We start from the raw sequence: 72,089 nt of genomic DNA on the forward strand, positions 1-72,089 counted from the left end.
ATTATTTCGAAACTTTATTATCTATATTTTGTAAAATTAAATCTATGAAGGGTGTAAAAAACAAAATTCTTGAGTTTCAATAATACATTAATTAACCTTTAGATAGAACAGCAAATATAAGGCATTTGTTACTACCAGCTGTTGCCAGTTATTTACATGGCTTGATTGGAATGATATGAAACTCGTTACATACATACAACCTTAGAAAACCATTATCAAAATGAAGAAGGTGGAAAGCTGCGCAGAGTAATTCTTATTACTGCGTACTAAACTGTCGATTTTTGTTGAACCTATAAATAGTGTTGTTTACAGTGAAACGTCAGCGTTTTGTAGAAGGTTAAACGAACAAGACAACACCAGCTTACTTCGGTAGTAATCACACACTTTATACAAGAAGGTAAGTTTCCCTTGGCTAACACACGAACAGAACAGTTACGTCACTCTGACAGCTTTAATTTCAAATAGCAGCATTATCGATTAGAAAAACTATTAACTTTAAAAGTTCGTTACTCAAAAATACTCTTACGAAGAAAATATGAATGTGTAATTATTTAAAGTTGTAAGCAGTGTTAAGATGCTTCTCAGAATAACGTCAACGTACAGACGCAATAACTTATGTATAAAAGTGATTTAAAGTTTTTTTAATTTTCTGTGAATGGGATGTATGTGCTACAGCCACCTTGAGCATTGAAATCCTATTTAGGTCACAAGGCTATAACCTTTTACTGAGCCACCAGGGGGCTTGAATATTCTCCGATCTTTTGAAAATGATATCAGTAAACTTTACACTGTTAAAAAATACATTTCTATATTGACCTCGCCTGCAAGAAGGTTATGGAGCTCTATTCAAAATCTACAGGTTACGGGTTCGAATCGCTTGTCTCACCAAACATGCTCGCCCTCTAAGCCATGGTAATGTTTTATCGTAGTGGTCAATCTCACTACTACCTGCTAAAAAAGAAACCCAAGTGTCGGTTAGCGACCTTCCCTCTAGTCTTTCTTTTGTAAATTCGGACATACATCGAAAATAGTCCCCGTGTAGCTTTAGGTGAAATTCAAACCGTTTTTATACTATATTATTATTTTTATATTTTCTTTGTAAGTTTCAGGTTTTACAAACAGTTGTGGTCTTCAATCATAATACAAGTTTTTTTTTGGGAAAAACTAGTATAATATCATAGATGTAACTACCCACAAATATACAATTTGGAAAAAAATCTGGTACAAACTAGTTCTACTAAATATCCAATGATGTGTAAAACTAATAGAAAAACGTAGGTAAGAGCAGTATTGAAACTAACTCTACCCTGTACTAAATAAATCATGGACTGAAAAAATAGCCTGTGTGAAAAGAATGTGAAACGAAAAAAATCACTTGTTAAAATAAAATGAAATGTTCCAAGTATACTAGAAACAGAATATTTCATCTGTATTTGGTCGCTACATTCAATGTTTTTTCATCCTTTTTGTTAATAACAAACTGGTAGTAGAATCGTTCTATTGCAGTGCTTTGAAAACGAAACAGTGAAATATTTGTAGGTCTAATACAAGGGTTTGCAGCCACTACTTTCTGAAAGTTTGTTTATTGTTCTAAAACCTATTTTAAAGTTATTAGTCTTTAAAATATTTCGAAAATTGATGCTTAGAAATAACGATTCATATTCTATTTTTAATTGGCGGGATTTCTGTTAGTATGTAATAACTTCTACTAACTTCTAATAATGGAGGTACTTTTGTGTAACACTATTGACACGCTCGTAATGATGCATTTAGCTTTATTTAATAACGGAGTTGGTAATAAGGTATTATTTGCAAGTCTACGTCAAGTAAAAAATCATTTCCTAGAAGTCTAGTCACAAGTCATTTTGTCCAACTCACAAGTGAAGTCATAATGATAACATATGTTAGCAGACTAGCCAAATGGCGTACAAGAGAAAAGCAGTATGTTTTGTTTTTTTTAAGTCGTGCCAAGACAACCTGATTTTACACTATCTTTCATTTTGGACTGGTTACAGTATAAAGTGTTACACTATCTTTCATTTTGGACTGGTTACAGTATAAAGTGTTACACTGTCTTTCATTTTGGACTGGTTACAGTATAAAGTCTCAAAAACTTATGGCCACAACCTATTCTGCTTGCGTGAACGTCGTTGCTTCCAGGAAGGGTTCCTAAATGCATGCCTGTATATGGAAGTGACACGCTGCGTGATGTAGGAAAGTGGCAACTAAAGTACTTCTTAAGGGATGTAAATAAGAAACAATTCAAAGTCGTAATGCTTGATTGTTAAAAAAACGTGAGTTTCATTTATCAAATATTTGAATAACAATGTCTTTATTCTTTCTAAGAAGTTTTATATTTCTTTCTTCTCTCATGTCAAAATTTGTTTTATAGACCTCTTTTTGTACGGTATTTTTGTTTTTTCTTACTCAAATCACCTAGCAAGTTTAAGAGTGGATTTGACTTTGGTTTTGTAGAAAAATTGTCCTTGTATTTTGGAATGCTTCTGATTACTCTTCTTTCTCCTGGCTTAGACCCTAATACTTCTTGGGGTCTTTGACTTGGGATCAGTTGCTGTTTTCAAATCTAACACTGTTACGGTGAGAGAAGTTACTGTGTATTTTTTACTTTTATTTTTGGTTGTTATTTGAGGGAACTAGTATCCAAGGTTGTTGATATTATTCGTTATAGTATCTTACTCTATTTTTTGACTGAAAGTTTATTTAGTTTTTCTTTAACTTTCGTTTGATAATTTAACTTTTACAGTAGGAGCTTTCATGTAGTAATGATTAAAATAAGTCATAATCTTAAGGGGTCGTTAAACTTGAAAGGCTGTTGTGGAGGCTCAGGTAATTTTTCGGAGAAATTTGTGATTTATATGTTTTTCCTTTATAATTTGTTTTAAAAGTGTCAATTGAGTTTTCCCTATGGTATTTTTAATTTTGGGGTTTTGCTAAAGGTTCAATTGTATTTTGAGGAATGTTTCTCTTAGTTTTTCTATTTTGAAATTTTTAGAAAAGTTTATTTAAAATTCATTTTTAATTTCCTTTTTTCCTATTTCCTACAGACATTAGCGGATACTTCCGACGAAGTTTAAGTCATTTAATAGTTACTTTAAGGCTAGTTGGCTTTGCTAAAATGCGAGGTAAAAAAAAAAAAACAGCCATAACATTAATATAAAGAAATTAAATATACAGATTTCCTCCCTTGCGAGTTTGGGTGGATTCTTTTAGATATATCCTTATCTTAAGTTTTGTTTTTGGTATTGAGTAGTCAAGTTAAGCCTACATACATTATGACACAAAACTAAGACGACAAGAAAGTTGTATGTTATACACAAGAAACAAGAAACTACACAAGTAAAACTCAATTGCTGTTGTACTTTGAATTTATTGTGTCGTTTCCGATTTCGCTACACATTTCTCTTTTCATACAATTTACAGTAACTAAGAGTAGGGTTTAGAACGACGTTTCGATAACTGGCGCGATCATTATCAAGTTCACAAGTTTTTACAATAAAGTTTTTGTATTGAAATCAGCATTCATTATCCAACAATTTATTTAAATTTTATAATTTATTGTAGTTACTTGTTGATATACGCACCAGTTCACGAGCATTTAATATATCATTTATGTATGACTAAAGAATCAAATGATGAATAAATATTAAAAGTATAGAATATTTTATGTAAAATCTCAGAATTTGTGAGGAGATAAGAATAAAAGATATATTGAGACGTTTTCAATTATGGGTTTGTTTGATTTAGATAATAAAGCTTTTCTCATTATTTTTCTCTTAGGTTTATCCAATCTTATAATCCACTAGAAGATATGCACTCTAACAGATCTCTTAAATTTAGTATACTCTTTATGTACCACAGAAAACATCGATAAAGACGTTTACGCACTTAACTGAGTATTTTATTAACGTTATCAAATTTTCTACTAACGCAGTTATAGAAATTATTAATCAATAAATATAAAAAAGAAAGACAAGTGGTGTTTATCAGATAAACAATCTCAAATACTTTACAAACCAAAGAAACATAATTAATTGCACCATTTCATGTTCAAAATATATTAATGCACCTTTATAGGAAGGTTTTGGAATTTCGCACAAAGCTACTCGAGGGCTATGTGTGCTAGCTATCCCTAATTTAACAGTGTAAGACTAGAGGGATGGCAGCTAATCATAACCACCCACCGCCAACTCTTGAGCTACTCTTTTACCAACGAATAGTGGGATTAACCGTCACGTTATAACGCCCCCACGGCTGGGAGGACGAGCATGTTTGGCGCGACCGGGATGCGAACCCACGACCCTCAGATTACGAGTCGCACACCGTTATAGGAAAGTTACAATAGATTCACGCATAAATACAACCTAAACATAACGCATATAATCGTTTTTTTTTAATCCTGGAATTAAAAATTAAGCACATCTCAAGATATTTGTAAAACGAACCTATCTCAGATGTAAACACTTATAAAATACAATGTAACAGTTATCCAGTATTTTATATTGGTGAAACAGGATGTAACTTGAAGATCGGGTAAAACAAACACCCTTCTCAAGTTATATTTACTTACTATAGAGTACCGTCATTCTATGGGATAAACTATCAGTTGTATTTCGTATATTTTGACAGCAGAATTTATGATTACTCTATTGCACAAAAAGAAGTCGGGGCCCGGCATGGCCAAGCGTGTTAAGGCGTGCGACTCGTAATCTGAGGGTCGCGGGTTCGCATCCCCGTCGCGCCAAACATGCTCGCCCTTTCAGCCGTGGGGGCGTTATAATGTGACTGTCAATCCCACTATTTGTTGGTAAAAAGTAGCTCAACAGTTGGCGGTGAGTGGTGATGACTAGCCGCCTTCCCTCTAGTCTTACACTGCTAAATTAGGGACGGCTAGTACAGATAGCCTTCGTGTAACTTTGTGCGAAATTCAAAAACAAACAAATCCTTCTCAAGTTTGTTAGCATGCAAGTTTTCTCTCAACAGAACGTCACAGTATTAGAACCTGAAACTGACAAAAGAAAAGAAATGAGAAAAGCTTTATCAATGAAATCAAACAATCCAAAATTTATAAATAATCAGGTACGTGTCAGTGTATCTTTTATTTATAAATAATCAGGTACGTGTCAGTGTATCTTTTATTTATAAATAATCAGGTACGTGTCAGTGTATCTTTTATTTATAAATAATCAGGTACGTGTCAGTGTATCTTTTATTTATAAATAATCAGGTACGTGTCAGTGTATCTTTTATTTATAAATAATCACGTGTCAGTGTATCTTTTATTTATAAATAATCAGGTACGTGTCAGTGTATCTTTTATTTATAAATAATCAGGTACGTGTCAGTGTATCTTTTATTTATAAATAATCAGGTACGTGTCAGTGTATCTTTTATTTATAAATAATCAGGTGCGTGTCAGTGTATCTTTTATTTATAAATAATCAGGTACGTGTCAGTGTATCTTTTATTTATAAATAATCAGGTACGTGTCAGTGTATCTTTTATTTATAAATAATCAGGTACGTGTCAGTGTATACTTCCTCTCAAATTTTGATTTTACATAAAATATTCTATAGTTTTAATATTTATTCATCTTTCGATTCTTTAGTCATACATAAATAATCTAATAAATACACGTGGATTGATATCTATATCAATAAGTAACTACAATGAATTATAGAATTTAAATACATTGTTATATTTTGATTTTTTCAATAGTAAAACGTGTTTTACTGTAAAACCTTGTCTACTTTATAATGAACACATCAGTTATCGAAACATCTTAATTGTTCTTAAAACTAATGTTAGTTGGTGTTAATTGTATGATGAATCTATCATAGAAGTAAACATTTATAAAATACAGTGTAAAACTTGTCCAGCTTTTTATATAGGTGAAAAATGACGTAACTTGAAAATCGGGATAAAAGGAAACCAGAAATCTACTTCCCAAGTCCGTTAGCTTATAGTAAAGACAAGCACAATTTTTTTGAACAGAACTTCATAGTAATAAAACGTACTTGGCAATAATAAAATAAAAATCAGAGAATCGTTATTAATAAAATGAAACAATTAATCAGGTATTTCTCTTTGTGTGTTTAATCGTTATTTCGACAAACATTCCTAAACTTATGCGAATATTTTGCATAAAATATTCCATAGTTTTTATATGTATTCACCTTTGGATTGAATTTTATTTAGCCATACATAAATAATCTGTATAATATTTGTGGATTGATTTTTATATAAATTAGTAATTAAAATCAAACTTATAATTTAAATAAATTATTGGATTTTAATTGTTTAATTACATAATAAAACGTTTTTTACTGTAAGAACGTGTATAATTGATAACGAACCAGTGATGGAAACATTATACCTGTTTCAAAACCTAACGTTTCTTACAAGTACGAAAAATAAACAAAGCAACACATGGCTATATTAGACATGCAATCCAGGATTTCTGCTTTTCTTTCTCACACTCATTTTGATCATTCATTGTCTTCTTCAACGTCTAAACAGATTATTTACATTTTTCACCATATGGGAACAGTCCTGATGAAGATTATTGAATTATACCAATTAACAGTTGATTGGGTCTAAAAAATTATCGTGTATTTTGAGCTCACTAAATATTTGTAGACCATTAAATGTCACTATTTATTAATAAAATCCATTTTACATATAACCTACTGATTATCTGAACTATCTGGAAATAGTGTTTAAAGCTTAAAGCCTACAATACGTCTAAAGCAATCAAATAATAATTTATGTTTCAACTGGATTTTTAGTTTCAGTTAGATGATTAAAAACCAATGAAATTTTTATCTTTACTTTGTTAGAAATTGATAACTTTCCAACCAACTCCTCAAATGGCCTTGTCAAGTATAATAAAGAAAGCTTTAAACCAAGATATCTTGACGAATACAGTTTTATTTGGCTGCCTCATTGGATTTTTATTTCAAAGCATCCAGTTTCTGCAAATATTTCTGGAGTATCAGACAATCATGGACATCTCTACAGAAATTCCTACTGATGTGAACTTCCCTGCAGTCACTCTGTGTTCTTCAGAGACGTATGTAGTTGCTATATCGCTAGATTTATTTCATAAATATTAACATTAATAACGTAACTTTTCATTAGATGGTCACTTTATTTAGGAAGTTCATATAATATATACAAATAAAGATATTTTGTCAGTATTAATTGTACGACACGTATGTAAGAATATGAGATAAAATTATTTATCTTAACAAATATAAATGGACAGTATGAGGACTAGTTAATGATATACCATCGCAGGATGCCTAGGAGATTCAAATATATAATACAATTGTACATTGTGATCATCCTTAAAACTTAACCGAAGCAAAGAGCTGGTGAAAATATACTTTCATGTTTCACTATATCTTACATAAATATCCTTAAAGATATTTGTCATGCTTCACTGTATGCAACGTATAAATATCCTCGAAGTTACGATTTCGTGTTTCAGGATATGTAATATAAAAGTACCCTCCAAGATATACTTTGTTTTACTCTATGTAACTCATAAACACACATGAAGTTATATACTCATGTTTCACTACATGTAATATATAAATTAACATGAACACGTAATGTACCGCACTAGGCAATAATTAAATAACCTTGAAGTTATACTAAGTAATTTTTCAGGTTTTTAAAGTGAGTACTTCTATTTGTGTTAAATAACTTATTTCAACTATCATGACGTTTCTTTAATGCATAAGTAATCTATTTTTACTATTATTATTTTTTATCTTGCTTAATTAATATATTAGTTTTTACAAGTAATTTTTTTCTATCTTGCATTCTATTAACAAACGACAATAATAATATTGCTTGCTGTGTTTCCTTAGCCTTGTAACATTGCTTTATTTAACTTATGGCTTCAGATTTATTGTTACAATGAAACGTGGGGCACGTTCTTGGTTTTTGTTGTTGCTAAGAGTGTTTACAATTGTTCCGTTATATCTTGTTTACTAAACGTCCCAATAGAAGGCTTAGGTAATTGAGCCTAAAACTTGTGTATCATAAAACAACAACACTAAAAAGCATATAATGATGGCTCAAATAAATTACTTAAACCAAATTAAAGATATCCTGTAATACTTCGTGTGGGTAAATACACATCATTCATAAAGCATATCGTGATTCCGTATTAAGAGTAGGTAAGATACATTGCTGTAGTTTCAATTAAGAGAAACAAGCGTATCGTGTGAGTATTGGTTATAATAATTCACGCTAACTAACGTACAGAGACATGCTAGAAGTGTATAAATATATATATATTGTCACCGAGAAAAGACGTATTAAAGGTACTAACGTATAGCCAATCAGAAATGACGGAGCAAGTATTACCACAACCGCTACCATCCCATAATATACTTTAACCTCATTTCTCAAAACTAAGTGAAGTAAATAAATTTTATGATATTAACTTGACAAATAAAGAGACAGAACAGTACAATCAAGCAAGCCGCTTGACCGATAGACAGTTAATGTTGGGATGTATAGAGTTAATGTGATTGAAAAAATTAAATATGTATTCTGTAGAACATTAACTTCACATGTGAACAGGAAAAAAGCAATCAAATTTCTTAACCTCAAAATTACAAGAACCGACACACAATTCAAAACAGAAATCCACCGAAAAATTACCCATACTGGACTATACATTCCTTGGGAATCAGCACATGAAACAAAACAAAAACTCAACATACTATGAAACCAAATAAACACAGCCATAAAACTATGCTCACCAGATAAAATTAACGATGAATTAGACAAAATAAAACAATATTTCATCAACATCAATAAGTTTCCTCCACAAACCGTAGAAAACATTATACGCACACACCTTGACAGAAAGCAAAATCAATCAACTAAAGTAAATATATCTCACGAATAAAAAAATCACGAAACCATATACTGCTGTATACCATATATTCCTGACATCAGCAGACAAATAACCAACATTTGGCAAAAAATAGTAACAAAATATTACATTCCAGTTAATACCAAATTTATTCAAAAACCCGGCACAAAACTGAGGTCTATACTATGCAAAAACTATACTGACAAACACCACACCAACATTATTTATAAAATACAATCTGATAACTGCCACGACTTCTATATTGGAGAAACAAGTAGAAAAATGGAAACCAGATTCAAAGAACATAAAAAGTCACCTTCACACGTTTTCGAATACTGCAAGTCAAATAAACGCAACATAACCATAGAAAACACTCAAATACTAAATAAAGAAATAAACATAAACAAACGCAAAATTAAAGAAGCCTTACTTATGAAACAACTTAAACCCAAAATAAACCAATATAAAGGAACGCCTTTATACCTATATCAATATAATAAAATAAATAAAATTATATATTCAAACATCTAACACCACCCTCTACATTCCGAGACTCAGTTACACAACCCCTTTCAAACATGTGGTCAGCCACCGGTCAGTTACCTCTTTCTTTGTGAACCTGACGATGACCGAAGTAGGTCGAAACGTTGTTCGCTCTTCTACGTAAAATATTTTCTCAACCCAAACGAGCCGTTTTTGTATACATATATCTATACAAGTGGGTTTTCTCGACATCACTGAAAATATTAAGCCAAATCTGAAGCGAATCTAAATCTCGAACGAAATGAAAGAAAATGAAACATGACGTCATGCGGGCATATGACGTCATAGATCTCATTGGTACCTAGTTTGTCTAATTAACCTAGAACAAATCTAACCTAACAATTACAATTTCATATAAATATACTTTGAAATTGAAACAAATAAAACTGCATCACATTGTTTCATATTTGGGCAAGTTTCAGCTGTGACGTCATGCTTCATTTGTTCGAGATTAAGCCGCTAATCCAGTTCTGGCTTTTAAAAGACAGTTGGCATCAATAACCATGGTTGACAGATGTTTCGTACAGAAATTATTACCTTACATCTCCAATAACGCATGCGATCTTGAGATGGTGCCATATCTACTAGCAATCAATGGTGCTACTGTCGAAGTTAAATGGGATTGTATTCATGCTTTCTCTGCGAGAAATTCCACTAAGCTAAATCAAATCGTCTGGCGTTAGGCAGAATAAAATATCAAAAGGCTCAATACGCGATAAACCTGTTATATCAGAGATATATTTTACATTTTTGTAGAGCATACTCTGGTTCAATTTTATAGTTTTAGGAAATAATATTAACATTCTAAAATTCATTTTTTAATTTAGAGTCTCTGATGATTAAATATTTTTTATTAAAATGTTGGTGATGTAACATAAAATATCATGTAATTCCTTAAGTAATGTCCTGTTTCAAGCTCAGAAAAAGAGAAAGGATTTCAAACACTTTTAATGTTATTTAACCAACTATGTATGTTCCATTATTATTAATTACTTCCTGTCAATGATTCACAAACTTCTGAATGCCGCTTCTATAAAATTTTTGGGGTTTGGAAGAAAAGAATGTTGAGAGAGTAGTTTTGACATCTTCATGTGTTTCAAGCTCTTTTCCATCAAGATGGTTTTGCAAACTTCGGAATAGATGATAATCTGATGGGGCAAGGTCTGGAGAATAAGGATGATGTGGAAGTTTGTTCCAGTCTAGCTCTTCAGTCTTTACAGATGTGATCCTTGCTGTATGTCCATTATCCTGGGGTAAAACAACATGCTGTATGGGGCCGTGCGTTATCCCTGTAACACAACATCTTTACGATTGATCAAAGCAGGCCTCTTTTCTTTCAATGCAACATTCAAGCACTCTAACTGTTGACAATAGAAGTGTGATGTAATCGTTACATTGAGTGGCAGCAACTCAAAGTGAATCACACCAACAATATTCCACCAAACGCTTAACAAGACTTTCCTAAGGTAGAGGTCCATTTTGGGCTGTGCTTTATTCAGTTTACCTGCACTGAGCCATTGCCTGCGGCTAACATTATTATTAAATATTCATTTTTCATCTCCAGTCATTAACCCTGTCTAAAAAGGTAAGTTACATTCACGAGAATGCAGAGAAGTGCGAATGTCTACTCTTGCCTTAAAGTTAGCTTACGTCAAATCATGGGGGACCAATTTTCTAAGATTTGACACCTTTACAAGCTGTTGCAGATAACGGTGAACTGTTAAATGGGATGAATTAAGCTTCTGTGCTAGTTCTTCAACTGTTACAGCGCAATCTTCATCAAGTGCAGCCAGAAGCATGACATCATTGAATTCAACAGGACGACCTGAACGTGGCGCATTACTCAAGCTGTTATTACCTGAACCGAACTTTTGAAACCATCTTCGATATTTTCTTTTACTGAAAGACACCGCACCATAAACATCTTGAATATGTTTTATGTAGTTTGTGCTGCACTTTTGCCTTTTTTAAACTCATGAAGCATCAGGTGCCTAATGTGCTACTCAGACACATATATATTCATGAGGGTTTACTTGATTCATGATCTGAATAAGTAGAGTTGGGTAAGTTTCTTTTATTTGTCTGAACATTTTTGTACATTTTCTGCTACATATTTTAGTCATTAAAGCCCTCTACACGGACAGAAATGGTGATGCACTTTCTGTGATAAATTTAGTACATTACTAATGGGATGACCTGATAGCTTAATTCAAAACAATTTACATTTAAAATTGAATAAACAGTTTTACCTTTATTATGTATTTGACCCAAGGCCACCACGTCTTTAATTTAGACGAATCATACCAACACTTACTACACTATTAAGGTGTTACACAACAAACACACAATAATCTAAATCTTCTACCCAGATAAATGTATTTCGGAGTTTATTATTTCTTATGTTTCGAAAAATGTAGAGAAATCAAGCGTGACGTGATGCAAAATAACTATTGTATAGGTTAGATACAGATATATTTTTACCATACATTCCACTCCGTAAAGAAATATACTACAGGTATGTAAGATAGATAGATATTGTCCCATACATCCCATTGAATGTTTGGAGTTTCCATTCATGACTGATACTGACACCAAGAAAAGCATACTTCAAAGACATTGGAATGTCTCACTTATGCCACCTGCCGAGAAATAACTTTTCCATGTGCCTCATGCATACCTTGGAGCTAATCGCTTGTATCACTTTACATGACATATGTTGCTATAAAATGAACTAATAATTTTGAAACAACCTGTGTAACACTATTCACGGTTTGCCAAAGGTAGTGATACATAAATGATTTTATCCACCAATAAACTATATATCGTCTTTAACAAGACTGTTAATTTGATGTTGTACTTCATGCGAATAACTCAGTTGGCAATAATGTTTCATCACGTGAATCAGACAGCAATTACCAATTATGTTGACCTAATTTAATGTGGCTCGTTTCTTTCATGGAATGGAAATTTCTTAAATATTAACAGTATATTAATGAGTTTGTTGAAGGTAATATATTAGAGGTTTAATTTTTTAATTGGTTGTTTATTCATGTGATAACTTACCATTAATCTTATTAATGTATTCTCAGCAACATATTTATTTCTGTTATTGAATAACAAAGATTCTATCTCGTGAATATAGGTTGGTTTAATAAAAGCAAATTTAGTGATAATAAAATTATTCTGGGATATCAATACCTTTACTCTATATCACTATAGGTATATTATATAAACATGCATTCTATAATTATATACTGTATGATAACTTGTGAAACAGGTACAAACTTTGGTTTCCTTACAGATACCGACAGACAGATGAAAGAATTTGGGAACTTCTTCGAAGTGATAATATACCGGTAAAACAGGCATATCGTAAGAAGTTTTGTTGTCGTTTTGAATTGAAGTGTATTAAACAGTTTAGGTTTGTCACGTATTCAACGTTATATCCATAAATTAATTGTGATAAACTTCTGGTTCCATATCTATTACGTAGTTGTCAGATTATCTTAGTTTAACATACTTTCTTTGTTTATGCGTACTGTGATACTAAATGTTTCCTTATAATCGGAAGTAAGATTCATTCAATAACAAGGTGAGGCTATAAACTATTGTTATTAATTAGTGTTAGATTGACTAATGAGAAAATAGATGTTTTTATTATTTGAGATGTTTGATAATCGTTCAAATAATTTCGGACACACAGAGAAAGAAATGGAAAGTTTTATGTTATATATTACACGAATAAAGTTTGCAAATTTGTTTTCAAAAGTTGATCTTTTTGAAAACAAATAAAATATTTAAATAAACATTTGATGTAAAATTATGAATAAAATCAAATTGAGTAATTTATACATGTGCTGTTAATTAAAGTGGAATTAATATAAAGATAAAAATAATAGAAATAATTAGGAATTATAAATAATATAGGTTGGGTCTAGGTTGAGAATTCTCAGTGAGTTGCCCTTGTCGTAAAAATGTATTACGTCCTTTTGGTATTTATGTGTTCTATAAATCTGATTGTCTTTTGTATTCGCTTTGTGTAGAAAGTGTCAAATAAATTATTAATATATATTTGATAAAATAAAGTAAGCGAAGACTGTCCATAATTGTAGATCACCCGGAAATAAAAAAATATCACTTTTGAAAACTGTTTCAGTATTGAGACAGGCATATTTTATCACACATGGATCTAAATTATAAAATGTACTGAGTAATAAAACACAGGTTTTTCCTATTATTAATATTTCATGTTTAGCTTGAAACCGACAAAGAACGTTCTGACAATTCAGGTGTTTTCTAGAAATTATAGTATTTAAACTGGCAACATTACGTTTTCACTGGATGATTTGACACTTCTATATGTCTTAGGAACATACAATTTATTTGATCTGTTTCACAAAACTAGTTTTTTTAACAGAATCTCAACTTGAGTGACCTCCGGAACGGTGGATTTCAACTCGATACTTTAGTACCCATTTCTGATCCCCGTGAAGAGTATGTAATACTGTATGATATTTAATAATTACCAACAATATTAATGTTAACGTTTGAAACAATATGTAGTGAACATAGTTTTATGTACAGCTGAACATAACAAAGTGTAGTAGCGAAACTGTTCTTTTAAAAAAGTCTACTCGTAATTGAATGATTATTGAAATCTATTAATATTTAATATAAAATATCCTTTTAAAATAATAATTAAATGTTATTTAATAATTAAGATGTTTTTTCAACAACTATGAATTTAAACAATAAGAATTACATCATATCAGAGGACGTTAAAGTGATTTAATTTCAAAGAAAAGGGCTGTACTATATCAGAGGATGTTAAAGTGATTTAATTTTAAAAGTAAGGACTGTACCATATCAGAGGACGTTAAAGTGATTTCATTGCATTAGCAAGGGCTTTGAAGTAAAAATTTGTCTCAAGACGGCTGGGGGGGTATTTAAACTTTTATACCAGTCGTCTCGAGATACAACAATAAGGACTGTATTATACCAATGGACCCTAAAGTGATTTCATTTAAACATTAAGGACTGCATTACACCAGTGATTTATATTGCAACAATAAAGACTACATTACACCAGGAGAATTTGAAGTGATTTTATTTCAACAAAAAGGACTGTACTATATCAACGGACCTTAAAGTGATTTCATTGTAATACAAGTTCTTAGATAACGGAGAAATGGCGTGACAATATATCCCAGAATAACTGGTATGGCTGTTAACACTTTCACTGGTAAAACAGAGAACAACGTTTCGACCTTCTTGGGTCATCTTCAGGTTAATCTTTGTGACCGAAATAGCAACTAAAGTGATGCCATTTGTTGTACTGAAGTAATACAAGATATTAATAGTTAAAGTGTTGAAGAAAACCGTCTTCCATTAATATCTGTTCGTTTCGAAATTTAAATTATATACATTTAATTGACCAAAATTTTGTATATCTTATTTTATTAAAACAGAAAAATATGTAACATTTTATTCATTAACAAAATAAAAATTTTAAAGAGGCTAAAATTTGAACTATTAAATTTATGAAAATTGTTACCTTGAAAACCCATAATAATTAAACCAAAACTTGCTATGAAATTTGTAAGTATAAAGTTTGTAGTAAAACACAGCCGACCACTTTATGTTTTCTGTTATACTCCAGTTAAATGGACTGGCTGCTATATTTTTTAATCGTTATTATTTTGGGTAAAGTTAATTTGATCTTAGTAATTTTTTTCCCCCTTTTGTGTGGTAGACTTCAATACGTCACTAAATATTTCGATCCTGTGTACGGCAACTGTTACACCTTTAATGCAGCATGGTCTGGGAGACAAGTCCGGAAAGCATTTAGGATGTTCTTTGAAAAGCCTTATTATGCACCAACTACTGAACCGAACAGTAAATGTTTTTTTAAGAATGTTATAGTGAAAGAAATATATACAACCAATACAATTTAGTTAGATATTAGAATGGCCCAGTGTAGACAGGTGGTAAATATATACAACCAATACAATTTAGTTAGATATTAGAATGGCCCAGTGTAGACAGGTGGTAAATATATACAACCAATACAATTTAGTTAGATATTAGAATGGCCCAGTGTAGACAGGTGGTAAATATATACAACCAATACAATTTAGTTAGATATTAGAATGGCCCAGTGTAGACAGGTGGTAAATATATACAACCAATACAATTTAGTTAGATATTAGAATGGCCCAGTGTAGACAGGTGGTAAATATATACAACCAATACAATTTAGTTAGATATTAGAATGGCCCAGTGTAGACAGGTGGTAATTATATACAACCAATACAATTTAGTTAGATATTAGAATGGCCCAGTGTAGACAGGTGGTTATGGCACTCAACTCGTAATCCAAGGATCGGGGTTTAGAATCCCGTCATACCAAATATGCTCACCTTTTCAACTGTGAGGGTGTTATAACGTGACGGTCAATACCACTATATGTTGGTAAAAGAGTAGCCCATGAGTTGGCAGTGGGTGGTGATGACTAGCTGCTTTCCCTTTACTTTTATACTGCTTGGCCTAACACGGCCCTATGTGGTTAAGGCACTCGACTCGTAATCTGAGGGTCGCGGGTTCAAATCCCCGTCACACCACACATGATCGCCTTTTCAGCTGTGCGGGCGTTATAATGTGATGGTCAATCCCACTATTCGTTAGTAGAGTGGTAGCCCAAGAGTTGGTGGTGGGTGGTGTTGACTAGCTGCCTTCCGTCTAGTCTTATACTGCTAAATTAGGGACAGCTAGCGCGGGAAGCCCTCGCGGAGCTTTGTGCAAAATTAAAAAACAAACAAACAAATAGGAATGAGTAAATTGGTTTATGTGTGTCAAACTCACAAGTAATTCATGTGTTTCTTAAACAATAAATACAGAAGGTTTGGTTTGTTTTGTGTTTCGCGCAAAGCTACACGAGGGCTATCTGCGCTAGCCCTCCCTAATGTAGCAGTGTAAAACTAGAGGGAAGGCAGCTAGTCATCACCACTCACTGCCCACTGTTGGATTACTATTTTTACAACGAATAGTGGGATTGACTGTCACTTTTTATCACCCTCCACGGCTGAAAGAATGAGCATGTTTGGTGTGACGGGGATTATAAATCTCGACTCTTGGATTACGAGTCGAGCGTCTTGACCACCTGGTGCTGTCGGACCGATATACAAAAGGAAAAAGTACTTCGGACGTGAAAAGTCCCTTCTCTATATGTTTTAAAGTATTTATTATATTGAAATTAGAATGTTAAGTCATGCATGATTTTATATGTAAGACTAAAGTGATGCTCTAACACGTATTCCGTCTTTTTGTTTTAGTGTTGTGTTGTTACGAGTTCACCAATAAACGTTTTAGCCTCACTCAAACTTCACTAATTTCAAATTACTGAGACAGATAAATATTTATCTATTTTATTTTTCACTCGTCGTGGTATGCCAGAGTTCAGGAGGCCAGAGGTAAGTTTTCGATTCCTCACGATGATCAAATCCAGATATTTTTGTGCTGATAACCTAGATCAGTAAGTCTGACTTGATGTAAGAGGCAACTAATTGTGGATTATTTTATGAAAGGAAAATAAAAGATAATGATTTCAGTTGTTCATAACCTTTTTGTTTCAAACACCAACATTTTATTGTAAAAACGTAAGATGTTTATGTCACTTTTTCAATTTGAAAATAATTCTTTGCAATATAGTTTTTTCTTTTTTGTTTTCAGGGCTTCTCTTATTGATATACTTACCAAAAGAGGAATTTTATATGAACCAGAAGGCATTAATTACGTTTCACGCACCTGACGTCGCACCAGATGTTTTGACCTATAACAGTATAAGGATTGTAAAGCCAGGGCGTTTTTATCAGTATATGTTTACTTCGGTATAACTCATTGATTTACTTTGTTCTAAATCATTAATGTAAATGTCATTTTAAAGTGTCAAAGTTAGGTTATTTTTTATCTTAATTTCTGAAACTGTTGTTAATTTTTACAAGTAAATCTGTACAAGTTTTCAAACAATATTTGTGAATGTCCAGTAAATTAATTGACAATTAGAAATACACTGATTTGTTTCTCTCAAAACTTTATTTATCAATGTTGTCGTGATTACAACAGAAAACGTCACTGATGCTAGAACCACCGTACCAAACGAACTGTACAGACTATGATAAGATTGGTACAACACCAGCAAGACCAGGACTTTTGGAAGAAAATGTGAGAATACTTTTGTTTACAAATGTTTAGTTTAGTAACATTCGAAAATTGAACTTGGTTAAGTTTAAAATCTGTAATAACGAACATTTATATCATATTCTTCAGATGTAGCTGAGAATGACACGTCATGTAAAGACAATTAATGTTATACTCATCAAGTTTAAAATCTATAATAACGAACATTTATATCATATTCTTCAGATGTAGCTGAGAATGACACGTCATGTAAAGACAATTAATGTTATACTCATCAAGTTTAAAATCTATAATAACGAACATTTATATCATATTCTTCAGATGTGGTTGAGAATGACACGTCATGTAAAGACAATTAATGTTATACTCATCAAGTTTAAAATCTGTAATAACGAACATTTATATCATATTCTTCAGATGTAACTGAGAATGACACGTCTTGTAAAGACAATTAATGTTATACTCATCAACCAGAACTAGTATTAAAAGATATATTCTTCTGTCCACTAGCAAACAACAAAACAGCAGTTTTAACAAATTTAATATGGAGACATATTTACAACTTGGTGAAGTCATTAGTAGGTTTGTAACATACCTTTTCTAACCATAAAGTAAAATTAAACATTTTATATATAATGATAAAATATTCAAGTCAGGTGTAGTTTTAGACAATTCTGTCATTATTATAAATGTTTACTAGTTTTACCCTCGACGTTTATAGTTATGTAAAATGGAATGTCTTGAGAATGCAACGTTAGCTGAGTGTGGTGTTGTAGACTATATGGTGTCTCCATTTACTCTGGAAGCAAAAGACAAAATGGGAAGAAATGTACGAGAAGGTGAGAAATGATGTTTTAAAACTACATTATATTATTATTAAATGATGTTTTAAAACTACATTTTATTATTATTAAATGATGTTTTAAAACTACATTATATTATTATTAAATGATGTTTTAAAACTACATTATATTATTATTAAATGATGTTTTAAAACTACATTATATTATTATTAAATGATGTTTTAAAACTACACTTATCTGAATAAAGAATATTATATTGTCTGTTACAATGATTTATTTTAATTACTTAAACAAAGCTTTGGTAATACCTTTTTCATTAGTGTCTTAATGTACTATACATGTATGTATATACACATATATACAGTGAGAAAATTTAATAAAGATAATTTAGTGACATGTAATAGACAGTTAATGTCTATGAATTTATCATGACTGATTGACGTCTTTTATTGAACAAATTCCAAATATTTGTTTATGTGAGAGTACAAAATCCTCTAATAAAACATACTAAGTGACGTGTTGTACTGAACACTGTTCAAGTGGTTTATTTTATGTAAATGTATATATGAGTAATTAAAGTTGAAAATTACAAGCTGTTTAAACGATGGAGATGTGATACTGTACATAACAGAGTTTTGATCTTGGTTGTGTTGTTTGGTGTATAATTTTACCATTGGGTAATGTTTTGGTAAAAAAACATAAAACAAGCAATGTAGATCTATATATCTGCCCCTTGTACTGTAATATACCCTTCTAAACGTCTAAAATTCATCATATGTGAGTTATGTTTTTTATTAATAAAATTTCTAGTCCTTAAACCATCTTGTTAGTTCGTAGAAAAGGCTAAACTATTAATTACAGTGTTTTATGTAAAAACAAACAATATCACCACATAACATAAAATACTGAAATTGTTGGATTTCTGGAATAGTGTAAGATTCAGTGGTAATTTGTAAATGATTGGCTCCTTTCATTCATGAATTTCGTTACAGACATTTATTAGGTTTTACTTTACGTATATCTAAGGTTCCTTACTAAGTAACAACTTATATTAATTAATTAATAACAACTGTTTTAATCCTTGTTTTTCCCAAGGAGATACCGATGATCTGTGCGGAGCTAAAACTATAAATAATATGAACTTACGTCATTATTGTGAAGGTTTTTGTCGTCAGTCCTGTAGGTAAGGTAATTAATTATTAATATCAAAACCAAAACTTACATTTCAACAATAAATAACTAATTATGTTCAACTAAATTTAAGATAAGTAAAACTAGGATGTAAATTAAACATGAAAACAATTGAAAGAACGTATTTCCACAAAGAAATTGTGGAAAAGTTGGACCTCTAGAGGTTGGAATATATTATTAATTAGATGTGGAAGCTTAACACGTTTTTGTGGTTTATCTTTCGTATATTAATTTGAAAACTACTAAAGATGATAGTCTCCTGATCACAAAACATAACAATTCATTCCCATAATGCCACATGATACAACATTTTAAACCTAACGGAAGGTAGTTCGATTTGTTCTCTCTTCTTATTTTCCAAATAAACGCCCCCACTAAGATATTCAAGATATTTATATACTTCCTCAATGTGTTAAATGGCTGTGTATACAAACTATTTAAATTCACAGAACCTGGCTTACGGAATCCTCATTAACTTTAACTCGTTTATCAACTCTCTTACATCTGAACACACTATCGAAAAACGTTGTAATGATTTTTGTCAGCTACTGTGTTTGGTTGAATTTACTAAAAAATTACATAAAATCGATTACATAAAATGATAACACCTATTGGCCAAATATATGATATTCAATAGCTTGTTTGTTTGTTTATTTTGGAATTTCGCACAAAGCTACTCGAGGGCTATCTGTGCTAGCCGTCCCTAATTTAGCAGTGTAAGACTAGAGGGAAGGCAGCTAGTCATCACCACCCACCGCCAACTCTTGGGCTACTCTTTTACCAACGAATAGTGGGATTGACCGTCACATTATACGCCCCCACGGCTGGGAGGGCAAGCATGTTTGTCGCGACGGGGATGTGAACCCGCGACCCTCAGATTACGAGTCGCACGCCTTAACGCGCTTGGCCATGCCGGGCCTATTCAATAGCAAAAATAATGAAAATCGTAAATATATATATATATATATATACATACACACATAAAAAGGATTATAATTTCGAATAAAAGATACTTTATTTCACCTGATTAGTTGGTATTTTTAATAATCATTCAATATTTTCTTTAGTAAAAAATGTTTACAATTCGCTGACGATACGGTATCTTTTTATGTATTATAAATGCTTCTGATCATTTATTATTTATTTATTCAGGAAAGTTACTTACACTATTCAAGAAGAAAGTAGAATTTGGCCTCTGCCTAGTGAAGAAAAACAGGTGATGTAAAAATAACACAATGAAAGTGTATAGAAAAAAGACTTTACTATAATAAATGATAAACCTCATGCAACAGGTTGAACTTACTTAATTTGGTTGTTGTCTATACGAGATTATTTGATTTTTCCGGTATTTCACTTACCTAAATCATTAAAAGTTCCAGTTAGTTATTCATTTCTCGTTAATAAATATATTGATTGTATATCAAACCTAATAAAATCTGAACCACCGTGTACCTTCAAGTTTTTGAAATACTATATAGCTTTTGATAACATATACAGTTGTTTTAATATTTTGGAACAAGATAAACACTAATTTCATTCTTCGACAAAAATTTAGTAATTTTCTAAATTTTGTCTATATTTAGCGGCTATATGGATGATGTGACATTTGAACAACAAGTAATGTTTCATGTTTATTGTTAACGGTTGCTCTCATCTGTTCTTTGTTGGTTATGGTATTATTAGGCTTATTAGCTTACTAGTTTCAATAGTCTGCAGTAAAAGACGTGTATTAAATACCTTTGTTACTCACAGCTAATTCTTCAGATGTGTTGTAAGCCTAATTTCACAAAATTACATATTTTTACATAGCTTTAGCATTTGTTGTATTATCAGGTTATGTGTTCTGTTTACATGTTTCTTTAAACCTTGAAGTTTCATGTAGTATATATTTAAACTCTGTATAACAAGCCTGGGTAATATTTTTTCCAGTATACATCCATACTAGACAAGTGGATTTCCACATTGAATAAGACCAGAAACTGGGCACTAGATAAAAGTTTCATCAGGTGAGATTTTCTAAGATTTTTTAAAACCATCTTTTTCTAATGAGAATCAATTCGTCTCTAAATACTTCTACGAAATATATTTCTCGAGATTCAAAGCTACATATTTTGTAGGAGTATTTAAAGATGAGTTGATGTTCCTTACATTTTAAATGTTGGTACCTCATGAGAACAAGATATCAACAGGTCAGATATTTATAACTCGAACGTTAAGATGTCCATCTGACTGTTTACAATCTGACTGACTACAGAAAGTTTGTCATCCTATCATAACTCATAACTTTACAAAAAGTGACTAGGAACATTTTCTTGTAAAGTTTATGAAAGTGGCCAATAAGTTTATTCTTTTTGTAGTTAAATAGTGAAGAGATCTGCAGATATTTTCTTGCTCAGCGATCTGTTTACTCCCAGCAACCGGAATTTCACCAGGTTTCCGATTAATTAGAATTTAGCATAATTATAGCTTATGAGACTTATAGTATATTGATGTAACGACCAAACAATACCCTGTCTCTGTCTCTTTGTAAGTCAGTTCCTAATATTTAGGCGAAATTCTCGAAAGCTTGTTTGGACCAACAATATTCAAAGATACGCTAATGCTTTCGTAAAACATATGTTGTTGGTTCTTGCTCTCAAGAATCTTCTACATATTAAGAGACAAGCGTCACTTGCGCAATACACATTTAACAATATACATTACAAGTATTAAACTAAACCAAACGCAGCCATCAAAATAAATGTATAAGAGTAACTTCGTTACATATTGAATATATTAAGTTATATAATTACTTCACATGTAACAATAATTCGAGAGAGTTCAATAAATATTGAATAATTGAAATAGTTTAATAACTTCACGTTTAATGGTGCACAGAGCTCAATAAATACCGAATATTTTAATAATCTCAGATTTGACGATCTAGTGAGAGAGCACTGTAAATACTGCACTTTTGAAACAGTTTAACTATTTCACATTTAATAGTCCACTGAATGTGTTCAATTAATACTGAATGTATCAAACTGTTCAATTACTTCACGCCTAACTGTCTACTGAGACGGTTTAATCAGTATTGAATATTTCAAACAGTTTAATTAATTCAGTGAAAAAGTTCAATAAATATTGAACATTTCACACCTAACGATTCATTAAGACTGTTTAATATATATCGAAAACAGTTTCATAGCTTAACATTTAACGGTCTATTGAGAGAGTTGAATAAATATTGAATGTTTGAAATATTTTACGTTCTTCATATTTAACGGTTTATCGAGATATTTCATTAAATATGTAATATTACAATCTGTTTAGAAGTTCACATCTAACAGTCCACTGAGAAAGTTCAACCAATTTTGAATATTTAAATAGTATAATTACTTCAAAATAAAGGTCCACTGAGATATTTCAACAAATATTAAATATATCAAATAGAACAATTACTTCACATTTAACGTTTTAGTGGAAGCATACAATCAAAATTGAAACAGTTACATTACTTCACATAATGAACTTAATCAACTATAGCTTGTCTACTACAATGACTTTATGAACAATAAGTTATCTAATACGACAACTGAATGAATTATAAATCGTGTGATACAATGATTTAATGATCTATAAATCATCCAATATAATGAGTTGATGAGCTACATGTTCTGATACAATAATTAATGAACTATACGTTTTCTACATTTCTAATGAAGTTCACAATAAAGATCACCAGCTGAAGGTACAGTTACGAATCTAGGACTTCTATAAAGAACAACGTTAAATAATCTTCCAGTTCCTCCTTTCTTGTGTTATCCCTATAGACTTCATTAGATGTGTGTTACCTACCCTGTTCTGTGTTTTTTGTTTGATTGCATACTTTTGTTTCTAAGGTCAATCTCAATATTATATACAAATTCGAAGTGTTCTCATTTTAACATGTTTTTTTATCCTTCTCAAAATACTAAAATAAAATAACCCATCACACCAGTATTTCGTTAACACAGTATATCTGTGTGAATGTTAACACACACACATAATGAAGATCTTATATAAAGATGAGGAGACTTATTAACTATTCATTGTCGACGAAATACTCCAACCATAACCCCATCAATAATTAATTAAAAATAATCTTATTAATTACAAACAATCTGTATTTTTGATCAGTACCATTATATCAACCTCTGTTTGCCAATATACCGTTATTATTGTACATCCTTCGGTGATATAAAAATGATAATAATGACATTATTGCCCTCTATAGGCACTAGAGAGAACCATTACGAAATTTGTAGTAAGGCAGCATAATATAATAATAATTGTCCCACTAAATTCCGTAAGGAACATAGGGCCACAAACACTTGCGGTTTTATGAACAGACTGGATTTTAAGTGAGTAGGTTGTTAGCCTACTGCACAACCCCCAACTAGGAGGACCTTTTCGCAGCCCACCGAAGGAAATCGAACCCCTGACTTTAGCGTTGTAAATCCGGAGACATACCACTGGACTAGCGGGGGGCAAGGCAGCATAAAAATATCTTTAAATAGTACCGTATAAACAGTATCGCCATCTGACGGTTGAAATTTAACCTGAAACAGCTCTGTGACACACAGATCAGATAATATTCTATTATCGGATTTTTATTCGGCCACCATTCTTTAAACTGAATACAGGTAAATATGCTACTTATTTTCAGTAAGTTTATGTGGGTCAGAGTTTACAAAATTTTTCATAACAAAAGTACTATTGTAAAATTATATTTTATTACTGTACGTTTCTTCCAATTACATTGGTAGTTCACATAAACAAATAAAATGTTCAAATAATGAAATCAGTAACATATGTTATTATGAGTGTTAACAGTTAACTCTATGATAACATTTATTTCCAGCAACGAAGTCCTACTTGTTTCTATTGAGCACAGCAAGACCGAGAGTTCGATATTCAAGTATTATCCGACTTTTCAGGTAAGGATTTTCTGTTATTTTACACAATTTTCAATTTTTTATTACATAACCGTTAGTGCTTTAAAATTTATATTATTTACTTAATTTATGGGAAGTGATCGAATACACCATGTTTTTCCCTCCATATTGTGTAGAAATATATGGATATAACATTAACTTCATGTTTCCATTTAATTAATTACGTATGTTTATGCATTACTAATTTTAATAATTTTAACTAAAGTTTGTAAGGTTTATTACAGAGAATATTAGATATCTTATCACACAATTAACATTTACTGAAGAAATATTTATTATTGTTTTAACTAAAGTAAGTTATAGTAACATTTCTTTGGAAGATTTTAGAAAACATGGGATACTTATTCAGAATATCACCAGTGGTTATCCTTGTATCTCAGAACGGCTGACATGAGTATTAACACTTTTACTAATAAAGCAGAGAACAACGTTTCGACCTTCTTGGGTCATCTTCTGGTTAACAAACAGAAAGGTCGCAAATGACCGTTGCCGGGCATATTTCTTAAGGACAAGAATATAGACGGGTACGGGATTGTATGGGCGTTGCAGTTGGATACCAGGTTATTAATTAGTATAGTATAAAGTTTGCTGTACACGTAGGGCTTCTTTGAATTTGCGTTTGTTTATGTTTGTTTACCTATTTAGTATTTGGGACTTTCCTATGGTTATGCTGTGTTTATTTGATTTGCAGGGTTCAAAACTTGTGAAGGTGTTTTTTTGGGTTATTTGAATGTAGTTTATATTTTTTCTGCTTGTTTCTCCAATATAGAAGTCGCGGTGTTGTTTCATTGTGTGTTATAAACAATGTTAGTGTTGTGTTTGCCAGTGTAGTTTTTACATTGTATGGACTTTAGATTTTTGTTACTTGGTCTTTTTAGTAAATTTGGTGTTCACTGGAATGTTGTGTTTTGTTATAAGTTTTTTCTCGCTGGCGTCGGGAACACTTGGAATGTAGCAGTGTAAGGTTTTGCAGTTTGTTATATCTTGGGATTTATTATCGTTTGTTTGTTGTTGATGTGGGCGTGTTTGTATATTTTTTTCCACGATTTTTTCAGAAAATTTGTTGATGTTGATAAAGTGTTGTTTTATTTTGTTGATTTAACCGTCAGTTTTATTGTGTGAACATAGTTTCGTGACTGTGTTTATTTGGTTTCTTAACATGTTGAGTTTTTGTTTTGTTTCATGTGCTGAGTCTCAGTGAATGTATAATTCAGTATGGGTGATTTTTCTGTGGATTTCTGTTTTGAATTGTGTATCGGTTCTTGTGATCTTGAGGTTACGAAATACTCTTTGGTTAGTTTTTTTCCTGTTCTCAAGTGAACTTAATGTTGGGGTGTATAGATTTAACCTATTGAAAACCTAAGTGTGTGTTCTGTAGATGTGAATACGGCAATTGTATCATCAACACACCTGTACCAGTATAGTAGTGGGTGTAAGGCTGAATTGATCGCTTGAGATTCAATCTGTGTCATAAAAATGCTGGCTAGAACAGGTGACACGGGATTCCCCATACTCAGGTCATTTATTTACAGGTTATTTGCTTATTGAACATAAAGCTAGATATAGTGGTAGTGAATTCTGTAAAGTTGCTTGTTGGTTGCTGGGGGTGGGTATCAATGGGCTAGGGTGTTAGATATAAAGTTCTAAAGCTGTCTTGCAGGCTTCAGTTGTTGGGACTTCTGTGAAAATGGAGATTACATCAAACCTGGCCGTTAAGGATTTATGATTTAGTTGATTAAGAATATATTTAAAGTTGAAAGAGTCTTTGGAAAAGCAGCCAGCTGAGGTTACATATTTAGAAAATGCCCACGTTTTATATTTACTGAGGTCGACATCGTGGGTTGTAGCGGATAATCAGGTTTGTGAGGTATAGGGTGCCGTATAGTTGTGCTTTGCGTGAGTCGGTCTCTCGTAGGTAAGAATAAAGGTTTTCTGAGATTGTGTTGTTTTTCTTTTGTAGTAGCATTTTGTTTTAGTGGAAAGATGATGTAGTGACTTCGACTTCCACTGTCCAGTAACAATCGTATCGGTCGATGCATCAACGACTTTCAAGAAACCTCACACAAAAGAAGAGTTCTATCTGGCGCTGAGGACCATCTTGGAAACGGTTGCTTATTGTGACAAGCATTTAGTCTTTGGAAACTTCAATGCTTCATTTAACTTAGATCATCAAACTTGATGTTAGGGCACTTCAGGAAAGAGAAGTAACAATAAATGGGGAATTACATTTGAGCTTCTTCACAGAGCTGGATTTGGCAATTACAAACACCTTTTTCAAATGTTCAATAAATAGTATTACGGTTGGTATCATCTATGTTTCCAGTAATCAACTCTCCTTGACTACATTGTGATGCAAAGGTTGGAATTTACTGTCATGTCTACAGGAGCCATGCTTGATTTGTCCTGTGACACACACGTATCCACACAATCTGCACTCTAAACATTGTTACTGTTCATCGCAAAAACAAAATTCGTAGTTGTTCTTGGGAACCTGAACACATCGAAATTACTGGATTCTTCTTACAGAGAAATACTCACGATCAAGATCTCTGAAGGATTTGAAAGTAATGGATCCCAAGCAGCTCATTGGATCCCAATATTAAGGAAGCAATTCAAAACCATTATATATGTACAGCTACTGCAGGAATTTGTTTCCATAATAAGAATTATGCCGATTGTTTCAACAAAAATGGTGATAATATCCATAAACTAGTAGTCCAGAAAAGAACAGCTAGACAAATGAAATGGTAAACACATTCATCAAGTTACTAGGCAACAGAAAGCATTTAATAATATATGTCCATTAATATCTGTGAAAACTTCGAGATCAATGATGCCTAAAACGACCAGATCTTACGCTGCTAAATTAAGGACAGCTAGATCTTACACTGCTAAATTAAGGACAGCTAGATCTTACACTGCTGAATTAAGGATAGCTAGATCTTACACTGCTAAATTAAGGACAGCTAGATCTTACACTGCTAAATTAAGGACAGCTAGATCTTACACTGCTAAATTAAGGACAGCTAGATCTTACACTGCTAAATTAAGGACAGCTAGATCTTACACTGCTAAATTAAGGACAGCTAGATCTTACACTGCTGAATTAAGGACAGCTAGATCTTACACTGCTGAATTAAGGACAGCTAGATCTTACACTGCTAAATTAAGGACAGCTAGATCTTACACTGCTGAATTAAGGACAGCTAGATCTTACACTGCTGAATTAAGGACAGCTAGATCTTACACTGCTGAATTAAGGACAGCTAGATCTTACACTGCTAAATTAAGGACAGCTAGATCTTACACTGCTGAATTAAGGACAGCTAGATCTTACACTGCTAAATTAAGGACGGCTAGATCTTACACTGCTGAATTAAGGACAGCTAGATCTTACACTGCTGAATTAAGGACAGCTAGATCTTACACTGCTAAATTAAGGACAGCTAGATCTTACACTGCTGAATTAAGGACAGCTAGATCTTACACTGCTAAATTAAGGACAGCTAGATCTGACACTGCTAAATTAAGGACGGCTAGATCTTACACTGCTGAATTAAGGACAGCTAGATCTTACACTGCTAAATTAAGGACAGCTAGCACAGGAAGTCCTCGTATAAATTTAACTACTCAGATTCCGAACATAATTTTTTTTTTTCTGTCGCGTCAGTATTTTGTTCACAAATCGAGAAGAAAGATAAACTTTTAGATGAAATTATTATATCGTTTACCACAATGAACACTTTTATTATTATGTTTGTTATTAGAAGTGCAAACAAAGTGAAGAAAATAGAAGAACATTGATGTTAAACCTATATTGACCATGACATATAGTTTTGGGACTAAAAGACAGAGAGTTGAAAAATAAAATCAGGGTGAATCATGATGGCTGTTTACTGCTGGTCATTGAAACAAGATGTTCCTGATGCAGTAAACAGCTGATGTTCCATCTTCCCTGGTATCTTGATGAAATATTTTCTCTTGTTTTTCAACATTTTAAGCAAGAAAAGTTTGTATCTGTACGTGATGGTGTAAAATGCATTTAACATATAGGGATTACTGTCGAACATGAAACATTTTAAAAATGAAACAGTTTCAGGTGTTAGGTAGTTTATTGTGTACCTTTATTACATTTAACAACTATCTAATTCCTTGATAACCCTGATTTTTAAAGTTAACCATCATAACCTATTTTTTGTTTTTGGTTCTTTACTACAAAACTCTTAAGATGATAAAATTTTCATTTCAGATTTTTAAAAAAGGTGACACACACAACAGTCACTGTTTTCCTTTAGTATTAAATTAATGTATTTTTATAAAAGGTTTGTTTTATCAAATTATCAAATATTAATTGCACGAACATATTATAAAATAATTAGAGCAATAATCGTCTTGTTTAACTTTTCTATTTAAGTAAGATATGCTCTTGTACAACTACTGTGATAATAGGTATGTAAACAACGGTTTATAAACATAATTTATAAAAAGTATTGATAGTAAAGCGTATTTCAACAGTACTTTGGTCTGTATTCTTCAAGAATAATTAGTACTAAAAATTCAATCAAGGAGAAGACAGACCAATGTTCAAAATTAACAAGTGAAATGTTCCATCATTAATGTTACTCTTAGTTTCGACTATAAATTATTGTCTACTTATTTTCCACTAAATCATATTATAATGAAACTCTTGGTTATATGTATGATACTGGAAAAATATATTACGCGATCTGGAGCCTCCAACTTATCAAAAATTTATCCTGTATGCATGTAGATTTGCAATAAAGGTCACGACCTTCCAGTTTCTCCCTAGTTTCCAATAAAGGAGAAATTTTTTTCCCCATTCGAATATTATTAAATGTTCGTAAGATGGAGGTGCGCTTATTTAGATGAGTCTAAACCGTGAAACAGTTATAAGAATGTAACTTAAATTTTTCTTATATATATGTAAATATAATAGTACAATCTGTTGTATATCTATGTAACTACTTTCGAAGTTTCGATGGATCTTCACCCAAATTGGTATGGAGGTTCATTGTGTGAAGGCGGGGACATATAGTTTAGCCTTTTACGTTTTGTATGTGTGTTTTTACGGGCGTTTTGCTTTTTTTTTTCCACTACCTCTGTAAATATGTAAATTAATTTTCAACAAATTTAGTATGGATCTTTAGTGGGTCCAAGAAACGATACTCACAAATTTTGTGTGTTTTGCTGTTTTTATGGGTGATATTTCATGTGTTTCTTTTACCTTATAATTACATATAATGAAGCAAGTTTGTTTTCTGGGATAACCTTTCATTAGTCATTAATTTATAAAAATCCAGCTAGTTATTCTAGTACAACTAACTATATCAGGTTGAAGGAAATAGAACTTTAAATTTCCGAGGACGATCTAAATTAAACTGCAGCGTAAAATATAAAATTGTTTCTGTGTAGAAAACCAATGACATGTATACTTAAAGATATCAATGATTTTAATACTTTAACCATTTTGTATGTCTGTCATTATAGAACGAACTATAAAAATTAAATTATCAAAACAAAAGTGTTAGAAATAAATAAAGGTGCACGGCAGGCAGTACCAAGATGATTAGTACATGCACTTCAAGACGGTCCCTGAAAGTGTTGTGTTCAAAAGTAACAATTGTTTTCATTCCTTTGGTTTTGAAGCTCATACGACATTCTGTTGTCTTCTACAAGTTGTATATTTGTTTCTGTTATTCATGGTGTGGCCACGCTGCACTGCACAGAAAATATACTACTGTGTAACAGTGCGTGTAATTAATATATATAGAAGTATTAGCTTTGCCTCAGAAACACTCTTTTCTTCAACTTTTGGAGACTAGCCTAACAAAGTTTACAGAGATAAGCTGGAAAATTATATAAATTAACGAACGTTTTTAGCCAATACATTGATTAAACATATCTTACTTCAAATCTTTCTTACTTCCAGTCATAGAAGAAGAACAAACATAACTGTAATTAGAGTAAAATGAAAACAGTAAATATACCTGCATTTAGAGTCGTATAGAAACAGTAAATATATATGTATTTACAGGTGGATAAAAACAGTAAATATGCATGTATAAACAATTAAATAAAAACACTAAATGCATATGTACTTAAAGTTGTATAGAAATAGTAAATATGCGTGTATTTACAGTTTAATAAAAACAGTAAATACAGCTTTTGTAATACTTATATTTGAAAAACAAATGTTTCTGTTCTTACAGTCACGTTTATAATTCTATGAAAAAGATATATACCTAAATTAGAGAATTATTCATCTTAATTATTAATAATTAAAAACACTTGTACTTTCAGTTGTATAGAAACATTAAGTATACATATATTTACAGTCGTAACTATACACGCAGTCACTAACCCTAACAATTAATAACAGCTTTAACACACCTATCATAATTGTTTTACACTCTGAATATAAATGTAAATAACGATCTATACAAGTTTAACAGGTTCTAACGTTATTTCAGAGTCAGTGTCTCCTGACTTAGAACGCTGGATTCCCGTATTTTTATACCCTTACACTACTTTGTGTTTTTTATTACAAACTACTTAAATGTAGTACCTCTTATACAATATAAGAAACAAAAATACTGTGTTTACAGTCTCATATTTGATTTATTTTCCACAGTCATAAATCAAAAATGAGCAATCAACTTATTCACGTGGTTATCTACGTTATTAAAACACATCCAAGAATCTCTCTAATTCACGCTTTAAAAATACATTAAATTTCAGTTGCTACGTCTTTACAGAAAGTGGTAAAAAGTTTTTGTTATTTAAGTAATGATTTTCTCTGTTTTTGTTTTTTTCGTAAGATGTTCTTGGTGTTTTAGATTTTTGTTGCTGGTTTCAATGTACTTATTACATTAACTAACGTGTGTTTTACCGTATGATTCGATATCGTAAATAAACGCATATATATATATATATTGACGTGAACTGAGTGTCACTGTTCATGGTTTCAGATATTTTTTATACTGTTTCAGAATATTGAAATCTTCAGTTACTTTGGTGGCTACCTGGGCATGTGGGTAGGATACTCAATATTAAACATTGCAGCTTTCCTCTTTACTGTTCCATCAATCTTGACCAAAATATATTTCAAAACGCGTGTAACAGTGGAAGACATTAGAAATCCGGAATTTCAAGTTCAGAAGTCTGAACAAGATGTGAAGTCAGATTAAGCCTAAGCCTTCAAATGATATCCGTATTAGTTTTAAATTTGATATTATCATAACTTGAGAATGTTTTCAACATACAAATGGTAGATCTTTGAATTGGATACTATCATAGCTTGAGAATATTTACAATATAATACAATACCCCACTTTGATTTACTGTTATTGTAATAACAGAATATTTTATGTACTTTTGAGAAATTTTCACAAAATATTATGTTCTGATTCAATAAAATGAAATGATACGTTTGATGTTCGGTGAAGTACATATCAGTAATGTGATATATGGCTGCCTGTTGACAACATAAACAGGTATTGAACACGCATATACAACACATTTAAAGCTTGTTAATTTTCATAACTGACTGAGTGGTTGTATTAAACTGAACAGAAATAACAGTTTTCACTTCTATGTTAACGTAGATTTAAAATTCAATAATATACGTCTAATTTTAAAAAAATAATAAATTAGAGGTTATATCAAGTGTATTTTATAAGTACACTTAAAGCCCGACACGAGATTTTTTTACTAATTACCTGAATAGCTCAATGAATCTTAATTAATCTTGTTAAGTACTTTAAACCCTAAGTTATTACTTGTTTATTATATATATCAAATGTTCAACATATACTTCTTCTTCTTAATAAATACACTTAAATCTGTTTTATAATTTAGAAGATATATATAATGACAGCATATGTTATTACTTGTTTAATAAATGTATAACATGATGCTACAGCTGTTCGTTACTTATTTAATAGATTTACAGCATGACACCATATGTTATTACTTGTTTAATAAATGTATAACATGATGCTACAGCTGTTCGTTACTTATTTAATAGATTTACAGCATGACACCATATGTTATTACATGTTTAATAAATGTGTAGCATGCTCTTTTAGTTGTTTGTTACTATTTTTTGATAAGATGTAAACCATGGTGACATACGTTGTTACTTATTTAATATGCATGTAACATGATACCAGAGCTGTTTGTTACTTATTAAATAGATTTAAATTATGACATATATGTTATCACTTTTTTTAATCGATGTGTAAAATGATACGTGAACTGTTTATTAGATATTTAATAGACATGAACAATGAGTACATATGTTATTACTTGTTTAAGAAATGTCTAACACGATAACACAACTGTTTATTGCTTATTAAATAGATTTGAACCGTGACATATATGTTATTACCTGTTTAGTTGAAGTGTTTATCCCTGAAGAAGAAAAGTCCACTTTTTTCGAAAGAGCTTGGGTTATTGGGTTTTCACCATTTTTTTCAAGACTTCTTGAACCAACTAATATTTTTAACATGATTAATGTATCTGATTTTTTTGTTTCAATAATAAATGTATCAAATTTAAAATGTGATTAGTAGTAATTTTCTTTATAAGATATTTTAAATGAAATTCAACCTTTCAAACCTTCTCTTTGAAGAAAAATTAAAACGTAAGAACGCTTCACCGTTGTCATTCATTAATTGTTAGATATATATAACACCTGTTAATATAAAATAGAAAGTAAAACATATTTTACTGTAATTCTTCAAAACTTCATTCGTTAGGCTTTTAAATTATATCACAAAGATACAGCTCTTGAATAATAACGTTTTATGTTTTACTGTGGTGCAATGTGTTAACACAATATCAAATCCAATTTTTAGCGTAATAAACCCTCATTGTCTTAACGTCTACACTAAAAAATATGGTTATTTTAGGCTAAACGCTTTATGGAAATTACATTAGTTTGAGCAGTTTTAACATATTTATATTAAATGAGATAGAGCTGTTTTCAAGAGAAGTTACCAATGTCAGCCTGGCTGTGATAACTTTGGTTAAATTTATTTGAAGCGATTGATAAAAAAAAGTAGAATTTGTTGGAAATTAATATTAGTCTGCGTTTGATATTTAACCACGTTGAAGTTAATATTATTATTAGTTAACTAAGGTTAAGAATTCATATTCTTTTTAGTTTAAGAATAATTTATGTTTGGAGATTTTTGTTTTAATAGTTTTTAATGCAGTTTCTGTGACAAATTTCAATATTTCGTTCAATATTATAACGACAGACAGGTTAAAGGGTTAAAGATTAAAATCATTGATGTCTTTAAATATAAAATTGTTTGTGTGCAGAAAATCAATGACATTTATATTTAAAGACATCAGTGATTTTAATCTTTACCCCTTTTACCTGTCTGTCATTATAATATTGAACTAACTATATAAATTAAATTACCAAACAAAAAGAGTTAAAATAAATAAACGTATACATATCAAATTGTGATAGGCTGTGATGAAGTCAAATATAAATAGGCTGACTAACCTAGAAGAATCCCCATGTTTTGATATAGAGAAATAAATAAGCCATCTAGCTCAATCGATTCCCCATGTTGTGATAAAGAGAAAGATAAATAGACCGTCTAACCCACTAGGTTCCTTTACTGTGATACATATATAGAGAGAAACAGGTTCGTTATCTATATGCAAAAACGGCTCGTTTGGGTTCAGAAAATATTTTACATAGAAGGTTTTACATAGAGGTTCGTTTTCTTAGAAGATTCCCCATGTTAATAAATTACTTAAATTTGCTGATGATATCAAGGTGTTTGGTGTTGCTGGTTGTGAAGAAGATGGTGCTGATTTACAAAATGGTTTAGATTATTTAGTGAGTTGGACAAATAAATGGTAGATGGGTTTCAATTAAAATAAATGTAAGATAATGAATGGGGTTATCATGATTTGAATTATAATTTGTATGGGAATAACTTTAACAGTGTTATGAAGGAAAGATATCTTGATGCTCTCTAACGCTATATGATCAGAGGGCTGTTACTAATGACAGGGAAAGTAGGATTTAGGTTCTATCTACAGAAAAATTGCATACAAGTTTAAAAAGGTTATAATGTGATTGTATAGTTTACTGGTTACACTACATTTGGATTATTGTGTTCAATCTTGGGTTCTTTATTTCAGGAAAGATATTCTTTTGTTTGAAATGGTTCAAAGGAGGATATGTAGACTGGTACCAGGGACGGAGGATCTGTTATACAAGACGATACTGAAATCTTTCAAACTCTTTTACTCATGAAGAAAACAACAATAGTTAAAGGGATGTTATTGGGGTGACTAAGATGGTAAAGGGAATTTAAAATGTTTATTTATCATTTATTTCCCTATTCACAGGAAAAATGGTTGGGGATTCGTATAAATTTTGGCAGGATAGGAATCGTCTTCAGCTCAGACAGTTTTATTTTTCTAACAATATGGTTAGTTTAAGGAATGAGTAACGTTCAAATGTTATAGTAAAATTAAATAAGTACAAAAAATCTTGATATGTATATGAATGAAAAGGGTTGAATTTAAATTTCTATGTATTAATTAACGGTTTTAATTTAACTTAGAACATGGAATAGCCGAGGTGGATCAATATGTCCATATTGTTTTAACACGTTATGTTACCTTAACTAAGTGTCATAACGGAAAATGTTAACTATATAATGAACGTTATAGTAGTTTTTATATTTTAATAGTGGTGTTCTAATACGATGTTAGAAGATTTGGAACATTAAGAAATGCTATAAGATGACACTAGTTCTTTTCAGTAACTAGTTAAGAATCACTGTTATGAGGAAGAGAAAAAAACGACTGAGATTAAGTTAAAGGACCAAAAACAAACAATGTGTTCATTATGTAAATATGAATATATTAAAATATATTGTTGTAGATTTACCGGTCAACACGCTTTTCAAGCAATTCTTACTCAACAATTAATCGTTAAAAGTAAAAATGGTCGATTTTGTGAAGCAAGTGTCTATAAAACAGTTTAAAATCATACGGTAAACAATCAGAAATTCTTATTACATATATATATATACATTTACACTTACATGTCTACACCTGTAAACACATTTATAAATATATCCTGATATATAAGACACATACAAAAAAGGCACACATACTATAAACGTTTAAAATAAACATATAGAAATCAAAATGTGGTGAAAATATTTGAAGTATCAGTAAGCACAAGTTATTGAAACAAGCGTGTTTCAAAATTAGCACAAATAATAACATAATTTACTGTATTATTTATTAAGAGTTAAATCAAAGTATAACAACATTATAAAAACATAAAACTTTCGTTTTACTAAATGGAATGGACAGTTCATTAATACGTTTCCTTTTGTGGTTCACAAACCCAACCATGATAGTACGGTAAGTGTCTTGTTGAGATCCTTTACTATCACACAATTATCACTTAACCCTTAAGTTGTGTGTAGATTGTTTTTTCTTTCCTTGATAAGTTATAAAACGTTACTTTTTGACAATAGCTCTCAATTCCTCACTCTATAATTTGAAAGTTACTTAAATATTTATGGTACTTTAAGTTTTTCTGGTAAAACTTATATTTTAAGTAAATTATTTTGTAATTAAATTGTTCATACCAAGACATACCATTACCAAATGGTGGGCTTCCTAACTTATACGTCGCATCAAACATGCTCACGCTTTCAGCCGTGGATGTGTTATACATTGACGGTCAAGTCTACTATTCGTTGGAAAGTGTGTAGTCCAAGAGTTGGTGGTAGATTGTGTAGACTAGCTGCCTTCCCTCTAGTCTTACACTGCTAATTTAGGTACCGCTAGCGCAGATAGCCCTCTTATAGCTTTACGTGAAATTCAACGAAACAAAACAACCAGAGAAACAATCGTAAATTATAAAACCTCATAAAGAAGTTTGAGGATTAAGTAATAAATGCACAAGAAAAATGATATCGTTTTAAAATAACATTTAGTGTATATAATTAGTCACTCAATTTCTCTTACCTTCAATGACGGGAAATGAAATACTTTCATAAGCTATAATTATATAATGGTGATCATTTTCTTCATAATTTAGCTCTTAAATCACGACTCAATTAGGCCTAAATTTCAAAAAAGGCATGATATTGTTTTTGCATTTTCCTACATACGTGAAAAAACATTAATAACTGTTCTGTATTGTCAGAGATAAGATAAATCTATCTCTTACCAACTAAAAAAATTTGATAAGATGAGTTTTGTTATAATGGACTTTTAGGTATTCTTGAAAGAAATGTTTCTTGTATAAACAGGAAATCAGATAACAAAACACTATCTGAAAAAGGTTAACTGAATATGGAAAATGAAATATTTTAGATTAATTTATATTATCAGTAATAACCATAAAGTTAGGATAGGAATAAACATGAAAGAAAAACGATATAATATCATGATGATGGGATAGATTGGCTATTAAATAATTATCTTCATTTAATGTTTACTCATGCAAATTAAAGTAAGAATCATCAGTTCGTAGATGGAGACAAGATTGAATAAAATAAACACAATAGAACTGATCTTGTTAGAATAAAGTTAGAAATATGAACCTCTTGAGCCAAAGAACATTGAAACAAGGATTTTTAAATAGAACATTGAAACAAGGATTTTTAAATAGCTAAGGACTTGATATTCAAGTTGTCTTTATAATTAGTTAAATAGATGGATGTGCCTAAAGATGAAATGCTGACTAATGTTTTTTTTGTTTGCTTTTTACAAATATGTTGAAGAAATGTAACATTAATTATTGATCTATTAGGTTTACATAAATGGTGGGAAAAGTCTTTGGAAAAGATGTTGGACAATGTCATTTAACAGTGCTTACAAGTTTATTGAATAGTTAGCACTGTTTAACTAGGAGAGAACCTTGCATTACTAATTGTTTGTATATTCTTTTATAATGTTACTGTCTATATACATGAGGTTAAAGTTACTTCTATAGCGGTGGAGGGTAAGTTGGTTAATTTTATTTTAAAAGTAGCAACGTTATAGAAAACACAGGATTATAATGAATAGATTAATATGATTAAAGTGACAACTAAAGTACTTCTATTAGAAGTAATTACAAACAGGGTTGTTCTTAGATTCTGATGAAACGTTATTTGATCTTCTACTAGAAGTAAGTATAGGGAGTTTAGATCCTACAAAATGTTATGTAAACTTCTATTAGAAGTATATAAGTATGGGGTGTTTATATCCTGAAATATCGTCATGTGATTTTCTACAAGAAATAAATAAGTATTGGGTGTTTTGGTTCCAATATAACATTATGTGATTTTCTACTACAAATAAATAAGTATAGGGTTATCAGATCCCGATATAACGTTACGTGATCTTCTAGTAGAAGTCAATAAGTATGGATGATAAAACATTCTACAAATTTAACATTGGCAGTCACCACATGAAGCTAAATAGGATATTTTAATTTACAATACGGATATCCAACGAAAGGAGTCTAAACAATTTTTCCTTATAGAAGACCAGTCTGCAGAAGGTACAACTCTTCTTCATAGAAGACCAGTCTGCAGAAGGTACAACTCTTCTTCATAGAAGACCTGTCTGCAGAAGGTACAACTCTTCTTCATAGCTGATGGTGGACATAGGAGAGAATAATGTTGTGTAAAAAATAAATAAATATCTTTTATTAAAATACCTTAAAATAAACTAATATCCAAACCGTTATAACTTAGAAAATACAAAACATGTGTGTGTAGGTTGACATCCTTGAGAAAGTACTTGAAAAGAATGTAAAGACATATTTTGACCACCTGACTAAAAGAGACTTGAGCAGAGTAGACTTTGATATCATGTAGAAGTAATTATGTATAACTGAAGTTACCTGACACCAGGCACTCCTCTCTCAATCAATGGCTTAAAAACCTAATTATGTTTATTTTTATAGATAGCTTTTTGTGTAAATAACCAATTTTCGTGTCGTGTACTTTATGGGTTTTGTGTCATAATAGATTCCTTTAAATTATATATTATTCATATCTTAGCTGATTTAAGTACAAAGGAAAACCGGGAAAAGTTCCCTCATATGTCCTGGGCTTTAAATAAACGTACTGAATAAATATTGTGTGACGGGTCTAAATATTATATATAAAGACCAGCTGTTTGAAATATCAACTACGCTCTAGTTTGTTATTCATATTTCTTTTAGCTGTTATTGAGTTTTCCTAAGTAATTATCTAGTTTTGTTCTAGTTTTAAGTTAAAAAACAGGAGTTTGTGTTGAATAATTTATTATATTTAGATTGAACTAAATTCATACAAAAATATAATATGATGACTAAAATACATTCCTAAAACATTATATAAACTATGTATCTGTAGTGCAAGCGAAACAGAAACTTAATGAGGTAAAACTTTTTCTTATTTTTATTGCATGATAACGAGAAACCCACTTGAATGAAATATGTTATAAAGCTAGCTGATATGAATACTAAAAACGTTTGTGTATAACAAAAGTTAATCTGTTAATGACCTAAAGTTTTTTCTTTCTGAAAATTGCGAACAAAGAACACAACACGAATTACAAAAACACGTCATTTCAGATACAACTAAAACAGTAAACATGAATGTTGGTTTCTTTTTAATTTCGCGCAAAGCTACTTAAGAGCTAGTTGCGTTAGCCGTCCTTAACTTAACAGTGTAAGGCAGCCACTCATCACCACCCACCGCCAACTTTTGGGGCACTTTCTTACTAACGAATAATGGGATTAACCGTAACTTTATAACGCCCACACGGCTGAAAAGGCGAGCATGTTTGGTCTCACAGGGATTCGAACCCACGACTCTTGGATTATGAGTCGAGTGCCTTAACCGGTTACCTTTCCATGTCGGTCCAAATAAAGATCAAACACTATATAAAATAACCATGTAACACTGTATAAAATAAATGTGAAACATTTTGTACAAAAGAACATAGAAACTGTATATAAAATAAACAATGAAATACGTATGTAAATCATAATAAAACATTCTATAAAAACTATATTTAACTGTATTTGTTAACTTTTCTATTCGCTAGTATAACACCTAGATACTTAGAGACAGAGTAAAGCAACAACTCACCAAACATCTTTAACCTTTGAATGATACCTGTATAACCTGATCGTTATGACAATATAATAAAATATACACCTTTGTACAATCTGTATTAAAACTTAGCCCTTAAAGACATTATGCACGGCATGGCCAAGCGCGTTAGGCGTGCGACTCGTAATCCGCGGGTTCGCATCCCAGTCGCGCTAAGCATACTCGCCCTTCAGCCGTGGGGGCGTTATAATGTTACGGTCAATCCCACTATTCGTTGGTAAAAGAGTAGCCCAAGAGTTGGCGGTGGGTGGTGATGACTAACTGCCTTCCCTCTAGTCTTACACTGCAAAATTAGGGACTGCTCAGGTTTCTCCTACCCCTGGTTGGGGGTTGTGCAGTCGGCTAACAATCTGCTCACTTAAAAAAACCAGCCTGTTAATGAATCCGCAAGCGATTGCGGCTCTATGTTTCTTCATGGAATCGAGAGGCATAATAATAATAAAGATATTATAACAAAATTTACACCCTTACTGACTATACAATAGAACGTTTACCCTTAAAGTCACCATGGGAATATTACACTATTGTAGATAAGATAACAAAATCAATTTATTTAAAATAAAAAAAATAGTTTTACAGTTCACACAATCTCTTTCCTTAATCAAACTTTGTAATGGTTTGTGTCACTATCAGAAGATAAATCTTAACAGAAATGTACACAATTTCGTACTTTAAAACAAACTTTGTAATTATTAGTGTCTCTAGCATAAGATAAAGTTAAATAGATATTTAAACAATTTTGTTCTGTAATAAAACGTTGTAATTGTTTGTGACTATATATAAAGAGAAAGTTCGATAGATATTTCTGATGGGAAAACATAAACTTTCTTCTAATCTCTGAATCTCACGTAATTTCATGAAACTATTGATTGTTTGTAAATTTATAGATTGTATATAGTAAATTTTGATGCACGTTCCATATTTATTATGGAATGAAAAGTTTAGTTGATCTTTTTGACATCAACTGAGTTAAGGTTATTAATAAATCTCGTAATGTTGGGAAAGAAATGACTCTGAGCAATTCAACATGATGCACTGTGTTTTTGAAAGTTTTTGACGTATCTCAACGTAAACTTATTTATATTGTCAGTGACTCACATTCACATAGGATTTATTTTATTAGCCCAATTTTTCATTTTAAAATCGAATCCAGATAATTTTAGATAAATAATTGATAAACTCTACATTTTTAGGCCTAACATGTCTTAATAGTCAGTTTACTGGACATTTTATGAGCGGGTTTCAGATACGAATCTTTTTTATTGAACTTTCTTTCTCTTTTATTCTTAATAAACGAGTAACTGAATAGTTGGCAATAGGTGGTGTTGTTTAGTTGTCTTCCCTCTAGTGTATCACTGCTAAGTTAGGGAAGGATATGTTCCTGAGCTCAAAGTTCACAGTAAACAAAAGGATTTCTTCAGAACTGTATTATCATCTTACAAATCTGCATACAAAACCAGAATATTTCAACTAGTGCATGTTAAATAATCTGCCTTTTAATTAGAATTCAGAAATATATAAAACGGTCTAAACATGTGTTAAGTTAATATCGAAATAAAACATACAGCCGTGTTTTTTTGTAAAGCTAGTATCCAAAGAAAACATATACACATATCTTTTGGTACGCCAATGTCTAATTAAAAGAAACAGATGTGTTATTGGAAGATTAAAAATAAATCATACATTGTAAACTGTATTTTGTGCATTTCGTATGTATGTTGGTTTCATGTTTCTAAATCTTACCGTAAATATAAATTTGGATAAAAAACAAAATGATAGTATACCAACTAGACGGGACTGATTTTTCAAACAGCGCACTGACACAAGTGATCACTGAAGTGTCTAACACATAAATAGAGGTGTTTACAGTTGCTCGTCCGGATTTTGCACAAACTCGATATCGAGGTAACACCAGCTTGCTTCTGTCTTAATCACAGACTCTACACACGAAGGTAAGTTTCCCTTGTTCAACAGTAGAACTAAACAATCACTTCCCTATCGTCGCTTTCAGTCGAAGAAACCAACATTTTGTTTCTAAAAAAACTAACAAAAAAAACATAAAAATACGTAGATTAGAATTACATATACTGGTAATATTTTCAATAAATAATGTAGAGACAAAGGATATAGACAACATCAAAGGATTACACTACTCTATCCCATTCCATAGTCATCCATTCCATCGTTACGTTACAATGCTGATAGTGTACTGGTACGCTATTGTTTTAGTTTATCTTTGTCAGGTTTTGTACAAAGTTAGTGGTATACTTGTGTTTTAGATTATCTTTATCAGGTATTGTTAACAGGCAGTGGTGTACTGGTGTTTCAGATTATCATTATGAGTTTTTGGTGTACTGGTGATTTAGACTGTCTTTATTAGGTTGTGTTAACAGAGATTTGTGTGCTGGTGACGTATATTATTTTTATCAAGTTTTGTAAAGAAACAGTGGTATGCGGTGTTCTAGATTATAGACACTAGTGTACTGGTGTTTTATATTATCTTTCTAAAATGTTGTGAACTGACAGTGGTACACTCGTGTTTTAGATTATTTTTATCAGGTGTTGTTAAGAGACAGTGGTATACTGGTGATCTGGACTGTCTTTATTAGGTTGTGTTTACATACTTTGTGTACTGCATATTATCGTTATCAGGTTTTGTAAAGAAACAGTGGTATATGATGTTCTATACTATTGTTAATAGAGATTTTGTTAATTGAGAAAGGTAGCTCATGTTTTAGATTATCTTTGTGAGGTTTTGTTGAAAGAAAGTGGTGTACTGGTGTTTTACATTATATTTGGAAGGTTTTCTTAACAAACAGTGGAGTACTATTGATTTAGATTACCTGTATAACTTTTTATTAACAGACAGGGGTGTACTGGTAATTCAGATTATCTTTGTCAGGTTTTGTTAAGAGACATCGGTGTACTGGTTACTTATGTTATCTTTATCAAGATTTTTACAGAAAGAGTGGTGTGAGGTGTTTTAGATTAACATGATCAGGTTTAGTTCATAGACAGGGCTATGTTGTGTCTTATATTCTTTGTCAGGTTTTGATAACAAAGAGTGGTCTAATGGTGTTTTACATTATTTTTGTTAAGTTTTATTATCAGAGTGGTGTACTGATGATTTATGTTATCTTTATCAGGTTTTGCTAACAAACAGTAAAATACTAGTGTTTTATATTATCTTTATCAGGTTTTGTTAACAGAGTGATAAACTGGTATTTCAGATTATCTTTGTCATGTTTTGCTAAGAGACACTGGTTTAATGGTGTTTCAAATTATCTTTGTGATAATTTTAATACACGGAGCTGTACTCATGTTTTAGATTATATTTGTCAGGTTTTGTTAACATACAGTGGTAAACTGTTGATTTGGGTTATGGTGACACGTTTTGCTAGTACACAAGTGTATATTGGTGGTTTATATTATCTTTGTTAACTTTTGTTAACAGAGAGTTGTGTACTGGTGTTTTAAATTGTCTTTGTCAGGTTTTGTTAACAGTAAGTGAGGTACTGGTGTTTTAGATTTTCTTTTTAATGTTCTGTTAACAGACGGTTATATACTGGTGTTTATATTATCGTGATCTTGTTTTGTTAAGAGACAAGTGTATATTGGTGTTTCATATTATTGATATCAGGTTTAGTTAACAGACAGTGGGATATCAGTGTTTTAGATTATCTTGTAACCTTCTCTTAACAGACAGTTGAGTATTAGTGTTTTACATTATTTTTATCAGATTTTATTAAGAGACAGTGGTTTACTTGTGTTTTAAATCATCTTTATATAGGGTTTTTAACAGAGAGTGGTACACTGGTATTTTAGATAAACTTTGTGAGATTTTGTTAACAAGCATTGTGTACTGGTGTTCTAGATTACCTTTCTTAGGTTTTTTAAAAGACAATGGTATGCTAGTGTTTTAGATTATCGTGATTTGCATTTGCTAAAACACAAGTGCATACACGTGTTTTATATTATCGTTTTCAGGCTTTATTAACAGTGTTGTAATTTTATTAATAGTGGTGTAATGGTGTTTTACATTATTTTCTTCAGAGTTTGTTAACAGACAGTAGTATTTTTTTATATTATATTGATTATGTTTTGTTAACAGACTGGGGAATATTGGTGTTTTAAATTATCTGTGTTAGGTTTTGTTAACAGACAGTGGTGTACTGGTGTTTTATATTGTATTTGTCAGATTTTGTTAACATGTGGTGGAGTACTGGAGTTTTGGATTATCTTTGTCAGGTTTTCTAGACAAACAGTTGTGTGCTGATAATTTGGATGATCTTTGTAAGGTTTTGTTGAGAAACATTGGTATTCTGATATTCTAGATTATCTTTATCAGTTTTTGTAAACAGAAACTCGTATACTGGTGTTTTAGATTATGTTTTTCAGGTTACATTAGCAGGAATTGTGTACTGGTGATATTAATATAGATATTAATACGGTGTTTTTTACAGACAGTGAGAGACTAGTGTTTTAGATTATCTTTAGCAGGTTTTGATAACAATGAGTTTTGTACTGGTGTTTTACATTATCTTTAGGTTTAGTTAACACATAGTTATAATATATTATTTTTTCAGGATTTGTTGTCAGCTGTGATTTGTTAAGAGACAGTGGTGTATTTGTGATATATCTTATTTGTTAATAGATAGACAGTGGTGTACTGACAGTGTGTTTTGATTATCTTTAATAGGTTTTGTTAATAGATAGTGGTATAATGGTGCATTAGATTATGTTTCTTAGGCTTTGTTAATAGACAGTGGTGTACTGGTGGTTTTGATTATCTTTAATAGGTTTTGTTAATAGATAGTGGTATAGTGGTGCATTAGATTATGTTTCTTAGGCTTTGTTAATATACAGTGGTGTACATGTGTTTAAGAATATATTTGCCAGATTTTGTTCACACACAGTGGTGTAGTGGTATTTTGAATTATCTTTGTCAGATTTTGTTAAGAGACACATGTGTACTTGTGTTTTTGTTTATCTTCTTTAGGTTTTGCTAACAGACAGTTAGTTGGATTATCTTTATCTTTATAGTCTTTATCATCTGTTAACGGACATTAGTGTACTGTTATTTACGTTATCTTTAGCAGTTTTGCAAAGAAATAGTAGTATATTGTGTTTTAGATTATTATGATCAGGTTTTCTTAAGAGACAAATGTATATTCGTGTTTTATATTAACTTTGTCATGTTTTGTTAACAGACAGAAGTGTATGGGTGTTTTAGATTTACTTACATAGACAGTGTTGTTCTGGTATTTTAGATTAGCTTTGTTAGACTTTGTTAAGAGATAGTGGTATATTTGTGTTTTAAATTATCTTTATCAAATTTTGTTACCAAGCAGTTTTTACTGGTGTTTTAGATTATCGTGATCACGTTTTGTTAATAAACAAATGTATATTTTTGTTTTATATTATCCTTATCAGATTTTGTTAAAAGTTAGTGTTATACCGCTGTTTTAAACTATCTTTCTCAGGTTTTGTTAGCAGACAGTGGTGTACTGGAGTTTTAGATTATTTGAATAAGCTTTGTCAACAGATATTGGTGTACTTTTGTTTCAGATTATCTTCGTCAGGTTTTGATAACAGACAATGGTGTTGTGGTGCGCTAGACAAAATTTGTAAGGTTTTATTAACAGACAGTGGCGTATTGGTGTTTTAGGTTATATTTTCCTTGTTTTGTTGACAGGCAGTGGGGTATTGTGGTTATTGATTGGTTATAGATGAGGTAATATTTACAAACACTGGTGTACTAGTGATTTAAGTTATCTTTATTAGGTTGTGTTAACAGACATTTGTGTATTGGTGTTTTATATTATGTTTATCAGGCGTTGAAAAGAAAACTTGGTATGTGGTGTTTTAGATTATTGTGATCAGGTTTCGTTTATAGAAAAGGGTATGTCGTGTTTAGAATATCTTTATCAAGTTTTATTAACAAACAGTAGTATACTTGTGTTTTAGAATATCGTGATTATGGTTTGTTATGAACAAGTGTATATTTGCATTTTATATTTTTTGTCAGGTTTTGTTAACGGAGAGTTCTGTACTGGTGATTTAGATTATTTTTATGAGGTTCTCTTTATTGACATGAATGTACTGATTATTTTATATTATTTATATCAGGTTTTGTAAGGAAATAGTGGTGTTCGATGTTTTTGATTATCTTTATCAGGTTTTGTTAAGAGTCAAGTGTCTGTTCTTGGTTTATATTATATTTCTCATGTTTCGTCAACACAGTTGTGTTCTGGTGTTTTATATTATCTTTGTAAAATTATTTAACAGACAATAGTTTACTGGAGTTTTAGATTATCTTTCTCAGGTTTTGTTAACAATCAGTGGTGTATTGGTGTTTTAGATTATCATTATGAGGTCATCTCAACAAACTCTAAGTTACCAGGGATTTACATTATTTTTATCAGTTTGTGTTGAGAGACATTTGTGTATTGGTGATTTATATTATATTTATCACGTTTTAAAAAGAAATAGTGGTGTTTTAGATTATTGTGATCAAGTTTCGTTAAGAGACAAGTGTATGACGTGTTTAGATTATCGTTATTATTTTGGTCAATAAACAAGTGTATATTAGTGTATTATATTATCTTTGTCATGTTTTGTTAACAGATATGTTTATTCCGGTATTTTACATTATCTTTGTCAGGTTTTGTTAACAGATATATTTATTCCGGTATTTTACATTATCTTTGTGAGGTTTTGTTAAAAGAAAGTGGTATACAGATGTTTTAGAGTATCTTTGTTAGGTTTTGTTAAGAGACAGTAGTAAATTGGTGTTTTAGATTATTATTGTTTATTTTTGTTAACAAACAGTGATGTAAATTTGTTTTAGATTATCTTTTTGAGAGTTTGTTATCGGAAAGTTGTGTACTCAAGTTTTGGATTATCTTTGTTACATTTTTTTAACAAACAGTAGTATACTGGTGTTTATATTATCTTTGCAATATTTTGTTTACGGACAGTGGTGTATTAGAATCTTAGATTATCTTTAGTTTTGTTAACAGACAGTGGTATACTGGTGTTTTGGATTATCATTGACAGGTTTTACTAAGAGACAGTGGATCTTTGATATTTTCTATTATCTTTTTTCACATTTTGTTAACAGATTAGGGAGTACGGATGTTTCAGATTATCTTTGTGAGAATTGTTAAGAGACAGTTGTATACTGTTGTTTTAGATTACTTTTGTGAGGTTATATTAACAGACAGTGGTGTTTTGGTATTTTAGATAATCTTTGTCTGGTTTTGTTAACATACAGTACAATACTGGTGTTTTAAATTATCTTTGAAAGGTTTTGTTAACAGAGAATGGTGCACAGTTGTTTTAGATTATCTTTATGAGGATGTTTAACATACAGTGATGTTCTAGGATTTAAGACTATCTTTTTTAGGCTTTTTTAAGAGACATTGGTGTACTGGTGTTTTAGATTATCATTATAAGATTTAAAAAAAAAACACGAGTGTACTGGTGATTTTGTTTATCTTTATTAGGTTATATTAACAGTCATTTTTGTGTTGGTGATTGATATAATCATTTTTTAGTATTTCTATATGCTGGTCATGCAAGCTTTCAATTCGCTATATACGCTGGTGTTGCAAGCTTTAAATTAGTTCTATATGTTGGTCTTGCAAGTTTTAAATTAGGTCTATATGCTGCAAATAGATCATTAGGATGTTGGTGAAATATTTATAACGTTTGTCTGTTACTTTACTGAATAATCCTAACTGAACAAATAAGCTTAGATGCTACTCAGTAGAAATATAACCTTTGTTATTGTGTTTGTGTTTTCTTACAGCAAAGCCACATCGGGCTATCTGCTGAGCCCACCGAGGGGAATCGAACCCCTGATTTTAGCGTTGTAAGTCCGTAGACTTACCGCTGTACTAGCGGGGAGCTTCTTTGTTATTAGCTACAAATAATCTGCTGAAAAATATGGAAATGAATGAGTATACAAACACAACGAAAATAAACATGTTAATTATTATTTGAGTTTATTTATTGCTAATCTTTAACTACCAGTGCACTTCGTTTCAGGGTAATATCGGTGGATTACCTCAAACAACTTGACTAATGAAAATCAAAATTTTACTCAAGAGTTTGTTGGACCAGGAAGTCCTGGGCAAGCTTATTTTTGTAGGCTCCCTTATTGGCTTTATTTTCCAAAGTTTCCAGTTTCTCCAGTTATTTATGGAGTATCGAACAACCATAGACATTTCCATAGAACCCCGTTCAGAAGTTATCTTTCCTGCAGTCACCGTATGTAGTTTCGAAATGTATGTGATGTTTTGGTACTTTATCTTATTTACCGTAATAACTCAAAGAAACACACAGTTTTCAGTTAATACTATTGGTTAGTAAAATGTGCAAGATAAATCTGAAAATCATCACATCAGTGGCATTTGGTATTTCTTGTCACCACAACAACTGTCGACGAATAATTCATATATTTTCAATTGTATACACAAAGAAATAATTATCATCATTTATTATATTCATTCGTTAGAAAATTTCAGAACGCTAAAAGTAAAACATACAGACATATACTTAAAACTTTGTTGCAAAATATTAATAACGTTAATAGAATATTCTCGAATATCATTAAAATTTGACTCGTACTGAAACACTACTTGAGTAGAATATTTTATTATTTTGAATATCATATCCGTGTAACTACTTTTCTACAAAATACAGTACTGTCTGTTTTATGTCCAAGTTACTACTTATCTATCTAAATACAATAGTATTATCCATTTTATATATATATATATATATATATACACAATAGTATTATCCATTTATATATATATATATATATATATACAATAGTATTATCCATTGTATGTCCATATAAACACTTTGGTACATATATATTACAATACCGTGTGTTTGTGCTTATGACTACTCAGTACAGTACTGATGGATCTTCACCAAAATTGGTTTCGAAGGCTCATAAGATCAATGTTATAGTACGTAGTGATTTTCAGTTTACCAATTTTTATGTGTGTGTATTTTTTTCTCCACTATTTGGTCTCATGATAATGAATATTCAACAAATCTGCCACTAGGGTTTGTTGGGTACTCGCGGAGATATGCGCAAATTTCCGGTTTCACATTACGTGTGTTGTAGTTTTTATGAAGGTTTTTTACAATTACATATGAGAGAAAAAAATTGTTGATGCCATACGTTAACCTTTTCGTCATGATAAATTTTTATAACCTTAGTCAAGGAGAAGGGTTTCCAACTAGATGTGTTATGATAATTAATATCGTATAGTAAAATAATACCTCCATAAAATTATTTGTATCGTTCAAATCAGTGTAGAATAACACAAGGCCTGTTTAACACTGTTATAATACTATTATTATTATTAATAGATTTGAGTAGGACAATTGTGAAACAACTCTCACGTTGAGACACATTGAAGACTAACTAATACAACGTGTATGTGTAACAACATTTACATTTTTAAAATATGTATAAATGACTTACTTTGTGAAGTTATAGTACAAAGTCAAACTACTGAAACAGATAATTATAATTTTTACAAGTTATTTATATAACAGTATTTTTTCTAGACTATTTACCTATAAGTGGTTATGGAACGTAGTGAACTAATGAACTAATATCTTAAACTTATCGTGCTAATTAGAGTCATGAAAAACAGGTCATCGTTTCTGACGTCATGATGGTCTAGCAAGGTATTTCTAGAAATTATGTAGAACAATTACGTAATCGTCCATGATGGTCGACTGTGATGGAGACCTAATAATGTGTCCTCTGGTGACACTTTGTGGAACTATAACGTCACCACTTTTGGTAATTTCATCATATCCTCCCTCATCTCTCAAATGATCGACACGTGTAACATTAGGCAGGTGAACCCTTATCTAATTCCATTTTTTTTCTTTTACAATCTTATATCACAGAAATGTGATTCTATTGTACTTAACATTTAAGAACAATGAGGTCTTTTTCATATTCTGCTATATGCTGGAAATATTAATTCAGTTTATTTCTAGGTTCAGAAACTCATGCGACGAAATTTGGAAGGCTATCGGAAGATATCATATCGAAGTAAGAAAATTTGTTCTCATACAAACATGTCATTTTGTCTATATATTTCATAATAATCAAATTTTAAAAATATTAAAATATCATATTTTGTGTATTTTAGTGGAAAATACTTCCTATTTAATGCTATTAAAATGCACTTAAATGTATCCACATCAACCAGCAAAGTTATCAACAAAAACTGATAGACAAAAGTTTTTTCGATCTCATCAGGTGTGAAACAGGATATTGGTTGAAAAATAACTGGATTACTTTATATTTGTTATTACATTATTTAATTGGTAAATAACTGGATTAATTTAATTTTGTATAAATTACTTAATTAATTAACCGAATTAATTTCATTTTGTAATAAATTATTTATTCGTTTAGAATTAAGCACAAAACAACACAATGGGTATTTGTTTATAGTGGTATGAATTCATAGTCATAACTGGATTAATTTACTTTTGTTAAAAAATTTATTGAATGGTTAAATATATCTTAACTAAACATATACTTGTGAAATGGATTCAGTGAATGACGTTTTATCGACGGTGAAAGTCAGAAGACACATATCAGGTTTTAATATCTATGTTACGTCTACAGCTCAGATACAGGGTATCGATACCCGCAGTGGGTATAACACAGACAGCCCACTTACTTGTTTCCTGTATATCACAAACAATGTGTTGCTACTTCTTTATTTGTGAACATTATGATGACCGAAGAAGGTCGAAACGTTGTTCACTCCTCTACGTAAAAAATTTTCTCAACTCAAACCAGCCGTTTTTACATATATACTTCTTTATTTTATTTTATCGAGGGTGGAAATCAGAAGACTCATATCGGGTTTCAATATCAATGCTATGTCAGACACAGGTTATCGAAACCCGTGGTGGGTAGAACACAGACAGCCGACTCAGAAGTATAAAGAGGAAAATGACATTTACATAATAATAAACTATAAATGTATAGACACGACCTTTATATAATCTGGTACGGATGTACAATACAGAAAGTAGCTTTACATTATGGTCTACTACAGATCTATTTAGTAAAGAGTAACCTAATAATCTGTTAAATAATACAAAAAGTACCTTCACATTAGGGTCTAGTAGAGATCTATTGAGAGAAAATTTACATAATAATCTGTTATATAAATGAAAAAGTACCTTTATATTATCGTTTAGTGCAGATCTATTGAGAGAAAATTTACATAATAATCTGTTATCTAATGCAAAAAACTTTTAAATAATGGTGTACTTGAGATTTGTTTAGAGAAGAGTTACATAAAAATCTCTTACATAATACAAAAGTACTTTTATATTATGATCTAATACAGATCTAATGAGAAAAACTTACATAACAATCTGTTATGTAATACAAAAATTAACTTTACATTATGGTCTAGTACAAATCTACTGAGATTACTTTTACATTAAAATCTCTTATATAATCTAAAAAGTCCGTTTACATTTAATCCAGTACAGATTTATTGAAAAAAAGCTTTCATGATAATCTGTTCTATAATACACAAAGATCCTTAACAATATGGTCTAGTGCAGATGCAATGAGAGAAGATGTATATAACAATCTGTTATATAATAAAAAGTACTTTCACATTATTGACTAATACAGATCTACTAGCTTTACATAATAATCTATAATATAAAACAAAAGTACCTTTACATTATGGTCTACTTCAGATCTATTTAGAAAAGATTTACATAATAATCTGTTATATAATACAAAAAGTACCTTTATATTTTCTCTAGTACAGGTCTATTGAGAGAAGCTTTCATAATAATCTGTTATGTAATACAGAAAGACCTTTACATTACGGTCTAGTACATTTCTAATGAGAGAAGATTTACATAACAATCTGTTATGTAATACAAAAGAACTTTACATTGTGGTCTAATTTTGATCTATTGATTGAAGATTTACTTAATAATCTGTTATATAATACATAACGAACCTTTACATTATGATCTGATATAAATCTAAGGAGGAAGTTTTACATAATAATTTGTTTTATAAAACAAAAGTATTTTATATTATGATCTAGTACAGATCTATTGAGAGAAGCTTTCATAATAATTTGTTATATAATGCAAAATGTACCTTTACATAATGGTCTGGTTGAGATCTATTGAGAGAAGCTTTGCATAATAATCTGTTATATAATAAAAATACTTTCACATTATTGACTAACACAGATCTACTGAGAGAAGATTTACATAATAATCTGTTATATACTACAAAAAGTACCTTTACATTATGGTCTAGTACAGATCTACTGAGACAAGATTTACACAATAATCTTTTATATATTACATTAAGTACCTTTTTATAATGGTCTATCACAGATGTAATGAGGAGACTTCACATAATAATCTTTTACATAATACAAAAAGTACCTTTACATTGTAGTCTACTACAGATCTATTGAGAGAAGATTAATATAATAATCTGTTATGTATTATAAAAAGTACCTTTACATTATAGTCTAGGACAAATCTAATGAGGAAGCTTTATTTTATAATCTCTTATGTAATAGAAAAAGGCCCTTCACATTATGGTTTATCACAAATGTAATGAAGAAGCTTTACATAATAATCTGTTTTATAATACAAAAAGTTCCTTTACATTATAATGTAGTACAGATCTAATGAATAATTTTACATAATAATCTGTTTTATAATATAAAAAGAACCAATTCATTATGGTTTAGTACAGATCTATTGAGGAATTTTACATAATAATCTGTTATATTATATAAAAATTACCTTTACATTATGGTCTAGTACATCTAGTGAAGAAACTTAACATAATTATATTTTTTATAATACAAAAATTATTTTTACTTTAAGGTTTAGTGTCGGTCAAATGTGAGAAGATTTTCACAAAAATCTGTTATATAATAATAAACAGAACCTTTACATTATAGTCTAGTTCAGATCTAATGAGAGAAGTTTTACATCATAATCTGTTATATGATACAAAAAGATCCTTTACTTTGTGCACTAGTACAGATGTAATGAGCGAAGCTTTATATGATATTCTGATATATAATTAAAAGTAGCTTTACACAATGGCCTACTACAGATCTATTGAGAAAAGATTTACATAATAATCTTTATATAATACAAAAACTAACTTTACTTTATACTCTAGTAGAAATCTAATGTGAGAAGATATACATAATTATCTGTTATATAATACAAAAAGTTCCTTTACATTATGACCTAAAACAGATGTATTGAGGGACGATTTACAAAATATTCTGTTATAAATTACAGAAAGGTCCTTCACAATATGGTCTATTGCAGATCTATTGAGAAAAAAATTTACATAATAATCTGTTATATAATGCAAAAATACCTTTATCTTATGGTCTGTTACAGATCTGTTGACAGAAGATTTACACAATAATCTGTTATAAAATACAAAAAGTACCTTTACATTATAGTCTAGTTCAGATCTAACGAGGAAGTTTTAAATAATTATCTGTTATATAATAGAAAAATACCTTTACATTCTGGACAAATACAGATCTGATGAGAGATGCTTTAAATAATATTCGGTTATACTATAAAAAAGTATCTTTACATTAGCTTTGTTAGACTTTGTTAAGAGATAGTGGTATATTTGTGTTTTAAATTATTTTTATCAAATTTTGTTACCAAGCAGTTTTAACTGGTGTTTTAGATTATCGTGATCACGTTTTGTTAATAAACAAATGTATATTTTTGTTTTATATTATCCTTATCAGATTTTGTTAATAGTTAGTGTTATACCCCTGTTTTAAACTATCTTTCTCAGGTTTTGTTAGCAGACAGTGGTGTACTGGAGTTTTACATTATTTGAATAAGCTTTTGTCAACAGATATTGGTGTACTTTTGTTTCAGATTTTCTTCGTCAGGTTTTGATAACAGACAATGGTGTTGTGGTGCGCTAGACAAAATTTGTAAGGTTTTATTAACAGACAGTGGCGTATTGGTGTTTTAGGTTATATTTTCCTTGTTTTGTTGACAGGCAGTGGGGTATTGTGGTTATTGATTGGTTATAGATGAGGTAATATTTACAAACACTGGTGTACTAGTGATTTAAGTTATCTTTATTAGGTTGTGTTAACAGACATTTGTGTATTGGTGTTTTATATTATGTTTATCAGGTGTTGAAAAGAAAACTTGGTATGTGGTGTTTTAGATTATTGTGATCAGGTTTCGTTTATAGAAAAGGGTATGTCGTGTTTAGAATATCTTTATCAAGTTTTATTAACAAACAGTAGTATACTTGTGTTTTAGAATATCGTGATTATGGTTTGTTATGAACAAGTGTATATTTGCGTTTTATATTTTTTGTCAGGTTTTGTTAACGGAGAGTTCTGAACTGGTGATTAAGATTATTTTTATGAGGTTCTCTTTATTGACATGAATGTACTGATTATTTTATATTATTTATATCAGGTTTTGTAAGGAAATAGTGGTGTTCGATGTTTTTGATTATCTTTATCAGGTTTTATTAAGAGTCAAGTGTCTATTCTTGGTTTATATTATATTTCTCATGTTTCGTCAACACAGTTGTTTTCTGGTGTTTTGTATTATCTTTGTAAAATTATTTAACAGACAATAGTTTACTGGAGTTTTAGATTATCTTTCTCAGGTTTTGTTAACAATCAGTGGTGTATTGGTGTTTTAGATTATCATTATGAGGTCATCTCAACAAACTCTAAGTTACCAGGGATTTACATTATTTTTATCAGTTTGTGTTGAGAGACATTTGTGTATTGGTGATTTATATTATATTTATCACGTTTTAAAAAGAAATAGTGGTGTTTTAGATTATTGTGATCAAGTTTCGTTAAGAGACAAGTGTATGACGTGTTTAGATTATCGTGATTATTTTGGTCAATAAACAAGTGTATATTAGTGTATTATATTATCTTTGTCATGTTTTGTTAACAGATATGTTTATTCTGGTATTTTACATTATCTTTGTCAGGTTTTGTTAACAGATATATTTATTCCGGTATTTTACATTATCTTTGTGAGGTTTTGTTAAAAGAAAGTGGTATACAGATGTTTTAGAGTATCTTTGTTAGGTTTTGTTGAGAGACAGTAGTAAATTGGTGTTTTAGATTATTATTGTTTATTTTTGTTAACAAACAGTGATGTAAATTTGTTTTAGATTATCTTTTTGAGAGTTTGTTATCGGAAAGTTGTGTACTCAAGTTTTGGATTATCTTTGTTACATTTTTTTAACAAACAGTAGTATACTGGTGTTTATATTATCTTTGCAATATTTTGTTTACGGACAGTGGTGTATTAGAATCTTAGATTATCTTTAGTTTTGTTAACAGACAGTGGTATACTGGTGTTTTGGATTATCATTGACAGGTTTTACTAAGAGACAGTGGATCTTTGATATTTTTTATTATCTTTTTCACATTTTGTTAACAGATTAGGGAGTACGGATGTTTCAGATTATCTTTGTGAAAATTGTTAAGAGACAGTTGTATACTGTTGTTTTAGATTACTTTTGTGAGGTTATATTAACAGACAGTGGTGTTTTGGTATTTTAGATAATCTTTGTCTGGTTTTGTTAACATACAGTACAATACTGGTGTTTTAAATTATCTTTGAAAGGTTTTGTTAACAGAGAATGGTGCACAGTTGTTTTAGATTATCTTTATGAGGATGTTTAACATACAGTGATGTTCTAGGATTTAAGACTATCTTTTTTAGGCTTTTTTAAGAGACATTGGTGTACTGGTGTTTTAGATTATTATTATAAGATTTAAAAAAAAAACACGAGTGTACTGGTGATTTTGTTTATCTTTATTAGGTTATATTAACAGTCATTTTTGTGTTGGTGATTGATATAATCATTTTTTAGTATTTCTATATGCTGGTCTTGCAAGCTTTCAATTCGCTATATACGCTGGTGTTGCAAGCTTTAAATTAGTTCTATATGTTGGTCTTGCAAGTTTTAAATTAGGTCTATATGCTGCAAATAGATCATTAGGATGTTGGTGAAATATTTATAACGTTTGTCTGTTACTTTACTGAATAATCCTAACTGAACAAATAGGCTTAGATGTTACTCAGTAGAAACATATTCTTTATTATTACCTGCACATAATCTGTTGAAAACTATGGAAATAAATTAGTATGCAAACACAACGAAAATAAACATGTTAATTATTATTTGAGTTTATTTATTGCTAATCTTTAACTACCAGTGCACTTCGTTTCAGGGTAATATCGGTGGATTACCTCAAACAACTTGACTAATGAAAATCAAAATTTTACTCAAGAGTTTGTTGGTCCTGGGCAAGCTTATTTTTGTAGGCTCCCTTATTGGCTTTATTTTCCAAAGTTTCCAGTTTCTCCAGTTATTTATGGAGTATCGAACAACCATGGACATTTCCATAGAACCCCGTTCAGAAGTTATCTTTCCTGCAGTCACCGTATGTAGTTTCGAAATGTATGTGATGTTTTGGTACTTTATCTTATTTACCGTAATAACTCAAAGAAACACACAGTTTTCAGTTAATACTATTGGTTAGTAAAATGTGCAAGATAAATCTGAAAGTCATCACATCAGTGGCATTTGGTATTTCTTGTCACCACAACAACTGTCGACGAATAATTCATATATTTTCAATTGTATACACAAAGAAATAATTATCATCATTTATTATATTCATTCGTTAGAAAATTTCAGAACTCTAAAAGTAAAACATACAGACATATACTTAAAACTTTGTTGCAAAATATTAATAACGTTAATAGAATATTCTCGAATATCAGTAAAATTTGACTCGTACTGAAACACTACTTGAGTAGAATATTTTATTATTTTGAATATCATATCCGTGTAACTACTTTTCTACAAAATACAGTACTGTCTGTTTTATGTCCAAGTTACTACTTATCTATCTAAATACAATAGTATTATCCATTTTATATATATATATATATATACACAATAGTATTATCCATTTTATATATATATATATATATACAATAGTATTATCCATTGTATGTCCATATAAACACTTTGGTACATATATATTACAATACCGTGTGTTTGTGCTTATGACTACTCAGTACAGTACTGATGGATCTTCACCAAAATTGGTTTCGAAGGCTCATAAGATCAATGTTATAGTACGTAGTGATTTTCAGTTTACCAATTTTTATGTGTGTGTATTTTTTTCTCCACTATTTGGTCTCATGATAATGAATATTCAACAAATCTGCCACTAGGGTTTGTTGGGTACTCGCGGAGATATGCGCAAATTTCCGGTTTCACATTACGTGTGTTGTAGTTTTATGAAGGTTTTTACAATTACATATGAGAGAAAAAAATTGTTGATGCCATACGTTAACCTTTTCGTCATGATAAATTTTTATAACCTTAGTCAAGGAGAAGGGTTTCCAACTAGATGTGTTATGATAATTAATATCGTATAGTAAAATAATACCTCCATAAAATTATTTGTATCGTTCAAATCAGTGTAGAATAACACAAGGCCTGTTTAACACTGTTATAATACTATTATTATTATTAATAGATTTGAGTAGGACAATTGTGAAACAACTCTCACGTTGAGACACATTGAAGACTAACTAATACAACGTGTATGTGTAACAACATTTACATTTTTTAAAATATGTATAAATGACTTACTTTGTGAAGTTATAGTACAAAGTCAAACTACTGAAACAGATAATTATAATTTTTTACAAGTTATTTATATAACAGTATTTTTTCTAGACTATTTACCTATAAGTGGTTATGGAACGTAGTGAACTAATGAACTAATATCTTAAACTTATCGTGCTAATTAGAGTCATGAAAAACAGGTCATCGTTTCTGACGTCATGATGGTCTAGCAAGGTATTTCTAGAAATTATGTAGAACAATTACGTAATCGTCCATGATGGTCGACTGTGATGGAGACCTAATAATGTGTCCTCTGGTGACACTTTGTGGAACTATAACGTCACCACTTTTGGTAATTTCATCGTATCCTCCCTCATCTCTCAAATGATCGACATGTGTAACATTAGGCAGGTGAACCCTTATCTAATTCCATTTTATTTCTTTTACAATCTTATATCACAGAAATGTGATTCTATTGTACTTAACATTTAAGAACAATGAGGTCTTTTTGACATTCTGCTATATGCTGGAAATATTAATTCAGTTTATTTCTAGGTTCAGAAACTCATGCGACGAAATTTGGAAGGCTATCGGAAGATATCATATCGAAGTAAGAAAATTTGTTCTCATACAAACATGTCATTTTGTCTATATATTTCATAATAATCAAATTTTAAAAATATTAAAATATCATATTTTGTGTATTTTAGTGGAAAATACTTCCTATTTAATGCTATTAAAATGCACTTAAATGTATCCACATCAACCAGCAAAGTTATCAACAAAAACTGATAGACAAAAGTTTTTTCGATCTCATCAGGTGTGAAACAGGATATTGGTTGAAAAATAACTGGATTACTTTATATTTGTTATTACATTATTTAATTGGTAAATAACTGGATTAATTTAATTTTGTATAAATTACTTAATTAATTAACCGAATTAATTTCATTTTGTAATAAATTATTTATTCGTTTAGAATTAAGCACAAAACAACACAATGGGTATTTGTTTATAGTGGTATGAATTCATAGTCATAACTGGATTAATTTACTTTTGTTAAAAAATTTATTGAATGGTTAAATATATCTTAACTAAACATATACTTGTGAAATGGATTCAGTGAATGACGTTTTATCGACGGTGAAAGTCAGAAGACACATATCAGGTTTTAATATCTATGTTACGTCTACAGCTCAGATACAGGGTATCGATACCCGCAGTGGGTATAACACAGACAGCCCACTTACTTGTTTTCTGTATATCACAAACAATGTGTTGCTACTTCTTTATTTGTGAACATTATGATGACCGAAGAAGGTCAAAACGTTGTTCACTCCTCTACGTAAAACATTTTCTCAACTCAAACCAGCCGTTTTTACATATATACTTCTTTATTTTATTTTATCGAGGGTGGAAATCAGAAGACTCATATCGGGTTTCAATATCAATGCTATGTCAGACACAGGTTATCGAAACCCGTGGTGGGTAGAACACAGACAGCCGACACAGAAGTATAAAGAGGAAAATGACATTTACATAATAATAAACTATAAATGTATAGACACGACCTTTATATAATCTGGTACGGATGTACAATACAGAAAGTAGCTTTACATTATGGTCTACTACAGATCTATTTAGTAAAGAGTAACCTAATAATCTGTTAAATAATACAAAAAGTACCTTCACATTAGGGTCTAGTAGAGATCTATTGAGAGAAAATTTACATAATAATCTGTTATATAAATGAAAAAGTACCTTTATATTATCGTTTAGTGCAGATCTATTGAGAGAAAATTTACATAATAATCTGTTATCTAATGCAAAAAACTTTTAAATAATGGTGTACTTGAGATTTGTTTAGAGAAGAGTTACATAAAAATCTCTTACATAATACAAAAGTACTTTTATATTATGATCTAATACAGATCTAATGAGAAAAACTTACATAACAATCTGTTATGTAATACAAAAATTAACTTTACATTATGGTCTAGTACAAATCTACTGAGATTACTTTTACATTAAAATCTCTTATATAATCTAAAAAGTCCGTTTACATTTAATCCAGTACAGATTTATTGAAAAAAGCTTTCATGATAATCTGTTCTATAATACACAAAGATCCTTAACAATATGGTCTAGTGCAGATGCAATTAGAGAAGATGTATATAACAATCTGTTATATAATAAAAAGTACTTTCACATTATTGACTAATACAGATCTACTGAGAGAAGATTTACATAATAATCTGTTATATACTACAAAAAGTACCTTTACATTATGGTCTAGTACAGATCTACCGAGAGAAGATTTACACAATAATCTTTTATATATTACATTAAGTACCTTTTTATAATGGTCTATCACAGATGTAATGAGGAGACTTCACATAATAATCTGTTACATAATACAAAAAGTACCTTTACATTGTAGTCTACTACAGATCTATTGAGAGAAGATTAATATAATAATCTGTTATGTATTATAAAAAGTACCTTTACATTATAGTCTAGGACAAATCTAATGAGGAAGCTTTATTTTATAATCTCTTATGTAATAGAAAAAGGCCCTTCACATTATGGTTTATCACAAATGTAATGAAGAAGCTTTACATAATAATCTGTTTTATAATACAAAAAGTTCCTTTACATTATAATGTAGTACAGATCTAATGAATAATTTTACATAATAATCTGTTTTATAATATAAAAAGAACCAATTCATTATGGTTTAGTACAGATCTATTGAGGAATTTTACATAATAATCTGTTATATTATATAAAAATTACCTTTACATTATGGTCTAGTACATCTAGTGAAGAAACTTAACATAATTATATTTTTTATAATACAAAAATTATTTTTACTTTAAGGTTTAGTGTCGGTCAAATGTGAGAAGATTTTCACAAAAATCTGTTATATAATAATAAACAGAACCTTTACATTATAGTCTAGTTCAGATCTAATGAGAGAAGTTTTACATCATAATCTGTTATATGATACAAAAAGATCCTTTACTTTGTGCACTAGTACAGATGTAATGAGCGAAGCTTTATATGATATTCTGATATATAATTAAAAGTAGCTTTACACAATGGCCTACTACAGATCTATTGAGAAAAGATTTACATAATAATCTTTATATAATACAAAACTAACTTTACTTTATACTCTAGTAGAAATCTAATGTGAGAAGATATACATAATTATCTGTTATATAATACAAAAAGTTCCTTTACATTATGACCTAAAACAGATGTATTGAGGGACGATTTACAAAATATTCTGTTATAAATTACAGAAAGGTCCTTCACAATATGGTCTATTGCAGATCTATTGAGAAAAAATTTACATAATAATCTGTTATATAATGCAAAAATACCTTTATCTTATGGTCTGTTACAGATCTGTTGACAGAAGATTTACACAATAATCTGTTATAAAATACAAAAAGTACCTTTACATTATAGTCTAGTTCAGATCTAACGAGGAAGTTTTAAATAATTATCTGTTATGTAATAGAAAAATACCTTTACATTCTGGACAAATACAGATCTGATGAGAGATGCTTTAAATAATATTCGGTTATACTATAAAAAAGTATCTTTACATTATGGTCTAATACAAATCTAATGAGAGAAGATGTATATAACAATCTGTTATATAACACAAATAGTACGTTTACATTATGGTCTATTACAGGTCTATTGAGAGAAGCTTTACATAATTATCTATTATAAAATAAAAAGTACCTTTACATTATTGGCTATTACATATTTTATGGGGAAGCTTTACATAATAATCTGTTATGTAATAGAAAAATACCTTTACATTCTGAACAAGTACAGATCTGATGAGAGATGCTTTAAATAATATTCGATTATATAATAAAAAAGTATTATTACATTATGGTCTAATACAGATCTAAGGAGTGAAGCTTTCATAATAATCTGTTGTATAATGCAAAAACTTCCTTACATTATAGTGTCGAACAGATATAGTGAGGAAGATTTACATAATAATCTGTTTTATAATAGAAAAAGTTCCTTTACATTATAAAGTAGTTAAGATCTAATGAAGTATTGTACATAATAATCTGTTTCATAATATAAAAAGAAAAAATTCATTATGGTTCAGTTCATATCTATTGAGAGAAAATTTGCATAATAATCTGTTATATTATATAAAATAACCTTTACATTATGGGCTAGTATAGATCTATTGGCAAACGCTTTCATAATAATATGTCCTGTTATACCAAAAGTTTATTTGCAATATGGTCTAGTACAGATCTAATGAGAGAAGATGTATATAACAATCTGTTATATAATACAAAAATTACCATCACATCATGATCTAATACAGATCTATTCAAAGACGATTTACATAACAATCTGTTTTTTATACAAAAACTACATTTAAATTATGGTCTACTACAGATCTAATAAAAAAAGATTTACATAATGATCTGTTATATAATACAAAAAGTATCTTTACATAGTGGTCTAATACAGATCTAATGAGAGAAGATTTACATAATAATCTCTTACATAATACAAAAAGTACCTTTATATTATGACCTAAGACAGATTTATTGAGGGACGATTTACATAATAATCTCATATCTAATACAAAAAGTACCTTTACATTATGGTCCAGTACAGATCTATTGAAGAAAGCTTTCATAATAATCAGTTCTATAATACAAATAATACCTGTACATTATGGTGTATTACAGATCTATTGACAGAAGATTTACTTTATAATATGTTATATAATACAAAGACTACCTTTACATTGTAGTCCAGTACAGTTCTTATGAGGAAGCTTTACATAATAAACTGTTATATAATTCAAAAAGTTCCTATCAATTATGGTCTATTACAGATGTAATGAGGAATCTTGAAATAATAATCTGTGAGAAAAATCAAAAAGTACCTTTACATTGTGGTCTAGTACAGATCTAATGAGAAAAGCTATAAATAATATTCTGTTATATAATACAAAAAGTATTTTTGCTTTATGGTCTAGTATAGATCTATTGAGAGAAGATTTACATAATAATCTGTTATTTATTACAAAAAGTATCTTTATATAATCGTCTAGTACAGATCTGATAAGGAAGCTTTACATAATAGTATGTTATATAATGCAAAAATTACTTTTACATAATGGTCCAGTACAAATCTATTTAGAGAAGCATCATTATAATCTGTTTTATAATAGAAAAAGTACCTTTACATTATAATCTAGTACAGATTTGTTGAGAGAAAATTTGCATAATAATCTCTTAGATATTACAAAATGTACCTTTACATTATGGTCTTGTACAGATTTATTCAGAGAAGATTTTCATAATAATCTATTCCATGATACAAAAAGAACCTCTATATTACGGTCTAGAACAGATCTTTTAGGGGAAGATTTACTCAATAATCTGTTATATAATACAAAAAGTACCTTTACATTATGGTCCAGTACAGATCAATTGATAAAAGTTTTTATAATAATCTGTTCTATAATACAAAAATTATCTTTACATTATGGTCTAGTACAGATCTATTGAGAGAAAATTCACATAATAAACTGTTATATAATACAGAAATATACCTTTACATTATGGTTCAGTACAAATCAGTTGAAAGAAGCTTTCATAATATCTGTTCTATAATACAAAAATTATCTTGACAGTATGGTCTAGTACAGATCTATTGAGAGAAGATGTGTATAACAATCTGTTATACAATTCAAATACTACCTTCACATTATTGGCTAGTACAGATCTTTTGAGAGAAGATTAACATAATAATATGCTATATAATGCAAAAAGTACCTTTACGTTATGGTCTAGTACAGATCTGTTGAGAAAAGATTTACATAATAATCCGTTATATAATATAAAAAATTACCTTCACATTATGGTTTAGTGCAGATTTATTGAGAGAAAAGTTTCATAATAATCTCTCATATAATACAAAAAGTACCTTTACATTATGGTCTAGTACAGATCTATTGAGAGATTATTTACATAATAATCTCTTATATAATACCAAACGTACATTTATATTATGATCTGTAACTGATCTAATGAGGAAGCTTTATATAATAATTTGTAATATAATACAAAACGTTCCTTTACATTATGGTCTACTTCAGATCTATTGAGAAAAGATTTACGTAATAATCTGTTATACAATACAAAAATTATCTTTACATTATGGTCTATTACAGATCTTATGAGAGAAGATTTACTTAATAATCTGTTATTTAATACAAAGAGTACCTTTACATTATAGTCTAGTACAAATCTAATGAGGAAGCTTTACATTATAATCTTTTATATAATAGAAAAAGTTCCTTTACACTATGGTTTTTCAGAAATGTTATGAGAAAGATTTACATAATAATCTGTTATATAATACAAAACGTACCTTTAAATTGTGTTCTGGTACAGTTCTAACGAAAGAGCTTTACATAATATTCTGTTATATAATCCAAAAAGTACCTTTACATTATGATCTACTTCAGATCTATTGAGAAAAGATTTACATAATAATCTGTTATATAATGCAAAAAGTACCTTTACATTACAGTGTAATACAGATCTAATGAGGAAGCTTTACATAATAATCTATAATATAAAACAAAAATAACTTTTACATTATGGTCTAGTACAGATCTAATGAGTGTAGATTTATATAATAATCTGTTAAATAATTAAATATTACCTCTATATTATGGTTTAGTACAGATCTATTGACAGAAGAATTACATAATAATCTGTTTTATAATACAAAAAGTATCTTACATTATGTTCTAGTGCAGATCAATTGAGAGATGCTTCACATAATAATCTGTTATATAATACAAAAAGTATCTTTTCATTGTTGTCCAGTACAGATCTATTGAGAGAAAATTTGCATAATAATCTGTTATATTATATAAAATAACCTTTACATTATGGGCTAGTATAGATCTATTGGCAAACGCTTTCATAATAATATGTCCTGATATACCAAAAGTTTATTTGCAATATGGTCTAGTAAAGATCTAATGAGAGAAGATGTATATAACAATCTGTTATATAATACAAAAATTACCATCACATCATGATCTAATACAGATCTATTCAAAGACGATTTACATAACAATCTGTTTTTTATACAAAAACTACATTTAAATTATGGTCTACTACAGATCTAATAAGAAAAGATTTACATAATGATCTGTTATATAATACAAAAAGTATCTTTACATAGTGGTCTAATACAGATCTAATGAGAGAAGATTTACATAATAATCTCTTACATAATACAAAAAGTACCTTTATATTATGACCTAAGACAGATTTATTGAGGGACGATTTACATAATAATCTCATATCTAATACAAAAAGTACCTTTACATTATGGTCCAGTACAGATCTATTGAAGAAAGCTTTCATAATAATCAGTTCTATAATACAAATAATACCTGTACATTATGGTGTATTACAGATCTATTGACAGAAGATTTACTTTATAATATGTTATATAATACAAAGACTACCTTTACATTGTAGTCCAGTACAGTTCTTATGAGGAAGCTTTACATAATAAACTGTTATATAATTCAAAAAGTTCCTATCAATTATAATCTATTACAGATGTAATGAGGAATCTTGAAATAATAATCTGTGAGAAAAATCAAAAAGTACCTTTACATTGTGGTCTAGTACAGATCTAATGAGAAAAGCTATAAATAATATTCTGTTATATAATACAAAAAGTATTTTTGCTTTATGGTCTAGTATAGATCTATTGAGAGAAGATTTACATAATAATCTGTTATTTATTACAAAAAGTATCTTTATATAATCGTCTAGTACAGATCTGATAAGGAAGCTTTACATAATAGTATGTTATATAATGCAAAAATTACTTTTACATAATGGTCCAGTACAAATCTGTTTAGAGAAGCATCATTATAATCTGTTTTATAATAGAAAAAGTACCTTTACATTGTGGTCTAGTACAGATCTAATGAGAAAAGCTATAAATAATATTCTGTTATATAATACAAAAAGTATTTTTGCTTTATGGTCTAGTATAGATCTATTGAGAGAAGATTTACATAATAATCTGTTATTTATTACAAAAAGTATCTTTATATAATCGTCTAGTACAGATCTGATAAGGAAGCTTTACATAATAGTATGTTATATAATGCAAAAATTACTTTTACATTATGGTTCAGTACAAATCAGTTGAAAGAAGCTTTCATAATATCTGTTCTATAATACAAAAATTATCTTGACAGTATGGTCTAGTACAGATCTATTGAGAGAAGATGTGTATAACAATCTGTTATACAATTCAAATACTACCTTCACATTATTGGCTAGTACAGATCTATTGAGAGAAGATTAACATAATAATATGCTATATAATGCAAAAAGTACCTTTACGTTATGGTCTAGTACAGATCTGTTGAGAAAAGATTTACATAATAATCCGTTATATAATATAAAAATTACCTTCACATTATGGTTTAGTGCAGATTTATTGAGAGAAAAGTTTCATAATAATCTCTCATATAACACAAAAAGTACCTTTACATTATGGTCTAGTACAGATCTATTGAGAGATTATTTACATAATAATCTCTTATATAATACCAAACGTACATTTATATTGTGATCTGTAACTGATCTAATGAGGAAGCTATATATAATAATTTGTAATATAATACAAAACGTTCCTTTACATTATGGTCTACTTCAGATCTATTTAGAAAAGATTTACATAATAATCTGTAATATAATACAAAAAGTACCTTTATATTTTTCTATAGTACAGGTCTATTGAGAGAAGCTTTCATAATAATCTGTTATGTAATACAGAAAGACCTTTACATTACGGTCTAGTACATTTCTAATGAGAGAAGATTTACATAACAATCTGTTATGTAATACAAAAAGAATTTTTACATTGTGATCTAATTTTGATCTATTGATTGAAGATTTACTTAATAATGTGTTACATAATACAAAAAGTACCTTTATATTATGATTTAGTACATATTTATTGAGAGAAGATTCACATAAGAATCTGTTATATAATCCAAAAAGTACCTTTACATTATGATCTACTTCAGATCTATTGAGAAAAGATTTACATAATAATCTGTTATATAATGCAAAAAGTACCTTTACATTATAGAGTAATACAGATCTAATGAGGAAGCTTTACATAATAATCTATAATATAAAATAAAAATAACTTTTACATTATGGTCTAGTACAGATCTAATGAGTGTAGATTTATATAATAATCTGTTAAATAATAAAATAACACCTCTATATTATGGTTTAGTACAGATCTATTGACAGAAGAATTACATAATAATCTGTTTTATAATACAAAAAGTATCTTACATTATGTTCTAGTGCAGATCAATTGACAGATGCTTCACATAATAATCTGTTATATAATACAAAAATTATCTTTACATTGTGGTCCAGCACAGATCTATTGATAGAAGCTTTCATAATAATCTGTTATATAATACTAAAAGTACCTTTATATTTTTCTCTAGTACAGATCTATTGAGAGAAGCTTTCATAATAATCTGTTACGTAATACAAAAAGTACCTTTACATTATTGTCTCTTATAGATTTTATGAGGAATCTTTACATAATAATCTATTATATAATACAAAAATTATCTTTACATTGGGGTCCAGTACAGATCTATTGAGAGAAGCTTTCATAATAATCTGTTACATAATACAAAAAGTACCTTTATATTTTTCTTTAGTACAGATCTATTGAGAGAATCTTTCATAATAATCTGTTACGTAATACAAAAAGTACCTTTACATTATTGTCTGTTATAGATTTTATGAGGAATCTTTACATAATAATCTATTATATAATACAAAAATTATCTTTACTTTGTGTTCCAGTACAGATCTATTGAGAGAAGCTTTCATAATAATCTGTTATATAATACAAAAAGTACATTTATATTTTTCTCTAGTACAGATCTATTGAGAGAAGCTTTCATAATAATTTGTTACGTAATACAAAAAGTACCTTTACATTATTGTCTGTTATATATTTTATGAGGAATCTTTACATAATAATCTATTATATAATACAAAAATTATCTTTACATTGTGGTCTATAACAGATCTAATAAGAGAAGATTTACAAAATAACCTGTTATATGATACAAAAAGTACCTTTACATTATGATTTAGTACAGATCTAATAAAGAAGCTTTATATAATAATCTGTTATTTAATACAAAACGTACCTTTACATTATGGTTTAGTACCTATCAAAAGAGAAAAGACTTGTATAATAATCTGTTACATAATACAAATAGTACCTTTACATTATGGTCTATTACAGATCTTAGGACAGAAGATTTACTTAATAATCTGTTATTTAATACAAAGAGTACCTTTACATTATAGTCTAGTACAAATCTAATGAGGAAGCTTTACATTATAATCTTTTATATAATACAAAAAGTTCCTTTACATTATGGTCTACTTCAGATCTATTTAGAAAAGATTTACATAATAATCTGTTATATAATACAAAAGTACCTTTATATTTTTCTCTAGTACAGGTCTATTGAGAGAAGCTTTCATAATAATCTGTTATGTAATACAGAAAGACCTTTACATTACGGTCTAGTACATTTCTAATGAGAGAAGATTTACATAACAATCTGTTATGTAATACAAAAAGAACTTTTACATTGTGATCTAATTTTGATCTATTGATTGAAGATTTACTTAATAATCTGTTACATAATACAAAAAGTACCTTTATTTTATGATCTAGTACATATTTATTGAGAGAAGATTTACATAATAAACTGTTATATAATACCAAACGTACCTTTAAATTGTGTTCTGGTACAGTTCTAATGAAAGAGCTTTACATAATATTCTGTTATATAATACAAAAAGTACCTTTACATTATAGTGTAATACAGATCTAATGAGGAAGCTTTACATAATAATCTATAATATAAAATAAAAATAACTTTTACATTATGGTCTAGTACAGATCTAATGAGTGTAGATTTATATAATAATCTGTTAAATAATAAAATAATACCTCTATATTATGGTTTAGTACAGATCTATTGACAGAAGAATTACATAATAATCTGTTTTATAATACATAAAGTATCTTACATTATGTTCTAGTGCAGATCAATTGAGAGATGCTTCACATAATAATCTGTTATATAATACAAAAAGTACCTTTATATTTTTCTCTAGTACAGATCTATTGAGAGAAGCTTTCATAATAATCTCTTACGTAATACAAAAAGTACCTTTACATTATTGTCTGTTATAGATTTTATGTGGAATCTTTACATAATAATCTATTATATAATACAAAAATTATCTTTACATTGTGGTCCAGTACAGATTTATTGAGAGAAGCTTTCACAATAATCTGTTATATAATACAAAAAGTACATTCATATTTTTCTCTAGTACAGATCTATTGAGAGAAGCTTTCATAATAATTTGTTACGTAATACAAAAAGTACCTGTACATTATTGTCTGTTATAGATTTTATGAGGAATCTTTACATAATAATCTATTATATAATACAAAAATTATCTTTACATTGTGGTCTATAACAGATCTAATAAGAGAAGATTTACAAAATAACCTGTTATATGATACAAAAAGTACCTTTACATTATGATTTAGTACAGATCTAATAAAGAAGCTTTATATAATAATCTGTTATTTAATACAAAACGTACCTTTACATTATGGTTTAGTACCTATCAAAAGAGAGAAGACTTGTATAATAATCTGTTACATAATACAAATAGTACCTTTACATTATGGTCTATTACAGATCTTATGACAGAAGATTTACTTAATAATCTGTTATTTAATACAAAGAGTACCTTTACATTATAGTCTAGTACAAATCTAATGAGGAAGCTTTACATTATAATCTTTTATAAAATACAAAGAGTTCCTTTACATTATGGTCTACTTCAGATCCATTTAGAAAAGATTTACATAATAATCTGTTATATAATACAAAAAGTACCTTTATATTTTTTTCTAGTACAGGTCTATTGAGAGAAGCTTTCATAATAATCTGTTATGTAATACAGAAAGACCTTTACATTACGGTCTAGTACATTTCTAATGAGAGAAGATTTACATAACAATCTGTTATGTTATACAAAAAGAACTTTTACATTGTGATCTAATTTTGATCTATTGATTGAAGATTTACTTAATAATCTGTTACATAATACAAAAAGTACCTTTATATTATGATCTAGTACATATTTGTTGAGAGAAGATTTACATAATAATCTGTTATATAATACCAAACGTACCTTTAAATTGTGTTCTGCTACAGTTCTAATGAAAGAGCTTTACATAATAATCTGTTATATAATGCAAAAAGTACCTTTACATTATAGTGTAATACAGATCTAATGAGGAAGCTTTACATAATAATCTATAATACAAAATAAAAATAACTTTTACATTATGGTCTAGTACAGATCTAATGAGTGTAGATTTATATAATAATCTGTTAAATAATAAAATAATACCTCTATATTATGGTTTAGTAAAGATCTATTGACAGAAGAATTACATAATAATCTGTTTTATAATACAAAAAGTATCTTACATTATGTTCTAGTGCAGATCAATTGAGAGATGCTTCACATAATAATCTGTTATATAATACAAAAATTATCTTTACATTGTGGTCCAGTACAGATCTATTGATAGAAGCTTTCATAATAATCTGTTATATAATACAAAAAGTACCTTTATATTTTTCTCTAGTACAGATCTATTGAGAGAAGCTTTCATAATAATCTGTTACGTAATACAAAAAGTACCTTTACATTATTGTCTGTTATAGATTTTATGAGGAATCTTTACATAATAATCTATTATATAATACAAAAATTATCTTTACTTTGTGGTCCAGTACAAATCTATTGAGAGAAGCTTTCATAATAATCTGTTATATAATACAAAAAGTACATTTATATTTTTCTCTAGTACAGATCTATTGAGAGAAGCTTTCATAATAATTTGTTACGTAATACAAAAAATACCTTTACATTATTGTCTGTTATAGATTTTATGAGGAATCTTTACATAATAATCTATTATATAATACAAAAATTATCTTTACTTGTGGTCTATAACAGATCTAATAAGAGAAGATTTACAAAATAACCTCTTCTATGATACAAAAAGTACCTTTACATTATGATTTAGTACAGATCTAATAAAGAAGCTTTATATAATAATCTGTTATTTAATACAAAACGTACCTTTACATTATGGTTTAGTACCTATCAAAAGAGAGAAGACTTGTATAATAATCTGTTACATAATACAAATAGTACCTTTACATTATGGTCTATTACAGATCTTATGACAGAAGATTTACTTAATAATCTGTTATTTAATACAAAGAGTACCTTTACATTATAGTCTAGTACAAATCTAATGAGGAAGCTTTACATTATAATCTTTTATATAATACAAAAAGTTCCTTTACATTATGGTTTACTTCAGATCTATTTAGAAAAGATTTACATAATAATCTGTTATATAATACAAAAAGTACCTTTATATTTTTCTCTAGTACAGGTCTATTGAGAGAAGCTTTCATAATAATCTGTTATGTAATACAGAAAGACCTTTACATTACGGTCTAGTACATTTCTAATGAGAGAAGATTTACATAACAATCTGTTATGTTATACAAAAAGAACTTTTACATTGTGATCTAATTTTGATCTATTGATTGAAGATTTACTTAATAATCTGTTACATAATACAAAAAGTACCTTTATATTATGATCTAGTACATATTTGTTGAGAGAAGATTTACATAATAATCTGTTATATAATACCAAACGTACCTTTAAATTGTGTTCTGGTACAGTTCTAATGAAAGAGCTTTACATAATAATCTGTTATATAATGCAAAAAGTACCTTTACATTATAGTGTAATACAGATCTAATGAGGAAGCTTTACATAATAATCTATAATATAAAATAAAAATAACTTTTACATTATGGTCTAGTACAGATCTAATGAGTGTAGATTTATATAATAATCTGTTAAATAATAAAATAATACCTCTATATTATGGTTTAGTACAGATCTATTGACAGAAGAATTACATAATAATCTGTTTTATAATACAAAAAGTATCTTACATTATGTTCTAGTGCAGATCAATTGAGAGATGCTTCACATAATAATCTGTTATATAATACAAAAATTATCTTTACATTGTGGTCCAGTACAGATCTATTGATAGAAGCTTTCATAATAATCTGTTATATAATACAAAAAGTACCTTTATATTTTTCTCTAGTACAGATCTATTGAGAGAAGCTTTCATAATAATCTGTTACGTAATACAAAAAGTACCTTTACATTATTGTCTCTTATAGATTTTATGAGGAATCTTTACATAATAATCTATTATATAATACAAAAATTATCT

At 29.6% G+C, this 72,089-nt stretch overlaps 1 protein-coding gene across 1 annotated transcript; it reads left to right on the forward strand.

The window, feature by feature from the left end:
- Positions 1-327: 327 nt before the first annotated feature.
- Positions 328-32,349, forward strand: LOC143224342 (degenerin unc-8-like). The gene is made up of 13 exons (XM_076452733.1): positions 328-397; positions 6,858-7,090; positions 12,759-12,813; positions 13,875-13,951; positions 15,210-15,352; positions 17,186-17,343; positions 17,579-17,677; positions 18,375-18,492; positions 19,552-19,639; positions 20,800-20,863; positions 21,577-21,653; positions 24,530-24,605; positions 31,634-32,349. The coding sequence occupies exons 2-13, from the start codon at positions 6,888-6,890 to the stop codon at positions 31,829-31,831; spliced, it is 1,356 nt and encodes a 451-aa protein (XP_076308848.1). The 5' UTR covers positions 328-397; positions 6,858-6,887; the 3' UTR covers positions 31,832-32,349.
- The last annotated feature ends 39,740 nt before the right edge of the window (positions 32,350-72,089 follow it).

This window comes from Tachypleus tridentatus, chromosome 8 (genome assembly GCF_004210375.1).
Source record: "Tachypleus tridentatus isolate NWPU-2018 chromosome 8, ASM421037v1, whole genome shotgun sequence".
Taxonomy (NCBI): Eukaryota; Metazoa; Arthropoda; class Merostomata; order Xiphosura; family Limulidae; genus Tachypleus; species Tachypleus tridentatus.

Bases quoted from the DNA above. Each gene is read 5' to 3' on its own strand.
- LOC143224342 (XM_076452733.1), top strand. From the start codon at position 6,888: ATGGCCTTGTCAAGTATAATAAAGAAAGCTTTAAACCAAGATATCTTG. The intron at 7,091-12,758 runs GTATGTAGTTGC...GTTTCCTTACAG, and splicing joins ACTCTGTGTTCTTCAGAGAC to ATACCGACAGACAGATGAAA. The intron at 17,344-17,578 runs GTATAACTCATT...TGATTACAACAG, and splicing joins ATCAGTATATGTTTACTTCG to AAAACGTCACTGATGCTAGA.